The sequence below is a fragment of the Phragmites australis genome, chromosome 14 (assembly GCF_958298935.1).
Source record: "Phragmites australis chromosome 14, lpPhrAust1.1, whole genome shotgun sequence".
NCBI lineage: Eukaryota > Viridiplantae > Streptophyta > Magnoliopsida > Poales > Poaceae > Phragmites > Phragmites australis.
The window spans coordinates 23,890,037-23,961,318 of record NC_084934.1 but is presented as its reverse complement, the minus strand read 5'-3'; the positions used below and the strand labels follow the sequence as shown (position 1 = coordinate 23,961,318).

At 46.1% G+C, this 71,282-nt stretch overlaps 5 protein-coding genes across 6 annotated transcripts; 4 read left to right on the top strand and 1 right to left on the bottom strand.

Annotated features, from left to right (window-relative positions):
• The first annotated feature begins 7,854 nt into the window (after positions 1-7,854).
• Positions 7,855-10,525, top strand: LOC133891403 (NAC transcription factor NAM-B2-like). Of its 2 annotated transcripts, none has more exons than XM_062332120.1 (4): positions 7,855-8,100; positions 8,214-8,448; positions 8,727-9,046; positions 9,178-10,525. In XM_062332120.1, the coding sequence occupies exons 2-4, from the start codon at positions 8,220-8,222 to the stop codon at positions 9,856-9,858; spliced, it is 1,230 nt and encodes a 409-aa protein (XP_062188104.1). In that variant the 5' UTR covers positions 7,855-8,100; positions 8,214-8,219; the 3' UTR covers positions 9,859-10,525. The 2 variants fall into 2 exon arrangements, with proteins under 2 accessions (XP_062188104.1, XP_062188103.1); XM_062332119.1 differs by having other exon boundaries at positions 7,856-8,141.
• A 9,417-nt stretch (positions 10,526-19,942) lies between these two features.
• Positions 19,943-23,843, top strand: LOC133890911 (probable protein phosphatase 2C 64). The gene is made up of 5 exons (XM_062331537.1): positions 19,943-20,526; positions 20,645-20,914; positions 21,040-21,160; positions 21,255-21,478; positions 23,279-23,843. Exons 1-5 carry the CDS (start codon positions 20,305-20,307, stop codon positions 23,732-23,734), a joined length of 1,293 nt encoding a protein of 430 aa, XP_062187521.1. The 5' UTR covers positions 19,943-20,304; the 3' UTR covers positions 23,735-23,843.
• A 30,162-nt stretch (positions 23,844-54,005) lies between these two features.
• Positions 54,006-54,686, top strand: LOC133890974 (putative cell wall protein). Its single transcript, XM_062331641.1, has one exon. It carries the CDS (start codon positions 54,094-54,096, stop codon positions 54,436-54,438), a length of 345 nt encoding a protein of 114 aa, XP_062187625.1. The 5' UTR covers positions 54,006-54,093; the 3' UTR covers positions 54,439-54,686.
• A 3,858-nt stretch (positions 54,687-58,544) lies between these two features.
• On the top strand, positions 58,545-60,012 carry LOC133890736 (caffeoylshikimate esterase). Its single transcript, XM_062331253.1, has one exon. The coding sequence runs from the start codon at positions 58,817-58,819 to the stop codon at positions 59,816-59,818; it is 1,002 nt and encodes a 333-aa protein (XP_062187237.1). The 5' UTR covers positions 58,545-58,816; the 3' UTR covers positions 59,819-60,012.
• On the bottom strand, positions 59,890-63,932 carry LOC133890735 (peptidyl-prolyl cis-trans isomerase CYP37, chloroplastic). The gene is made up of 12 exons (XM_062331252.1): positions 63,594-63,932; positions 63,338-63,514; positions 63,166-63,255; positions 62,907-63,002; positions 62,673-62,780; positions 62,528-62,577; positions 61,638-61,740; positions 61,292-61,345; positions 60,924-61,079; positions 60,678-60,800; positions 60,260-60,309; positions 59,890-60,146 (listed from the first exon to the last, which is right to left on the bottom strand). Exons 1-12 carry the CDS (start codon positions 63,777-63,779, stop codon positions 60,023-60,025), a joined length of 1,317 nt encoding a protein of 438 aa, XP_062187236.1. The 5' UTR covers positions 63,780-63,932; the 3' UTR covers positions 59,890-60,022.
• Positions 63,933-71,282: the final 7,350 nt, after the last annotated feature.

Sequence of the window (71,282 nt, the reverse complement as noted above, 5' to 3'; positions counted from 1 at the left end):
GAGGGCTGACCTAGTTAGAGTCCAGGTTAACTGCACGGAGCCACATAAGATTAGGACTGCAGTTGAGGTTTTCTTCAATAAAGAAGGCAAAGAAATTTCCATTGTGCTGGAAAGTTTTTTGGGAAAAAGACAGGAGGATGGTCCTCCAGGGCCTGATCCCAAAGACCATGATGGTGATGATGCAGACTCTGACATGGATGACTCATACTGCAATGACAATAACCAAAAATAGGATACAAAGGGGACAATAGGAACAAACAAGAACTAAACAGGAAAGAAGGCCATACATCCAAAGCTAAGGGTGGCCACAAGACTGTGATAGGAAAGACTGGAACGCACTGTGAAATGGTGGACCCCCTGGCTTCCTTTGATCCCAAGGAGGGAATTCTGGTTCTGTATCCTGTCAAGGACAACACTATGAAGGAGGATGTATCTACCACCCTAGGGAGTGACCTTGTGGCGCTGAACTCTGAAGATGGGCAGCAAGCTGACATGACTCAGGGTGCTCAAGGTTTCCAACTGGACATCTTGTCCACGGAGGAAACTTGCCCCCAACCCCTAGATGCCTTGTGTTTATATAACAACCCTGACGGGAATGCTAGGGTTGCCCAAAGCTCCAGCTGTTGTAAAATCCCAGCTACCCCCCTTTCTCGGATGTTTGTGATGGGCTAGAAGGTCTGGAGGCTGCCTCAGGGGAAGATAGCCTAGATCTAGAGGAGGAGGAGGAGGGGATCTCTGATAATGCCCACGGCTGGTCTATTCCGGTGGGCAAGCAAACCAGGGGAAGGAGAAGAAGAAGCCAACCTCTTATTGCCACAAGGTTCAACACAAGAATCACCAGAAATGGGGCCCCAATCCTGGAAAAGGCAATGGTCAGGATGCAGGCTAAGGACAAGGTGCCCCAAGGTCAGCCCTCTTCTTCTAACCCCTTTACTATTCTTAATAATACTTCCATAGAACATTTCAATTCTGTCTTTAATAAGCTAGATGTTGAAGTTGATGATTTAGAGGGGACTATTACTGCCTTTAAAGCTGAAGAAATTGCTAGAGTAGCTATTGCTGAAGCCAACTATAAAACTTACCTGCAAAGGCTAGATGTGAATCTTAAGGGGGGTGAAAATGGCAATGATTTCCTCTCTAAGCTGACCATGGAGGCTATAGATAACTCAAAGAGGGATTTCCCTGATCTGCACCAGGGTGGTGACACTGGGGGTGTGCCAACTAAATCCAGACCGAGGGATACACTGAAAGGGAAGGTTCCCAAATGAGGTTCCTCTTCTGGAATGTAAGAGGGATCGCCAATAAGGCTAGGAAGGGCCAGGTTAAGGATTTCATTAGGATCCAAAATCTGGATGGCATTGGGCTTCAAGCGACCATGAAGGAAGATTTTTCTGACAAGGACCTCTCCCACCTGTCTGCTGACCTCAATTTTCTCTGGTCTTGGCTCCCCTTCAGGGGTCTCTCAGGTGGTATTCTTTTAGGCATCAAGGTTGATGCTGTGGAAGTGGAACACTTTTGGGTTAGGGAGTTCTGTCTCTTAGCAACTATTAGAAACAGAGCTTCAAATCATAGATGGAACCTGGTCACTGTCTATGGACCTGTTGACCATGCTCTATCTGATGATTTCATTAAATAACCTCAGCAAGTATGTGACAATAAGTCACTGCCTATAGTCCTGGGTGGTGATTTCAATCTTATTAGGTCTAGGGAGGACATTAACACTGGTAACATTAACCCCAAGCTGGCTGCCCTTTTCAATGCTTTCATTGATAACAACCATCTACTTGAAATTAAGAGGAAGGGGAGCAAATTCACTGGACTAATACATAGGCTAACCTAGTCATGGGAAACCTGGATATGGTATTGGTTTCCTGTGACTGGGAACAACATTACCATCTTTGCAATGTTACTACCCTCACCAGGGTTGGGTCTGACCACAGCCCTATCTTAATGGACACTGGTGAGAGGCTGCAGCACAGACACAAATCCTTCTTTTATGAGAGGCAATGGTTTATACAGGAAGGTTTTAAGGATAAGGTGTCTCAAAGATGGAGGGCATGTGGGCAAAGGATGCCAAGCCAAATATACTCTCTAGACAAATGGCATGGTGGCCTTTGTGACATGAGATAGTTTTTGAGGGGATGGGACATGGCATGGGACATGGCACAGATTGGGGAGAACAAGAAGAAGAGACAAGCAATCAAAATAAGCTTGGAGGATATGGATAGGAAGGCAGTTGAGCTTGGGCTCAATGCCATTGATTGGGAATCAAGATACAAATTGGAACAGGAGATGGAATTGTTATATCTTATAGATGGGATCTACTGACAGCAGAGAGGGGGGCTGAACTGGATCCTGCAAGGGGATAAGAATACTAGGTTCTTCCAGATCTGTGCTAATGGCAGAAGAAGAAAATGCCAGATTCTCCTTCTGGAGACTGATCAAGGCACTATCACTGATCAATCCCAGATAGAAAAGCATATAGTGTCCTTCTACAAGAAGCTGTTTGGTTCCAATAAAGATCCCCACATGCATCTTAGGGAGGCTTCTGGAGTGCAAGCCAGCAGATAGCTCTCCAAGATCAGGAAGACTTGGTCAAGGAGATATTAATGGAAGAGATCAGACAGGTGATCTTCAAGATGAAAATGGATTCTGCACCAGGCCCTAGTGGTTATGATGCCTCCTTTTTCAGACACTTCTGGGATGTCATTAAAGGTGACCTAATGGACTTAATGAGAGATTTTTACAAGGGGGACCTTGACTTGAAGAGGCTGAACTATGGGGTCATCTCTCTCATTCCAAAAGTCCAAAATCCCGTGTCTATCAAACAGTTTAGGCCCATTTATCTATTGAATGTGGATTACAAGATCTTCACCAAGTTGCTAACTGAGAGAATCACCCCTTTGCTCCCCCACATAACCAACCCTCAACAGACGGCCTTTATCAAAGGAAGGAATATCCTGGAGGGGGTGGTGATTCTTCATGAGGTGCTGCATGAATTGAAACAAAGTAAGACCAAAGGAGTCATTCTGAAGATTGACTTCAAAAAGGCTTATGATAGAGTCAGATGGGATTTCCTCCAAGAGGTCCTAGTGAGGAAGGGTTTCCAAGGCTCGTGGACTAAATGAGTGATGCAGTTTGTCCAGGGTGGCCAGGTGTGCATTAACATCAATGGGCATAGAAGCCCATTTTTCAAAACATACCAAGGACTTAGGTAGGGTGACCCTTTGTCCCCAACCCTTTTCAACCTAGTTGCTGAGGTCTTAGGAGTTTTGATGGAGAAGGCAATTGAGCAAGGACTAATTAAGGGAGTTGTGACTCATTTGATACCACAGGGGGTGTCCCATGTCCAGTATGCAGATGATACTGTCCTGATGACTGATGGATCTGATCAGTCCATCCTTAACCTCAAAATTTTGCTCTATTGCTTTGAGTGGATGTCAGGGCTAAAGATTAACTTTCATAAGAGTGAGATTTTTGCCTTTGGTTTTGACAATGCTGATAAAGAAAGGGTGGCCAATATGTTAAATTGCAAATTGGGGTCACTTCCTTTGAAGTACTTGGGGATTCCCATCTCAGATAAAAAGCTAGGGGTTAAGCTATTTGAGCCAGTTACTATGAAGCTGTACAAAAGGCTCTCACGTTGGAAAGGGAAGAACATGTCCTCAGGGGGGAGGCTCACCTTGACCAACTCCTACCTCAGCAGTCTTCCCACTTACACTATGGTTTTCTACCATCTCCTTGCAGGGGTGCACAGTAAGATGGATTCCATTAGAGCTAACTTCTTCTGGCAAGGGGCTGATGATAAATTAAAATACCATATGATGAAATGGGATTCTGTGTGTACACCAAAAGAATTTGGAGGGCTGGGCATTGTAAATACCAGTAGGATGAATGAATGCCTGCTGGTTAAGTAGATTTGGAAATTAGCTCAGAACAGACATGAGGCATGGAGCCAAATCCTGAGAGCTAACTATATGCATGATGGCCTCTTCTTCAGATCAAAGAGAAGAGGGACTTCTCAATTCTGGCATGGGCTTCACAGGGTTAAGTATCTTTTCCAATGGGGAACTAGATGTAAGGTGAATGAGGCAAATAAGACTGTTTTCTGGAAGGATGTCTGGATGGGAAACTCTCCTTTTAAGGTTCAATACCCATAGCTCTTTGCCCTCTGTGATGACCCAGATGCCATGGTGGAGGATTGCTACAGCTAGGGAAGCTAGACCCTGAATTTTAGAAGATCCCTAAGCCTAACAGAACATGGCAAGCTACAAGGACTTCACTCACACTTACAGAAATTCCAACTCGAAGGTGATGACAATGAAATTGTTTGGGATCTGGATAAAACTGGGAATTACACCAGCAGATCTCTATATAAGTTCCTCACATTTGGAGGGGTCATCAGCAAGGAAGCAGGTTTGATCTGGGACAACAAACTACCCCTCAAAATAAAAATCTTCCTTTGGCAGGCTCTCAACAATAAGTTACAATCTGCTGCTACTTTGAAAAAAATAGGCTGGAAGGGCAGTGAGAAGTGTTGCCTGTGTGGTAAATTAGAAACCTATGACCATATTTTATTTACTCGCCACTTAGCTCACTTTGCTTGGTGCTGTTTGGCTGAGTGCTTTGGTTGGAAGGCTCAACCCAAATCCATGAGTGAATTGTTTCATAACTGGGTTAATCTAACTTTGGCAAACTCGCACAATTTGGATTTGTTTATGTTTGCAGGTTTGAAATGGGTTGTGTGGAGGGCTCATAATAAAATGACGATTGAGAGGAAATTCCCTGGCTCACCAATTAACATTCTGTTTTCTGGGGTTTCGTAATTGCAGAAGTGGAAGGCCCTTCTAAAATCTGATAACAAGCTGACCATGGAGGTTGTGTTATCAAGAATGATGCAGTGGATCAAATCGTTCGATGTCAGCCTTGTGGGCTGCTCTGATGTCGGGGAGATTTAACCCCTGGAGGTCTGCTTTGCTGGTCTGAGGCTCTTCTAATCTCAGGATGAGTGTCTGTCGTCTTTTGGGGCTTTTAGTGTGTGCGCAGATCCTAATTCCAAAACAATGTACGAGCATGCCTCGAGAAAAGTTGCTTGCGTTTCAAGCATTAAACAATAGTCATAGTCGTCCATCTCATTTTCCATTTCAACTAATTGCATGAGAATACGACCGCGAACGCGCCATCAAGACGTGAACGCACGCACTGATCATCCAAAAGCCAAATAAAAATAGAAATGAAAGACTGACGAAGACGAGGGAAGGAAGAAGCATAAAAGAGACAAGAGCATCCGTTTTCGTGATCACGTTGGCTGACAAAGACAAGCTCCGATCAGATAAGCTAATCCTGGACCCGACAAAGCCTCCTTTTCTCCAGAGACGCGCGTGTTTCGTTTTCTTAACGCATGCATCCAGCAGAGACGAGCGAATCCATCGAACGGGAGAGGTAGCACAAAACAAATCAGTTCATTATAGTTGTTGGTACTTGCTCGGATGTTGCTTGCAGTTCCCGGTTCAACCGGTCTGACGAGCCTGAACTTTCTCTGCTGCTTCTGCTAGCTCTCTGTTGTTTCTATTTTTCCAAGCGGCCACAGAAATCGCAGGACTCGCTGCGTTGGTGTCTGATCTGACGATTCAACATTTCAATCCAGACAGTACTCCATCCTACTAAATGTCTCCATGTGTTCAATACGAGAGACAATTCGCTCGGCATCAGGGTCGATCTGTTCGTGAGTCAGACGCGGCTACTCTGGTTTGACTTGCAACGCTACCTGAATGCAGCAGCCACAGCATCGAGACGGCCTTTGACTCGCACCATCACTAAAACAAGTCAGGATTGGTCGATCGATCGATTGGTCTTCGGTCAGAAGCTAAGAAGTAAGAACTCAGAATTGACAGGATCAAGGTCAGCCAAACGGATCAGGGCAGTAGCAGTTCCGAACGGAATGCCAAACGCCGCGATGCGTCAGCTCACTCGTGTTATGGTGTACGGAACAGGGGTTTGGCCGTTTGGGTCAGCAGAAACCGTGGAAACAAACTACTCATCAAGCTCAAGTTCTGTTTCGAATGAACCTTTCTGATCGACCGATGATTCGGCGGTTCAAGTAGTTGTGACTGAAATTAAACGTTGATCAATTTAGTCAGCTGCTGGTCATCGATCATTGGAGTTTAGTTAAGCTCCCTTTATTTATTTATTTATGGAATCGGCTTCCTTTTATGTTGATAGTGACTTCTTCTTTTTTGCAGGTTGATAGTGACTATGACTTCCTAGTATCTAGAATTGGTCCGATCCAACATGCAGGGACTCGAAACAGTGGTGGCATAACGGAATGAATTATTTAATGCCTCAGCTAAGTTTCGTCGAAGGATCGACTAGAATTGTTGGAAGTATTTCAATCTATCGGACTGTCAGGAAAGCTCATCCAATTAATCACGTGGGGTTAAGAGACTAGAATGCTAGATCAACCTATTTTCAATTTTGGAACCTATCTTAGCAAAAGGGAAGTGGTAGAATGTGTTATGAACACTTGCGTCTAGAAGTTAGTTAAAGATCCATTTCAGAAACAAGAAAGAATTATATCAAAGAATGTTCACGTAATTGTATATTAGCTTTCGCTTCTCACCGACTGGACCGGAGCTCAGCTCGCGTTCTGTCTTCCATCTCTCTTTTTGAATGTTGAATCCAGCTCGCAGTAACAGCATTGTTTTTCCCCCACAAGGCCACAACTTGCCGGCAGGGATCAAAGCTAAGTATGAGAAAGTTGTGAATTAAAGAACAATAGGTCTGAATGTCATACGGTTAACCAAGCTCAAATCTGGAAGTTCAGCGTTGGAATATTCGAATAAACAGGTGTGAATGATTAAATGTTCTCTCTCTCTCTCTTCTCGGAAATCTCCTTCGCTGCAGACCTGCACTGCTCACTCTCGCGGCCAGCCCAACAAACGATTTTTTTTAATTTCAATTTTCATATTTAGCAATTTTAGACACTGTTTGAAAAAATAGTACGATTAGACGTCTGACACGCACATGTAGTTCTTCCAATGGGTAACATGTTTAGAAAAATAAAGATATAATGATATCATCGTAAAAAGAATACAACATTCCATTGTTCTCAAAATTCAAAATACTATATGGATGATCATGATTTTTTTTTTTTAAATATGGTGTAAAGGATGATACCATGTATCTCTCACGAAAATTTTAACTCAAAAAAATTAGTTTTACAATAAAAAACAAAAAAATACAAATCTTTTTGAGCTGAAAATTCTGTGAGAGCTAAATGACAGCATCTTCTATCATAAGTGTTTTTCATATTTTTTTTCATGATTATTTACATAATATTTTAAATTTTGAGAGCAATAGAATACTGTATTTTTTTAAAAAAATAACCTATCACATGTTGAAAAGGCGACAGATTTATTTTTTAAAACATGCCGTCTAAAGTTGTTGAATTAGAAAAAATAAAAAATAAAAATAAAAAGCAGCACCCGTGCATCACATCGGATGAGAACTCGTGGGCCACGGCCCATGAAAGTGGATTTAGACGCGCGATTGTCGAAAAATATAACCCATTTATCTGAACACGCAAGCCGAAACGAGGCTGCGAGGGATCGTGCCCTAGCTCTACTGGGCTTGGTGATCGGCAGAACCCGGAAGCCGCAGCCGCCCGGCCCGCGCGCGCATAGGGCTAGAGGGGAAGGAACGAAACGAGTGGCCGAGGGGCGAGGGAGGGCTTCACGCTCACGGTCACGGCGCGCGGGCGCGGGCGCGGGCGCGGCCGGTGGCGCGCTGACACGCGATACGGGCGTCGGCGGCGTACGTGTCGAGCGGCGATGAGCCCACGGCTCCCGGTTCAACGGAGCCATATTTCTCGGGGCAATGCCCCTGGCACCTCCCACTCCGTCTCCAGCCGGATCTCTAGCTCCTCGCCACGGTTCCTGCAGGGGCCACGAAACCACCGAAATCCCAGCGCAGATCACTCGCCCGCCTGCTCAGCTGCTCCCAACCGACACCGCAACAAACCCCAGCTCTCCTCGTCGCTGTCTGTTCCTTCACACTAGAATCTCCTCCGCTTAAGAGCAGGACCCATCTATATATCCATCGGTAAGCAGTAGGCTAACTGCTTAGCAGCTAGGTTGCCCAAGGTACTGCTGTGCTTGTTATGTGTGCATATATATAGTCGGGTAGATCCATCTACTGATCTGGTATATTGATAGAGGGTGATGAGGTCCATGGAGAGCACGGACTCGTCGTCCGGCTCGGCGCCACCGCAGCAGCAGAAGAAGAAGCAGCCGGGCTCGGCGCCGGATCTCCCGCCGGGGTTCCGGTTCCACCCGACGGACGAGGAGCTGATCGTCCACTACCTCAAGAAGAAGGCCGCCACCGTGTCCCTCCCCACGACCATCATCGCCGAGGTCGACCTATACAAGTTCGACCCTTGGGAGCTCCCTGGTACGTAAGCGGTGCGATGTAAGAATCCGTACCAAATTGACTCATGAATGAATTAATTAATTCTCCTTACTCCTTCTATTATACAGTATCTAGTATACCGATTAAAATATTAGTTTAATACTATCCAAATGTTTTTCTTTAAAGATCCGGCAAGCCGCGGCTTCTATACACATTTTTTTCCAAGTAAAGTAGTAGTACTGCAGTACATCTAGCTAGCTGCATGCATGTCTATGTTACTATCGTTCTTGTGCGACTCATGCTGGCCATGGTTGGATCAGAGAAAGCGAGCTTCGGGGAGCACGAGTGGTACTTCTTCAGCCCGAGGGATCGCAAGTACCCGAACGGTGCACGGCCGAATCGGGCGGCGACGTCCGGGTACTGGAAGGCGACCGGCACCGACAAGCCCATCATGTCGTCGGGCGGCAGCCGCGAGAGGGTCGGGGTGAAGAAGGCGCTCGTGTTCTACCGCGGGAAGCCACCCAAGGGCCTCAAGACTAACTGGATCATGCACGAGTACCGTCTCACGGACGCGGCAAACTCCACCACCACCAGCCGCCCGCCGCTTGGCACCGGCGGAGGCAAGGCTACCTCTCTCAGGGTATGTATGCAACATTCTAAAGACTGGAATCCGATCTACTGATCTATGAGTCTATTAATCGTATATATGCATGTAACGAAATATTCACGCATAAGCTGGTGTGGTTGATCAAGCTCTAATTAGTGTCTCAGCTTGACGACTGGGTGTTGTGCCGCATCTACAAGAAGTGCAGCAAGCTTGGAGTCAGCGATCAGCAGAGAAGCTTGGAGTGCGAGGACTCTGTGGAGGACGCGGTGGCCGCGTACCCGCCGCATGCCGCGGCTGCCATGGCCGTCGCAGGCGGCGGAGGGGCGCATGGCGGAAACTACACTTCACTAGCCCATCACGACGGCCACGAGGACAACTTCCTGAACGGGCTGCTCACTGCAGAGGACGCCTGGCTCTCGGCAAGCGCCAGCTCCCTGAGCCAGCTAGCCGCGGCGGCGAGAGAGACGCCATCTGCCACCAAGCAGCTCCTCGCTCGCTCCTCTACTCCATTCAACTGGCTCGACGCGTCAGCAATTGCAATTCTTCCACCGGCCAAGAGGTTCCATGGGTATAGCAGGGACACCGCCACTGATGGCAGTATGTTCCTGTCTTCACCGGCGGAGAGGAACCAACTGGCTGCTGCTGCCGCTGGTGCCGTCGACACTGGCGCCAGCGGTGGCACTAATGCCATACCTACGTTCTTCAATCCTCTCGGCGTGCAAGGTGCGACTTACCATCACCATGCCATCCTCGGCACACCGCTGGCGCCGGAAGCAGCTGCCGGAGCCGCCACCAGCACTTTGAAGAATCCGTACCAGCTCTCCGGCGTGAACTGGAACCCGTGAATCAGTGATACCACATTGCATATGGGCATGCATTGATGCATGGCTGGCTTTTCGGGTAGTCAACATTACTAGCCAGTAGTCGTTGTAGTGGTAGTCTCATTCAGTGAGCACTCAGTACTAGCATGCACAGGACACTTGCATGCATATAGGCTGCATTGGGCATTGCCCTCAGGACCTCGTACTGGTAAGGACTAGCTAAGCAACCTAGCTAGCCTGGCCATATTTGAAACCAAAAAATAAAATCTAGCCAATACATAGATACGATTTTAGCTCCCTGCATCTATAGTTTGGAGACTAAGCATATAATAATTTTGTGTGTATGCAGTTGATGGCATCCTAGTCAGATAATTAACTGCTTTACTACGGTCATGTAATTAATAAGAAAAAAAAAGTAGGGCATGGTCATCGCATGCATGCAGATATATGGTTGATCCATATGCATGCATGTAAAATGTTCATACTAGCTAGTGATTACATACGTAATTACATATAGCATTCCCTAATTGAGCTGCAGTTGTATATACCATATTGCAATGGCTTATTAATTGCTAGCTAGATAACATGGCACATCATTATTACCTAGGCACCCTACATATGCATAAGCTAGCTAATCATTGGAATGTGTGTATATATAGAGGAGTTCTAAATGGCTAGACCATTTGCCCTATCCTGTCGTGCCATGTCACTTGCAACCGCAAACATCTGATCCTGAGAAGATGATGTCCGTCGCTCCGCTCGTAACAGAATCTCATGTCCATCTCCGTCTCCGCTGCTCGACCGATCCGTGTCCACCGATCAACGACCAGCTTCCTTTTGCAGTTATGGGGAGGGGAGCCAGCTGCTCCAGCCGCGATCGGTACGGGCGACAACCGCGCCTGACGGTTTCCCGCGCGGCCGTCGCTAGCGCTCACCCGCCGAGAAAGAGCAAGATGGCGTCCGCGCGCGCACCCGCGCGGCGTTGGCAATGGCATGCTGGCAGTCGATCTGGCTCTGGCATGGCGCGCGAGACGACCCTGCCGGCGTGGCCCGTCGGGCGCGCGCCGCGGCAACGACGAGGAGGTGGGGGAGGGGGAGGGGGAGGGAAAGGAAGTTAGGCTTAGCCGGAAAGCAGTTCGGCGGCCTCTTCCTCCGCGCGCGGAGCCATAGATCGAACGGCCCCAGAGCACGCGCTCGAAACGTCGGCGCGCCGGGCGGGGCGGCAGCGCGGCTCGGCTCGGCGCCTTTCGGCCCTGTCGCCTCTCGCGTTCCCCGAATTGGATAGTTTTGGTGATGCGCATAATTAACGCCCGGCCGCGCGGTTCCTAATCTTCTTATCTCCAGTGCCTGGCCCCACAGGCCGTGTGTGGCTAGCAGCGGTCGGCTGCGCGCGCGCGCGCGCTACGCGTCGCCACGCTATTCGCATGGAGAGCTGGTGACTTTTACCCCGCGCGCCTTCAACTCGCGTGGCTGCGTCTTGTGGTTCGTCCGCGCGCTAGGTGTTGCGATGCGATTGCGGTAACATCCACCGAGTGCGCCTGATTGGCTGAGAGCAAGTAAACCATGGTATAGCTCGCGACACATCAACGTCGATGTCAGCACGAGGGTCTAGTCAGACAGGGAGATCAGGGGAATTGATGCCGAGATTTTTATCGCGGGATACGCCCGTGAGATAAGGACAAGTTAAACAAAGCTTACTTTGTGGCGCCTCTGGTGTAAACAAAGTTTGCTACGCTATCAGTGTCGGCTTCATAAACTCTGTGTGGATCTTTATCTGCCTCGGGGACTAATGTTACGACTTGTTAAAGCATAACTAAAGGTTACGTGTTGGATCCACACACGCAGTGCCAGCACGATGACGTACGACGTAGCTTTTGAGCCAGCAGTGGTACAAATATCCTGGCGGTGCGGTAACGAGCGTCGCTTTCGATCGCAGCCGAGGATAAACACTGCTCCTCTTCGGGCCAGCCAGAGGACAGGAGATCGACCTCCGGCCAGCTAACAGTAACGGCTCTCCGCGGTTTGGCCAAGAGCTTTCCTTTCCCGTCCCTTCGACGCTAGCTTTTGTCCCGTCCTAGTTCCTGGCTTCCTGCCGACAATATATCGGACGAGTGGTGCTATTCGATCTGTGTGCTCCCGGAGCCAAACCGCTGATAAGCAAAAGCGATCGATCCATGGCTAACCACGCACTAACAGTTGTCTAACCCGATCGATAAACGATAATCCAATTAGTCTCGCGTCAGCTAGCTGCGCGGTTACTATCCAGGGGCACGAATCGAAGCTAGCTAGGTCAGCAACCGGTGATCGATCAATCGATCGGGTGTGGAGCCGGGCTTGCCATCTCGGGCAGTGGCCGCGGGAAAGCGGAGTGCAACGGCTCGGTCGCCTGCTTTTGTCTTGCCTGCCGCGCGCGCGCGCTCCTCCCGGCCGCTGTGCAGTAGCTGTCGCCGCCCAATCCATGCGGTGACCTCTCGCTCTCCTCTCCCCGGCCTCGTCAGTGAATCCATTCTTCACCGCACAAAAGAGACAAAAGGGGAGGAGGGGGCGGGGGAGGATACGATCGCTGAATATTGCGCCGCGCCGGTGGACGCGCGGATATGACCGTACCCGGGGAGCTGGCCTGCTGCAGTAGGTAGTCTCGATCGTGAAGGGGCTTAACTGTGAAACCCCGCGATTCGCCGTTAAGGTACGTAGGGCCGTTCTTGACATTTTGATGACCTAGGCAAAACTAAAAACAGGATATATTGAATTGGAACATAAAAAAAATCAATTAATATATAATTTGTAAAAGTGCATTAGTTATTAAAAACTAGTGTAAAGCTATAAAACGGAATCAACTTAAAAAAATCTTACCAATTTATCATGCAAAACTCGTAAGAATTTATATTCTAAACCCGTTAATTGATGACTTATTGCAAATAGAAAATTGGCGATGCAGGATTGTCGACTGCACGACATGATCAGATGACGAATTGCCGAGTCACCGATTAGGAATTTAGGATTTAGGCTAAGTTGTCGAGTCACCGTCTCGTCGGGTCGCCGGGTCAGTGAGTCACCACGCGGACGAGATCTAATCGGCCCGAGCCAGCCTTCACAGCCTCACGTCGTGTGAAACTGCGAATCCCAGCTGATCTGGTTGCTCCATGCTCCAATTGGGTGCCTGACCCAGTCAGTGAAGTAGAGCACCAGTCAAACCGATGTATCCAACGCAAAGTACCCAACCTAGCTACCGGTCAGGAAGAATCAAATCGAAGTATCAAGTGCAAACAGCCCCAACCCAACCACTGGAAAGAGAATCAGATCGAATCATAAGGAGCAACACCGTGTGCTTACTAGCAGCGCGCGGCCACGCCGGGCGATGGATTCCGGCAGCAACGAGTGAACGAGATAGTCTTTGACAGTTCGACTACGGTTACTTCCGCGATTCTGCGAAGCGCGACGCTGCGACCTGGAGAAGGTGAGAAGCTCGACGCAACTTAGAGGAGACGAGGAGTCGTCGAGTCGAGGTCCTTGTGTAGTCGTGTCCAAGGGCCCGTGACGGCGCGACGATATCTCCCTGTTTCTTTTAAGCCGGTCAAAGGCTAAAGCGGCAAAACGCATACACTTTTTTTTTTTTGATGAAAAACGCATACACTTAATACTGATGCACGATACGGAAGGGCTCTGAGTTTTGGAGGACCAAGGTGGCCGCCCCGGTTGCCCCCTCCAGGACCGGCCTTGCGTACATGTCGTGCAAGAAAGGAGACGAAACAACAAATGTTGAGTGCGAAGGGTGTCATCTAGCCCACTTACTTGGGCCCAATCTCGAGCTCCATCTTGGGTCAGAATAGAATTCTATACACGGTCCATTGGGAAAGTTCAGCCCGGTACTATGATCTAGACACAAAAGGCGTCCGAGGTGTAGCTTATTGTTTCGGCCTGTTCAAAGTCCATCGCTGAAACTAATTGGGCTGTGGTCGACATGCAGAAAGCCCGTCACAAGATCCATGTGTCCTTCTTTCTTTTCGTGGAACACGTTCGTAAGATATTGGTGGGCAACGTGACAGATAGGCCAATGGAAGCAACGATTGCCGTATAAACGCACCCGCATGCTTTTAGGCTAGTACTTGTTGCTAACAAGTCCATCTCCCTGTGCCGCGCTTAGTGGCCAATTAAGATGCTAATCAGGCCATATCCGAAAAAGGAGAGATGCTAACTGATCGCTGCCCGCCTCCCGTCGCTAATGATGGATTTCGATCCACGGTGATGGTCCATGCGTGTGCGCCTGGTCCGGGGAGGGTAGCTGCGCATCATTAACAAGCGACGCTGCGCAAGTGGGCACGATCATGGGATCCCAGCCGCCGCTAGGCACCCCCGGAACTCAAAAGAAATATTGCCTCGGATTGATCTCCACTGCAAATGGCCAGGGGATTCGTCGGGCTAAGTTTAAACTATTGAAAAGTTGTTTATAGAAAATCTATTTTTAATTCGTTTTTAATGATGTAGGCAATAGATTGATGATTAAAGAGGTGAATAGATGACTAAACAAATTTCCTTTCAAATTGATAATCTTCTCATATTTGGATCACCTAACGCACCTCAAAACTCAAGTAGAAATAAAAATCAAAAAAAGTTTTAATAAGAGAAAAATAAGACAAGACGACTCCACGGATAATATATGAAGCATACATTTCATTTAAGATCAATCCATGTGTCTTAGCACTCGCAAGATCACAACTAACAAAGAAAAAAAAAAAGATAAACACCGAGCAACGAAACTCTCCAAATTGATTGTTTAGAGCTAAGAGAATACAAAACTCTATCACATAAGTATGTGTATGTGAATTTTATACCTCTAGCAACAAGAAAAATGATCTCACAATGTGCTGAAATTTGAGCCCAAAAACAAAAACGAAAATCAAAACCGAAAAAAAAAACTTGCACATAATGCAAGAGAAACAGATGAGGTAAACTAGAAGAAGAGGAATTCAAGCATATGAAATAAAATAAACTTCATTACTCAAAAAGGTCAGACATATTTTAGACAGATTACAAAGATTTTTCTCTCAAAAACTCTCACATATTACATATGCTAAGCACTCATCATCATTTCCACTAAAACTAACACAATGCTCTCATATGGGTGACACAAATAGCTCAAATGGTTGGTTCCTCCTCTCCTATAGCTTTACCCCTCTATTTATAGGTCTAAAATCAAATTTTCTAGTTTTTTCCAAAAATACTCCTCTCTTGTAGTACGTTCCTATCTATCGTCGATGACATTTTGGTCCATTTTCTCCTCTATCCATCGGACGACCGTGACACATTCACGACTTAGCCGCGTCTCGACGCAAGCTTCACGATGATGCCATGTGAACTCCATCCGCTCATGATTTTATGGCCAAACCGGAAAATCGACTCACATGCCTCTCAAGGTGTGACTCACAGCTGCTTGCTTTGACCTAAAATAAGTCTTCCGATGTTGATGCATGTCCTCCATCTTGCGATCTTGACCACCGACAAGTCTCTCCCGCTCCTAATAACTCGGGTTACCTTGTCACTTGTACTGGTATTCTATTCGTTTGACTTGGTCAACACCCCGTCTTCATCCTTCACCTCATGATTTTCTTGACCTCCATATGTACATCTAGGATCACCATTGACTCTGTCCGGCCTCCTTGAACGTCCGACACCAAACACCCCACTTGGCCTCGATCATCCGTCGTCGACCGTCTAAGTTGCATCCAGCACCTGCACATCATTAGACAAGCAAACATGCATCTCCAGAACCACATAATATCATCATATTTTAGTCCAAATCAAAATCAAGTTGAAAAAATCAGACATAATAACAATGTGAACACCGGATCATCCAGTGAGTACAATTCTACTGGAGCCTGGTTTGAATTCCTCTCTAAAAAAATTAGTCTGGTGACCACGTTCGGTGTTCACATTGCCAACATCAGACCATCTGGTGAGCACAACTACTCTTGGTACACATATTTCAGCCCTTTTGGAAAATTAGATCAGTGTGCACCCATTGCCAACACCGGATCATCTCACGCTCTCTCCAATTTTAGAGCCAAAAATCCTTCTCTGCAAGAATTAGTTCAGTGCTCACTCTCACCCACACCGGACCTTCTAGTGAATGAATTTTTCTCTGCCTCTACGCTGAAAACACTCCAGTGCACACACCTTCCACACGCCAGACTATCCGGTGAGTGTAAACTTTCTACACTGAGACAATGATATAATCTTCAATTATTTGCTACTTTGGTTGCACAAGATCAATCATTGCATACATAATTATGTATTTGTAGTCAGATAGACACTAAACCAAAGTTATGCATTGTCAATAACTCATCATAAACGATAAAACAAAGCACATCTCAACTTGATTTGTCGGCCGTGCCTACAGTGCTTGGGCCGTGGCCTCATGTCGTGCTGGCCGGCCCATCTCAACTCGGGTCATGCCGTGCCTGGGCTGTGTCTACAGTGTCGTACCTCGGGTTGGCCCAGTAGGCACGGCCTATTTGGGCATCTTTAGTAGAATCGTCCTACTTCTATCCATATCGTCTACGGATCATAAAGCCGATTAAGGTCAACAAGTGATCAAACTGGCTCTGATACTAATTGTAGTACGAGATTGACGACTAGAGGGGTTGAATAGGTATTTAAATAAATTTCTTGCAAAATCGATGATCTTATTTTATTTGGATCACCCAACGCACCTCAAAACACAAATAGAAGCAAAAATCAAGAGAAGTTTTAACAAAAAAAAAGACAACACGACTCCATAGATGGTATATGAACCATATATTCCATTTAAGATCAATCATGTGTCTTAGCACTTGAGAGATCACAACTAGCAAAGAAACGAGAAAAGATGAACACCGAGCAACGAAACTCTCCAAATTGATTGTCTAGAGGCAAGAAAAATTCAAGATCCCATCATATAAGTGTGTGTATGCAAATTTTATGCTTCTACCAACAATAAGAGTGATCTCACAATGTGCTGAAATTTCATCCTAAAAACAAAAACGAAAATCAAAACCGGAAAAGAAAAACTTGCACACAAGGCAAGAGAACCAGGAGAGGGAATCTAGAAGAAGAGGAATTCAAGTACATGCAACAAAATAAACTTCATTACTCAAGGTGGTCATCCTATTTTAGGCGAAGTACAAAGATTTTTGTTTCAAAACTCTCACTTATTACATAGGGTAAGCACTCATCATCCTCTCTACTAAAACACTATCATAATGCTTTCATATGGGTGGCAAGGGGCTCAAATAGCTGGTTCCTCCTCTTCTATAGCCCTACATCTATATTTATAGGCCTAGAAAATTTGACCCCTAAGTTTTCTAGTTTTTTCCCAAAATACTCCTCTCTTGTGGTACATTCCTATCTACTATCGGGGTATTTTGGTCAGTTTTCTCCTCCATCCATCGAACGATCGTGGTCCCTTCACGTCTTAGCTTCGTCTCGACGCAAGCTTCGCGATGATGCCACGTGCACTCCATCTGCCCACGGTTTTGTGGTCAAAACGGGAAATTGACTGGCACGCTTCTCAAGACGTGACTCACAGCTGCTTGCTTTGACCTCAAGTAAGTCTTGGGATGTTGACATGTGTACTCCGTCTTACGATTTTGATCGCCGGTAAGTCTCTCCCGCTCTCGATCTCTCGAGGCGCCTTGTCACTTGCATCGGCATCCCCTTCGTTTAACTTTATCAATACACCATCTCCATCCTTCACCTCATGTTTTGCTTGACATCCATGTATACTACTAGGATCACCCTTGATTCCACCCGACCTACTTGATCGTTCGACACTAAGCACTCAGTTTGGCCTCGACACCCGCCGTCGACTGCCAAATTGCATCCAGCACCTGCACATCATTAGACAAGTAAACATGCATCTCCAAAACCACATAATATCATCACGTATTAGTCCAAATCAAAATTAAGTTCAAAAAGATCAGATGTAACAAAAATATGAACACCAGATGGTCTAGCGTTCACATCAGTGCAACACCAGACCATCCGGTGAGTACAATTCTACTGGAGCCTGGTTTGAATTCCACTCTAGAAAAATTAGTCCGGTGACCACTTCCGATGCTCACACTGCCAACACCGTACCATCCGAGCACAATAGCTTTTGGTACACACATTTCAGCCCTTGTGGAAAATTAGTCCGGTGTACATCCATTGCCAACACCGGACCATCCGACACTCTCTCCAAATTTAGAGCTAAAAATCCTTATCTGCAAGAATTAGTCCGGTGCTCATTCTCACTCACACCGGACATTTTGGTGAATGAATTGTTCTCTGCCTCTGCGCTAAAAACACTCCGATGTGCACAACTGCCACACACCGGACTATCCGGTGAGTGTAAACTTTCTGCACCAAGACAATGATATAATCTTCAATTCTTTGCTACTTTGGTTAGACAAGATCAATCATTGCATACATAATTATGAATTTGTAGTCAGATAGACACTCAACCAAAATTACGCATTATCAATAACTCATCATAAACGATAAAATAAAGTACATCTCAACTTGATTTGTCGAATAAAATACATAATATATATAATACACTCAGAGTATTATCTCTTAGAAGCTACAATAACTCTTTCAATCAGCTTCTGACTTCTTAATAATAATAACAATAGCTTTTGCTTATTAGAAGTTATTTTCATAAACAAACTATTAATCTCAATTTTTTTTTATTTCTGAGTAGTAAAAAATTAAACTAAATAGGCCGTAGCCCCACCAAAAAGAGCCGGTGCTAATGCGGAAAGATCCTTGCAGCGCGCTGCGGCCTGCGCGGCGCGCAGAAAGCCGGAAACGAACGAGCCTCGCGACCTCCGTGCGCACGCGCTGACGCGCCGGCTCACGCCTTTCCATAGGGCGTCGGACTTGGTTGCCCGCTTTTTAAAATCTTGCAGTACAAGACTCCTTTGCCCGCTTGGAGACTTGGAGAGTAGTGCTCCAGCATTAGCATCCCCTTTTGGATTCAGATACGTTACTTCCTTCGTTCAGAAAATGGCACCGGGGCTACCGTGCTTTTCTCTGATCCGCGCCGTCGGGTCGAAGCTCTAGGCTTTGTAAAAATTCATGTGGAACGACACACTTCCTACAGAAATCTAGCACTAAAATTTTCATGTTCTCAATGGGCCTTTACTTGAAACTGCAGTCACTTCACTTCAAACTGAGCGACCAAGATCAGCGTCGTCCGTTGGACACCTCCCCCGCTCTGACCGTTGCCGCCACGTACGTACCCTGGCGACCCGGTCGGCGGTCGCCCCTGCTCGCCGCTTGTTTATGCCTCGCAGTGGGCGACCCGGCAGCGACCTACTACGTCCGTTTGGCACCATTAAAATTTATAGATTTTTTCTAAAAAGTTATTTATCTAAAAAAACTGCTCACTCTGATTATAAATATAGGTCATTTTAGAATTATAAAAAATTAAGAAAGTAGATCAAATGACCTTGTTGTCCTTCATTTATTCTGCATTGGAAAAAATATCTCATTCATTTTTTAGAGTGACAGTATTTATTAAACAAGGGTAAGACATGAATAAAAGAGAAAAAAAAATGCATAGAAGTTCGAGAATAACTTATATTTAGAGAATAGTTGAGAATACTAAAACAACATATATTTGCAACCAGAGGGAGTATTTATAACTTTTGAGAAAAACAGTTAACTTTTGAGCTTAATTTTAAACCCTCGACACACCAACTTTTAACAAAACTAATCTCAAACAACTTATCAACTTTTAATTTATTTTATCCGAAACTAGTTTATAAAAAAGTCATAAGTCAACAATAAATTTAATATTTATTTTAGCTTATCAATTTATCAACTTTTTAAGAAATAAAAGCTACTAATAAAAAAAACAAACCGGATCTTCATCCTGATCCTTTAGTAGCAAAAGCTACTGATAAATTTGATATTTATTTTAGCTTATCAATTTATCAACTTTTTAAGAAATAAAAGCTACTAATAAACAGAAACAAACCGGATCTTCATCCTGATCCTTCAGTAAACAAGTCGCTCCTAGCCCACCGCATAGTTAATCCCCGGACGACCGGACCGCAACAACCACGCCATTCCCGAGAGCAGAGGGACGAGCGCCTCAGGCCCTCAGCCTCTCCGTGACTCGGAGCTGTCCGTCTCACTGCATCTGCGTGCGTGCGTCACTGCCGTGCCGCTGCCCCGCCCGCGGCCGCGATAAATAACTCGCCTCTCTCCTCCGTTCTCACCTCCTAATCCAGGGACCCAACCACCTTGACTTTCTTTTCGCGTTGCGTTGAGCGCTGCATCTGCGATTCCTGTTCTCTCCACTCGGCACCTGAGAGAGAATCCTCTATCCTCCCCCCACCCCCCTGCACGCGGCGGCATCGTTGGTTCGCTTGGTTTCCGTGCGGGTGTTGTTGCCCGGCTTGCGTGACATTGGAGGAGGAGGAGGAGGAGGCGGCGGCGTGATCGATGGGGAACTGCGTGGCAAGCGGCGGCACGACGTTGACGGCGGCGGGTGCGGGAGGGGAGGACGGGAGGAGGCGGGGGAGGAGGTGGAAGGCTCCGCGGGAGGAGCAGCTGGGGGCGGTCCCCGGCCGGATCTTCTCCAACGACGGCCGCAGCCGCACCGCCGCCGTGTTCACGCAGCAGGGGCGCAAGGGGATCAACCAGGACGCCATGCTCGTCTGGGATGTAAGCCACCGAATCGCTCTCCCTTTCTCTATCCTTTCTCTCCCAACGCAATCCTTTTGGGTTCTCGCCGATTTATTCCACCGTTGGTAATGGTAATGGTGAGCTATCGCCGTGGCAGGGATTCGGCGGGGAGGAGGACGGCGTGCTGTGCGGGGTGTTCGACGGGCATGGGCCGCACGGCCACCTGGTGGCGCGCAGGGTCCGCGACACGCTGCCGCTGAGGCTCATGTCTGCTGTGCGCGCGTCCAAGGCCGGGCTGGACATGCCGGCCGCCGCGTGGAGGAAGGCCTTCGCGCGCGCCTACAAGGCCATGGACAAGGACCTCCGCTCCCACGCCACCCTCGACTGCTTCTGCAGCGGCAGCACCGCCGTCACCGTCCTCAAGCTCGTACGTGCCGCTGGGCATGACATACATCTATTGTTCCTTCACCCATCTTCCTTTCTCGCAGGCACAAATGTCAAATCATCTATGTTGGATGTATGCGTACACTCACGAGCGGTTTCTGCACGCAGGGCTCGGATCTCTACATGGCCAACATTGGGGACTCACGCGCCGTGCTCGGCTCGAGGGACGGCGCCGGCGGCGCCATGGTGGCCGTGCAGCTCACCGTTGACCTCAAACCCGATGTCCCAAGTACGCCACTATATTCTCCACCGTTAAATCAGCTTCATTCATGTGGTTCGGTTTTAGGAATTTTGTGTGTTAATGGCTCTCGTTGTGATGTCAGGCGAGGCAGAACGGATCAAGAAGTGCAGGGGCAGGGTGTTCGCCCTGCAGGACGAGCCGGAGGTGCCGCGGGTCTGGCTACCGTTCGACGACGCGCCGGGCCTGGCAATGGCACGGGCGTTTGGGGACTTCTGCCTCAAGGATTACGGTGTCATCTCCGTGCCCGAGTTCTTCCACTGGTCTCTCACAGAGAAGGACCAGTTCGTCATCCTTGCATCGGATGGGGTAATTTTTCTCTGTCCAGCACTTTCTTTCATTCTTCTCTGTTTTGGTGCGTTATTTGCGCTTGCAAAGATACAGTTTTGATAATATCTCTGTCCCAACAAAATCTCACCCCTATCTTTTTCATCAGAACATGATTAGTTGCAATGTAATGTCAATCTGTCGCACTTTCGCATTCGTGATCTAAGTAGCTGCACATGGTGGGCCTTCGGCATCCAGGATGTCTCGTGCATTCCATTGAAGCTAAAAGAGAATTCATGATCATACTTACGAGTGATCCAGTCTTTTGAATTCAAAATGTTACAGTTTTGGGGGTTGGTTGATAAACTGTCATCATGGCAGGTGAAAGAATAATAATTTCCACCATCCGTCCCTTTCCTGCCTGCTGCATAGATAATGATTCGCCAGCTTAACACCCTTCTTCGCTGCATCGTCACCACCTGTTGTTATCGGCTGTACTTTAACTGTTAAATCTTAAGTTCAACTTGACACGACCTATTGCTTTAATCGTTTTTATGAGATCATGTCCACCTTCCAACTTGAACGCTAGAAACATTGAGCCGGTGGCATAGAGACTATTCATTGCGGTTGGATAGAACTAAATTTCTCATTGTCAGAAACTTACATCTTTGTTAATGGTCTATGCATCTCATTACTGTTGATTCCTATTGAAATTTAGATGGTCCATGCCCCTGATAGAATGGTTTCAAGTAAACTTATGAAATTTTGTAATGGACTGACTTTTACATTTGGCAGTCACTGAAAGATTGATAATTTGCCTTGATGCATATCTACTCACTGTGATTTGGTTCAGCCTAATTAAGGTCCAGATGTACTTATTTTTTTGGAGCTAGCGTAACCCTGAATGATCTTGGCATCTTAAGAACGACAGTGTATTATCACAAATGCCAGTCTGTCACTGCTATAAAGTGTACCGACCCATCAAAACCAATGGGTGAAATATTGGCTATACCACTCATTTTATTCAAATGCTAGTATCTCATATCTCATCAGGTGGTGTTGTCTCTGCACAGAAAGTTTACTTTACGGTTGATATATTGGCTTTTTTGCATGGACTGGGTACTTCAACTGACAACTAAAACGCATTCACTTTGTGTTGTATACGAACCTGTGTTTACATTTTGTTGTCAATTGAAAGACTGCTTTGCATGTTATGCACTCAAGTACTCAACATGGTGTGCTGTTTTCTGAGGAAACAGTTTATTGGTATTTCGCAGTTTTAAAGTTCTCCTTTTGATCCATACACACAGTCACACACACACTTATTTGCCCTTCACATTAATGCACAAATGGTGCACTATAGTAAACAAGGTATACTACCAAAAGAGAGATTTTGTCTTAGTTCAACTTTGAACCCTTTGTTGAAATTATTGTAGTTGGTGTAGAAGAATTGTTTATTTTGCCCTATGTAATGGACTTGTCTATCACTTGAAATATTCTTTAATGGGCAACTAGTTGGGTCCATAATTTCGGTCACTGTCTGCGTAATTGCTTTCGCCTTTTGCAATTGTTGCTTATTGCAAAGCATGCTTCCTTTGCCCCCTTTGGCATCTTTTTTTTTTAAAAAAAAAGTTGAATAGCATTCGTGTGGAATCAGCAAGAGAATATTGTTCTCAGTGTGCTTACGGATGCATTTTAGAATCTTTCCATTTGTCCTTCCGTCTTCTCTTGTTTGGCTCATTTCTCTTGTTTGAATATAGTCGTACTTAACGAAGTCATACAGCATGCACCACTTAGCAGATTTTTACTTCTGTAAATCTAATGCTAATGCAAATCATGCAGGTGTGGGATGTCCTTAGCAACCAAGAGGCTGTTGACATAGTGTTGTCGTCCCCAAGCCGATCAAAGGCAGCCAAATCCCTCGTCGAGGCAGCTAACCGTGAATGGAAAACCAAGTATCCAACATCAAAGATCGATGATTGTGCAGTGGTTTGCTTGTATTTGGATGGCAAAATGGACCATGAGCGTGACTCCACAGCATCGATGGACAACATCAGCCTCGACGAGGCTTCAGTCGCAGACCCACATGAAGCGCAGGATCAGGAGCCAACGTTAACTCGGAATTTCACCGTCAGGACGGTTGCCGGGAGCGCTCAAGAGAAGGCTTTGGCAGGAGCGGCGGATACAATGATCGCCGGTGCAGCCCACGATCAAAATTGGTCAGGCCTCGACGGAGTGACGAGGGTGAACTCGCTCGTCCAGCTCCCCAGGTTTTCCGAGGAGAAGGCGATGGGCTGAGGCGCCGCCATTCTTATTTTTTATTTTAACTTAGTTTCTCCTGTTCTGAATTTAGTTTAGTTGTCCTTTGTTTCAGAGAAAAGGTAGAAACGATATGATCTTGTGATTTCCTCCGGTGCTTGGCAGACGTTTCAGCCACTGCGCTTACAGTTCAATAGTTGTGACTTTTACAACGACAAAATTGTACATTTCTGGGACAAAGGTTCCTCTTGTGTTTATCTTGAGGTATAAGCGTACCTGAAAGGTCAAACAAGGACACCTCTGTTCAGAGTGTGCAATTTTGTAGTGGTAAAACGAACAGCTAAAGCTCTTGCACAGTGGCCACAACGCGTGCTAGCCGTCAGTCATCTTGGATGAAGGATGATGACCCTGTCGGTGACCTGTAAATTCCCCACCGGCATTTGCTTTGCAGAGAGATGTGTCATGTCCAGGGTTTACAAGCTCGGGCGGTAACCCAAAAATTACGATTACCAATCGCGTGATAACCGAAAAATTACGATTACCAATCGCGTGATAATCGTATAAATTTTTAAAAAATTTCAGATAAATTTTATTTGAATAAATTTAAAAATTGAGGAAAAAATTACGATTTTAGTTGCTCGGTAACCGGTCGAATTGGACCGGTTATCGAGTGGTTTTTACGATTTATCAAGTGGTTTTTTGAATTTTTCGTATTATCGGTAACCGCTCGGTTTTCTCGATTTTCAGTGAAGTTTAACAAAAAAATTTAAAAATTATCTGAATCTTGTAAAATCAATAACTAATTCATCTGAGCTTCAAATGAAGTGAAACAAATTTTGTTGGTTTTTTTAACATGATTTACATGATAAAAGTATTTATACTCATAAAAAAGTTTAAAATTTTATGTGAGAAAATGTATTTGTTAAACTAAGTTAAATACATAGTTTACTCTTTGCTAATCAAAAATTATGAAACTAATTTTGTTAGTCTTCTTACGTGATACTATGTCTTTTAAAAATACATGAACTCATAAATTAGTTATTGTAACATACATGATTATGTAAATGTATTACGATTAGATTAATTCATAACTAATTCATGACACTCAAAAATTAGTGAAACCACTTTTATTAGTATATTTATACTATAATTTACGTAGGAAAAATAATAGTAGACATTAAAAATTTAATTACAATATTGTTTCTTAATATATTCACTTTATGCTTATGAACTTTGTAAAAATCATAGAGAAATTAATAAAACTCTAAATAAAGTGAAATTAATTTTAAATATCCTCCTAAGATATGTTTAAAAAAATGTGTTTTCATATTAATTTTTTTCTTAACATGAGTTAATAATTGAGCCGCACATTTCAATTTTTTTCATTTTTTTTAAAACTTCTTCCCTATATAATATGATGCAAACGATATTATTTTTGAATTTTTTTTTTCACAAAAGTCTTAGAATTGTATCTAGTTTTTTAGATTTTTTTTAATTTTTTTTAATTTTTTGAATTTAAATTTGATTATCGTTCGATTTCTGAGATGGTCTTTTTTTTATTACCGTTGATTTTTTAACCCTGGTCATGTCTGGGGCTTTTTCCGAGTGTAGCTTACGTTGGCAGGGCGCGCTGCGCTGTGCCGGCTTTTGCCGTACCAAGAACTTTCATGGCACCCTGACTTCTGCGGTTTTGCCCTTGTTGGGCGGTGCTATCACTCACCCTGCTGCATCTTGTCTGCGATGTAACCAGCCGAGTGTGCTGCAGTGCTGTACAGGTATCCGTGCGAGGCTCACGGGCCTAATCGGTCGTACCTGGTTTGTCATTTCTTAGAGTAACTTCAACCTATCATCTACCTCATAGTACATTATTTATATTTTTATATAAATTATCATCTATAATTTTTTTTATATATTACTTTAACATTTCAATAACACATTTATATTCCACTATCTGTATTCTCTCTTAATTGTTAATAGTATTTTATAACTAATAATATATTTGTAATAACTATATTTTTTAACGGTTATATTTTCAATGGATATTTTTTCAACGACTATTTTTCAACGGTTATTTTTCCGACCGCTATTTTTTCTACGGTTATTTTTTTAATCTATATATGTAAGTTCATTTGCTATTTTTGAGTTGTGTCTCCTCTTGCAGCTCTCTCTGTGTTCTCTCCCACATCTTTGTCTTCTCTCCAACATCGTAATGAGGCGTTGCAATATTGTCAAGTAGATTCTCATAGAGCTGTCGTCGACCTCATCCGATGACGATGAACTCATTGTTACTACATCATTCTAAGTACATAATGAAGATCAGCGCTTGAATGCTCGATGGTATGATGGTTCTGATCTAGGACATCGAGTAATTTATCGTGGTAGAGAAGCTGGACATATGAGACTATACCAAGACTATTTTTTAGAGGCTCCCACCTACGACCCGACTATCTTTCAACGTAGGTTTGTAATCAGTGAATATATTTTCGTCCGCCCTTATTTTTTATCCTCCCATCATATTTTATTATTATTATTGCGCATATTTAGAATGACTTGTTCTCTATTTCTTCATATAATGCAATTTGTAGTAGAGCACGACAGCGATTTCGTGCAGAAAAGAAATAGCGCTCGGTTCTTGAGTTACCTCCTTTGCAGAAGATTAATGTTGCATTTCGCATGCTAACTTATGAAGTACCAATGGATGCTACAGATGAATTTATTCGAAATGAAGAAAGTACTGCTACAGAGAGTTTTAAAAGGTTTGTACAAGCTGTTGTGGAAATATTTGGAGATGAGTACCTGAGATCTCCAAATAGTTTTGATAATGCTAGGTTACTTGAAGTGGGAGAGGCAAGAGGTTTTCAGGTGTGCTAAGGTGCATATATTGTATGCATTGGAAGTGGGAAATTTACCTTGTAAAGGATCGGTGACGTCCTAAGAAGGAGAGAATTAAATTAAGATACTCAAAACTATTTGACTCCAAAAACTTCATTAGATAAACTTATATTAATATATATCTAAATATGATCTAGGTTTATCTAGCGTGTACCCTACCGTTTAAAAGGTTTGCAACCTCCTCTAGAAAAGTAAATTGCATGTATGTAAATACGAAAATGTAAATAAGTAGAGAGAGCAAATTTGGCACAAAAGATTTTTATCCTGTGGTACCGATGGCATGAATATCACCTCTAATCCACGTTGGAGCTCCATTAAGAATATGCTCTCGGTTGCTAGGACTCTTACGTCACGCCTCTTGAGCCACCAAGCCACTCAGGCAAGGATTCAAGACGGATGAGCCACCAAGCCACCAAAACAAGTTCTCACCACTAGCCTCTCTTCTGGTTACTTATCGTCGTCTTCACTTCGGAGCTTGAGTCACCAATATAAGGGTCTCCACGTCTGTCGGTGACACAAGAACCAGGGGTCCCCGAGTCTCGAGGCCAGATCAGCAGTTTGCCACGTGGCACCCTCCCGGGGGATCATCTCGCGAGGTACGAGAAGACTAAGTCCCGGGAGAGGGTCCTCGGGGCCATGAACAGTGGTCCTCGAGTACCCGAGTTCCCCGATGACCCGAAAAGACTAGGTGCCGGAAAGAGAGTGCTCGGGGCCGTGAACAGTGGCCCCCGGGCACTCAAGTCCCCCGACGACCAGAAAAGTCAAGTACTGGGAAGGGGGTGCTCGGGGCCTTGAACAGTGGCCCCCGAGCACCTGAGTCCCCCGAGGACCAAAGGGAAGTCAGTTCCGGGAGAGAGTGCTCGGGGCCGTGAACAGTGGCCCTCGAGCACTTGGTTCCCCGAGGACCCGAACAGCCAATTCCGGGAGAGAGTGCTCGGGATCGTGAACAGTGGCCTCCGAGCACTTGGTTCCCCGAGGATCAGGAAAGGGCATATCCGGGGGAGAGTGCTCGGGGCTGCGAACAGTGACCCCCGAGCACTCGGTTCCCCGACGGCCTCAGAAGTCTTTCACCGGTTGCGCCCACAAAGGTCCAGCGGTGAGGTGTCAACCAGTGAAAGGCCCGATGCCGCATTTAAAAGGGCGCGTGGTATGTTACTTCCAACTGCTCCTGCCACGCTCGTTGTTAGTCCCTGCCACGGTCTGGCAGGGAGGCGTGGGGACATTTAATGCACGGGTCCCATCGCAGGACATCCGGCGCGCCTCGGGATAGCATCGCGAAGCCCAAGGCGCCCCGCCTGCCGCCCTGCTGTGTCAGGTACACAAGACCGAGCGGGCATGCCGGGCTGTTCAGTGGCTGCCCGGTGGGCCCTCTCCGCGGCACCCGTTGCAGAACTGCATGATGAAGAACAAGACCGGACGGGGGCGCGTTTTCAACCCTCCCTGTCACTTCACACAGCAGCCCATGATGGTTGCTTTCCATTTATGACACCTCGGAACTCGCGCCCTCCCTTTCTGGGCACGCTACCACCGCCCGGCGAGTATTTAAGGCAGGGCGGGCTCCCCGGAGAAAGGAGGTTGAGGACAGAGAAGGCGAAGTTAGAGATAAGCCGAATTAAAAGACAGCAGCTCAGTACAAGCGCAGAAGCTGAGATCACCGAAGAACAAGGAGCCCGAAGCTCTAGGCTAGACAAATATTCTTGTAACCAGCAACATCTCAGAGAGACATTCTCAGAGCATTTATAGCATACACACAGGAATATGGTGTTATGCTCCGTGCGGCCCGAACCTGTCTAAAAACCTCCTGATCATTCACTGCATTCTACATCCGACAACGTCCTCGTACAAGCTTCTTGTCATCGCTCCACACCAAGTCAGAGGGTCAACAAGTATGAGCCACCAAAGCCTAAGGTGCCGGTGAGTCACCAAGACTCTTAAGATGTCGGTATATCTCTAGGTACACGGTAGGATCACTCTTTGATCCACTCTTAGGTAGTAACACCTAGCAACAACTCTTTTTAGGCCTATTAGCACTAATCTCTCTCTAATCTTGTGCTTAATTGCCTTGAATGATAACTTTAAGCACTTTGGTGGCTTGGATGTCTTCTCAAGTGTTGTGAGCTTCTCTTGGCTCTAGCACCTTCAAATGACCTAGTGAAGGGATATTTATAGCATCAATCCCACAGACTAGTCGTTGCCCAAACGGCTTAATTTTTCTGTATACGCCGGATGATCTGGTGTAAATAGATTGTACTCACCAGACCATATGGCGTGTACATCCTTCACGAACTAGCCGTTGGAGCCCCACTAAAATTCATTCTGAACAGCGGATATTCTAGCGTTGCCTTTAACTCCATCGCCAGACCATCCGGCGTGTATACTCGAGCCAACCTGCGTCACAGTCGTCACTTCTCTCTGTGAAAAATATTCTGGCATATCCAATCTTCATTGCCGGACCATCGGACATGTACAACCACGCCAAACTAGCCATTGACATCTCCTTTGGACAAATCACTCCGGCGTACACCATCTTCAAAGCGTCGGACCATCCGGTGTGTAGCTTCTTCAACTTCTTCCTCTAGAATTCTTTGGCGTGTACAAGCCTCTGATGACCAGACCATCTGTTGTGTTCTTCAACTTTCTCCTTCTCTGTTAGAAAGCTCCGGCGTGTATAGCTTGCTGATCGCCGGACCATCCGACATGTACAACTTTTCTGGAACATCTCCAAATCAATCAATCTTTGTCCCAGCTTTGGTGACTTCTTTATGTATTGCATTAATGAGACCTACTTAAGCATATACTTGACAAATATGTTGATCTCATTGACTATATTGTCATTAATCACCAAATCACATTACATGCCTTAAGAAGGCCATGCTCGCTATAATCTCACCAAATGATGATAACACAACCAAAGCAAGTGGCAAATAAATGATACCAAATGTAAATGGTACAAGTATAACAGCAATTTTGTAAAAAGCACAATGTCTTACCACTTTGCTTGGATACATGGTAAGAACAACTAGATATACCAATTGCAAGGAAACTTGTCATTGTTCTTACCTACACTTTGTCCCCCTTTTCTCTTGGCTCCCCTTTCTCTATTGCCACTATCTCTCTTTATCGACCTATGCAAGAGCTTCTTCTTCTCCACTTTGTTGACTTTGGCATACCTAGTCATCTTGCTTCCTTGCTTGTTCTCTCCTAAACATGTCATCTTGCTTATCATGCTTCTTGCACTTACTTTGGTCATCAAAATCCTCCTCATTTGTCAAAAATCTCCAAAAAAAAAACTATAAACACATGTTGTACTCAAGAGAAATTGTTAGAGCACATGGAAGAGACCATCATAAATCATGATCCAATAAGATGGCATCACTTGTAGGAATCCAATATTATTGGTTATGTGGATACTAATGAAAACACATGGATCACAATACATGAAAATCACATAATATAGTCTGAATTCCTCTTATATGTATGCATACATATGATGAGATATACTTATGATGAATCACTTGTAGATACGTAACAATATATCCATAGCTAGAATATTTTAGAGATGGGGAGTTTAAGCCATATTATGCAAGGAGGTAGCACAAATGATCAAATGAATTGACAATAATACCAATTAAAATATTGAAGCATTTCATACCTCCGAGAACTTATAGATTTCTTCATGAGATTACACAAGATAAAACATGAAACACATAATAGTCTTAAAATCACACCCCATAGAATATACTTCCTCTAAATATGTGCATACAAGTGTTGAATACATGTGGGAGAGATGCACTTGTCATTGATAACAATGAGGGAACCCTATAGGTTGTTTCATGATATAAAAAAGCTACCATTTGTAAAACTAGTGCTGTAAAAAGAGCCTAACACTAATAAACCGTGTAGATTGCTCATTAGTTAGAAATAAGAAGAAGCAACCTATCATAAGATGAACCTATACTATGCATTGCAATAGATTGAAATAAACATAGGTAATGATATACATCAATTGAAAAGATTTTGCATCTAGTACCATGACCTCATTTACCTTTGGATGAGGATTTGTGTATATGATGATCAACATCTTCATCAATGCGCTCAATCTTTTACACTTGCCTTCTTTGCTTGGAACTTCTCTTTATCTTGTGAGTCAAGTCTCCAAATCCCCAATGACAACTCGGAGCCTTTAAGTCTTCTTTGAAACATAAACTGATTTGGGATCTTTCTTGTCAGTGATGACTTCCTTGGGTACCTAAATAAGTTTGTTCCACCTCCGGTCCTTTCTCCCAACCATGTGTGTAACCACTTTGTCATTATCCTTCTTCTTGAGCTTGTACTGGTTGCTCTTAGTCTTGATCTTGTAGTTGAGATTGGTGTAGAAGTTGGAGATCTTGTTGGAGAGATTCATCATTTTCTTACTCTCCTTGGTCTACTTCTTTGACTTATTTGCATAGGAAAGACTTGTGACCTTCTTTATGACACTTGAATCATGTCACGGTGGACTCCTTCGCAAGCTTGTTCACCATATTTTTATGGTTATCTTGAGGAGGTTGGACATGTTCTTTGCCATTTAATCTTGCCGAGTCTTTCATGAGTTTCTACACCTCTTTTCTGAGCTCATCATTCTCTTATACAATGAGTTTGTTAGATGGTTCTACAACAATATTCTTAATACATATCTCATTGCAAAGGGATGATCTAGATATATCAATTAAGTCATCACAAGAGTTGGAAGCATCTACCTTAGGATTGAAATTAAAAAGAGGTCGATTGCTTTAAATGGACCACAAATTTTTCCTTAAGCTCATCGTGCTTCTTGTTTAGCAATTAAAATTTGCTAAATAATTATTTATAATTAGACACAAAGGCAGCATGAATGTCATTAAGAGCATTGAATTTCTTTAGTTCTTTAGCTTGTTTTTTTAAAGACCTTTATTGCTCATTGATTAAATTAAGGAGTTCTTCTTGAGAGAGTTAATCCTCATCAGATCCATCATCACTTATATCGCTTTTTATACCTTTGGCCATAAGGTATTTGTGAGATGACTTACGTGATGACTTTCGTGATGACGATCTTGAGGAAGAGCTTCTTTTGAAAGAGCGGGTAGTGAAGCTATCATCACTTGAGCTTGAATCATATTCACTTATCCATCTTCTTATGATTGCGAATACTTTGCCTCTTCACCTTGTCTCCCTCTTATTCTTGGTCTTCCTTTTCTTCTTGATATGATCAATTGTGTTTACCAAGTTCTTCATAGAGATTGGATGATCAATCTTGACGTTAATCCTCTTGATGTTCTTCTTCACTTGTGAGATGAGCTTAGTAACCTTGGAATTCATCTCTTCATCACTTGAGGTGTTTTGCTCATATTCTTCATCGATCTCTTCATCTTGATCACCATCATTTTCGCTTGAGCTTGACTCTTGCTATTGCCTCCACATTTTCACCTTCATATATGGGCATAGAGCTTGCTTGCTTGTGAGAGTAAAGTTCTTGACGTCGGATAAGGAAGAAGCTTCAACCGCTATATTCATGGTCATCTCATGAGCAGTGATCTTGTCAAGCACTTGACTTGCAGTCGTCTTCTTAATATCATTGTTATTGTAGATTATGAAGACTATAAACTTCTACTTTGGAAAAAGAGCTTGAAGCATCATTCTGACCACTTGATTATTTTCAATTGGCGTCAAAACTAGCTCATTAATCTTATTGACAAGAGTATTCAAACATGAGTATATGTCATTAACACTTTTATGGGAAAGTTATTTGATGTTATTGAGCTTAGTGACTAGCACATGATATTTCTCATTACGCACATCTTTTGTGTCTTTATGTATTTCAATAAGGTTAGTATAAATATCATGTGCATTGGTGAGAGAATAAACTCTATTGAAAGCATTTGTTCATAGAGATGATAAAATGGTACTCTTCATCAATACATCTAATTACCTCTCCTTGTTTATGACGTGCGGTCTCATCCATTCTTCGGTGACTCCAAACATCTAAATCTCTAGCTTGCAAATAACAAGATATTAGAATTTTCCAACAAGAGAAGTAGGTGCCGTCAAAATGTAGAGCACTATAGGTATCCATCCCAACCTCGAACATCACAACTCTAGTCGGTTAAACCTATCAAGAGAACGATGCTCTAATACTACTTGTAAGGATGGGTGTCGTCCTAAGACGAGAGAATAAATTAGGACACTTAAATCCATTCAGCTCTAAAAAATTCACAAGATAAAACTATATTAATTTCTATCTAAATGTGCTCTAGATTTATCTAATGTGTCTACTCTACTGTTCAAAAGGTTTGCAACATACTCTAGGAAGGTAAATTGCAAGTATGTAAATGCGAAACCGTAAATAAGGAAGAGAGAGCAAACTTGGTACAAGAGATTTCTATCCTATGGTATTGATGGAATGAATGCCACCCTTAATACATGTTGGAGATCTACTAAGGATATGCATCCGCTCGCCATGCCTCTTCCAGTTGCGGCTCTTGAGGCACTAAGCCACCCAAGCAAGGTTTCAAGCCGGATGAGCCACCAGGATAAGGTATCATTACTAGCCACTCTTCCAGTCACAAAGTCAGAGGGTCAATAAGCATAAGTCACCAAGACCCAATGTGCCGAGGAGTCATGCTTGTACCAATAAGTCGTCTTCATGCTCGCTGAAATTTTTGGATCTCTTGTTGGTGGGTCTCAAGGAGACAATAGTTCTTTAATTTCTCTCCAATTAGGCTAAAATTCCGACTATCCTCCCAACTTGTGCCATCGATTCCACCACTCATCAAGTTACTATAAAATCCATTCGCCATTGAAGCACCCTGCTTTAACATTAGAGAGAAAGTATGCATATTTATTACATCACATTCTTAATGAACTGAATAGGGAACATATAGGACAACATTTGTAAAAATATATAAGTACCTAAACATAGTACTACACATTCTTGTAAGACCTGAAGCACTAATGTTAAGCAACGACCATTGCAAAAACAATGCACAAGTCTCTGAATTCTGACAAAACCATATAAGGATAAATAAGCATAGATTATAAATATGAAATATACTAAAATGTAAATTTGTTTGTATATAATCTTATTTCTCAAAGCATATACCAAAGTAAATTTGCTTGTTTACAATCTTATTTCTCAGAACATTGCTAACAAGTATATATGCATATATATACCAAATAATCTCATAATTATCCCTGTCTCATCCAATCCCCATTGCTAACAATTATATATTCTTAATCAAAGCCACATCTCTCCCCATCTCCCTTTCTAAATCCTCCAATACCACCCTTATCCCTTTCCAAATGAACCAGCACTGATGCTCCCCTTCTCCATTGCTCGCAGGCCGCGGCGCCTCCAACCGCACCCCCAACTCCCCTTCCTACCTCATCCCAACGCCTACCTCACCTTCAGAGCCGTAGTCCGCTCCATGACCCCTCGCCTCTAACGCCTTGCTCATCTTCCCTTCACGGCACCGTCGGTCCTCCCCTTCCATCGGCCACTGCCTGCTTCTACCTCAACTCCAGAGCTATAGTCCGCGACGACCAGAGCAAGGGAGACACCTAGGTACCCAGCGCGGTCACTCCTAGATCTGGAGCTGGGCGGGTTTTGGGTGGTGGGGCGGGCTACGGGCGACAGCAGGACACAACAACGGTAGCCGACAGGTCTCAAGCAGGCCATGGCAGCGGGGGAGGGGGTAGAGGAGCGGTGGCGGCAATCCATGGCAATGCGGGGGCAGAGCAGCGGACGTCTGAGCAGTATGAAGGCCTCACTTGAGCACATGGGTGCGGTTAGGGTAGCGAGCTTGGGGGCGCTGGTCAGTTCCGAAGGAAGAGGGGAAGGGAGATGGCGGGAGGATGGCATCCATTGGCCGGTGGCATACCAGAGAACGCTTGTTGCATGTGGCGTGCGAGGACCGAGGTATGGAGGTCGATGCAAAATGGGGGGTGCGATGGCGTATCTATTGGAGAGGGTTTTTCAAACCATTTGGTCATTTTTGGTGGATAGAGGGAGTGATGGCTTAGACTGTTGGAGTTGTAATTAGTCTATTTTTGCTCTTCTCTCAAATCAAGATAGTTTGGTGCACGTACTAAGGATAACTGTTAAGAAAGATCAATGTACAGGAAGGAACACGGATGGGCACACAAGAATGGACCATGGTAACCTCCGCATATGGTGCCGCAGTCCCTTTGTCGAGCCAATTAATTTTTTCTTCGCTACTAAGAAATGGCTCTTTTTATTTGCTACTTAGCTTATAATTATTGATGAGATAGTCTTATGTTTTATTAATATAAGTAGCATCATAATCAAAATTATTCCTCTTTACTTCCGCAGGACTGTATGATCTGCTGCTGCCTGTAAGGTCATTTCCCCGGTGCTGGCCGTGTTCTTGCTCAGGAGCCACGTCAACATGATCCGAGTAGATATGGACCGGGGGGTCCTTTTCGGGTGCTCGTCTCTCTTTTTCTCTTTCCTGTTTTCTTTCACAGCGTGGTGTGGGCGTGTAGCGCCTGTGGGGTGCAGCACGGTTCTGTATGAGTTGACAATGACACTGGTGCAACGCAACGCAAACGAAATGGAGGAGTACTAGTAATAATTGAAGGGCAGGTACGTACACGCTGCGACTGGTGCATGGAGGACTGGATGAGACCCTTCCATGATGATTGGTGAGAACTGAGAAGAACAGGCAGGGCAAGCATCCGGCAACTGGCAGCACCGTACCGATACCGACGGGCACCTGTCACATGACGCAGATTTTGCATCCCTTCTGTCGCTGACCTCTCGGGACAGCGCAATCTACAGCCTTCACTGTTCATACCGGGTGCTGGAGCCGACGAAAAGTTCCACCTTCACGGAATCTACACACTCGATCTGGGTCTGGGAATGGACGGGAGGTGTGAACCTGGGCGCTGCACAGATCATGCTCGATGTCTAGAAAATGACGGACGGATCTCAGCGTGAAACGCTGCGAGAATGGAGAGGACAGGATTTGAAGGGTCAGTAATTTCGTTTTCATGGCCCTTTTTCTTTTTCCACCTTGTGAAGTCGCACTAACTTGTTCGGAAATATGCTTGGATATGGGCATATGGCTTGCGGTGGCACGTCACGCGTACGTGCGACAAAATATCTCGACACGGCACGGCTTGGTGACACGACCCTGATGATTTCTAGATATCAAATCGTGCGGAGGAACAACTAGCCATAATAAAAACAACGGAGGTAGCAGGCCGCATCTGATTTTTAATTAGAGGCTTGTTTGGAGTTTTGGACACTTCAAGGTCCAATACACCCACCCAGTACATGACCAAACGCGAGGACTGGTCAATTCCTGACACGATGACGATGCCGAAGACACGAAGGAATGGTCAAATCCGACAAGGCACCAGGCACCAGGCACCTGTAAATAGACAAGCGAATAGCTGACCTGACCTGCTACACTACTCCTAGTTGCACCAAGCTGACTGGAGCCTGGACCTGCGCGCTTCCCCACGAGCGAATCGCCGAATCGGTTGCACACCCCAGCAACGCGACAGGCAGTGCCGCACTGCTGCCGTGCCGGCCAGCCAGAACGCACTCACACGCCACGGCTCCCAGGTTTTTTTGGAAGACCCTGCCCGCGGGGCCTCCACCTCACCTCTGACCGCGTTTGCGCGGCCCGTGTACGATGGCGACACGACGCGGACCAAGCCATTCGCCGAACCCAAGCCGCGAGAAAAGGTCACGAAAACTCGGGAGCGCTACTGGTCAGCTGGTCAGGCCAACACGATGGAGGCGCGCGTGCGCGAGCTGTAAAGCTTTCCCTGAGGCTTCGGGTGCAGCTCAACGCGCGCATGGCGTATATAAGATGACGAGGACGGCGAAGAGGAGCGGGAGAGAACGGGAGCAGCACAGCGGCGGCCGGCGGGGGAGCTTTTCGAGCTTTGCAGCGGCCTCGCGATGAGTTCTCGCACGGCGACGGCGGGAGCAGAGCAGCACGTCCACGGGCCGCGTGGTAGCCTGCCGCGGCCCATCAGGCCGGTGCCGGGCGCACCAGGCCCACGGCCCGTGGCTTCGAGTCCGGGATTAAGCGGCGGCAACGGTCGCTGGGGTTCCGGTGCTGCGTTGCCCGCGGGGCGAGCGGAGTGCAACTGGTGCGGTGCTTGCGTGCGACAGGCGGCTGCGGCGGCGCCGAGGCGGCAGAGAAGCAGAGGGAGAAGGGCGGTGGCGCGCGTGCCCACGGGGAAAGGGAACCGGGAACTGGTGCGGCGGGCGCTCTAGCCGTCGCGCGCCACGCGCGGGGTCCTGATGAGGAGATGGAGCTTCCGGCCGGCGCCAAGCCGGCTGCGCAACACGTCATCTCCGTCTCCTGCCTCGCCGCGGCCACGACCATCGTAATTGATCCTCGCGATTGAATTGTTTGATCTGTCGTTATGGAAAAATTCTTCGATTTGTATAGCAATCCTGGATTTAGTCAGTTGTAGTCGTAGCCTTGTAGGTTATCAAGTTTAATGGAACTGCTCGTTTTTTTATTTTTCTTCGAACAGGGCAAGAGCTTTGCCGTTTCTATTAAAAGGAAAAGAAGCAAAGTTTTTTTTACATGACGACCATATTGACTGTCTACACAGTAGAGGGTATGGTAAAAAAACAGAACAAATCACATGCTAGAGATACACCACTAGGGCGACACATTAGGCATCTAGGAACAACATCCTACGTCTTTTATTTACGTCCTGCATGATAAGATTTGCTACCACATCTGACTGTCTTGTCGAGTTCTGAAAAAGTTGATGGTTTCTTTCAAATGTTTCATATGATATAAATGAGAAGGCTATTTAGATCACGGTGATATTCTTTTGGTGTGTCCTTTGCAATCTCGTGCCACCAATCTACTAAGGTTGGAAAATTCTCAGTTACGATGTGTGGTGGAAGGTCAATGTGAAAGGCGAGCAAAACTTGTAATCAGACAAGGCTCAAGAAGGGACCGTTTAGACAAATATGCATAGTCGTTTTTGGCTCAGTATGGCACAAGAGCACATTGGCTGATTAGGCCATCCCCGGATGGCAAGGTTGTTTATTGTTAATATCTTGTTTTGAATCAAGGTCCAGGCAAAGAATTTGCATTTGTTCTCTGTCTTCGCTTTTCAAATTAGATTGGAGTTAAAAGGCACAGTGAACCCCGAAGCTAGGCTAAATAGGCTGATTTTGCTGTGTAGGTGTCGTTGGCGATCCAAAGCCATGTGATGGAATCTAGGATTTCATGGAGAGGTGCAGCTGTTAGATTTGGGCCCATAAGTCAACAAACTCCGCCATGTGCACCAACGATGTGATCTTGTATCGTAGTGTTCGTATCCATCTCCTAGTGGACAATTCTGTATGCACTGTATTATTTTTGCATCTAATAAGGGTGAAAAGGGAGGGAGCTATTTGTTTTGGTGCCGCACCTTTAAGCCACCTACCATGCTAGAACCAAGCTTTCCGGCCATCCCCAATAGTGATAGTGGTAGATGCTTCAAAAAGCGCTCGGTTCATGACGTCACAAGGTAGCTCGGATCCGACCCTCGGCTTTGTGTCGCTCATCCAATCATACCACAACCAGCGTAGACGGAGGGCTCGACTGAATTTCTCTAGGTCTAGTATTCCCAAACCTCCTAGTTTACGTGGCTGGAAACTTGTTTCCAATTAACCAAGCAATGACCACCATTTGCATTGTCTACCCCTTTCCAAAGGAAGGACTTCCGAATCTTGTCTAGCCTTTTCTGTGTCCACTAGGCCAGGGGAAAGACTGTGAGGTGGTATGTCGGTATGGAGGAGAGAATCGAATTTACATGTGTCAGACGTCCGACCTTGGACATGAGATGCCCTTTCCATCCAGGCAAGCGGGTCCCTATTTTCTCAATGAGTGGATGCACATGGGCCCTTGCGAGCCTACAGGTGTGAAGCTGAAGGCCTAGGTAACAGCATGGGAAATGTTTGATCTTGCTCAAAAAATGATGAATGAGCTCATCGATGTTGACCTGGTTACATCTGATGGGGTGCATGAAACTTTTGTGCATATTTGTCACCAGGCCGGTGGTAAGGCCGAAGGAGTCTAGAATGTGGCGAATGGCTTGTAATTCGGCTGGGTCCGAATTAATGAAAATTGCCATGTCATTGTCATAAAGGGATACTCGCAGCTTGACTGGTTGGCCCCTAATAGTGGCAAGGAAGCCCTACTCCGTGGTCTGCTCAATGATGTGATGCAGAGGATCAATAGCCATTATGAACATCATTAGGGATAGTGGGTCGCCTTGGTGGACCCCCATCCGTGGATGAACCGATCCCATGGCGTTCCATTTAGCAGTGTGTGGGAAGTCGTCGTGCCAAAGAGGATGGACATCCACTCACACCATCGAGGGCCGAACCCCAGACGATGTAGAAGCTCACGGAGGTAACCCTAGTTTAGAGAATCAAAGGCTTTTGCAATATCAAGTTTTAGGAAAAGGGCAAGTGTTTTGGATCTATGGAGGCAGCATGTGACATTCTGGATGTATAGGAAGTTGTCTTGGATATAACGTTTCTTGATAAATGCACTTTGGTAGGATGAGATGATGTCATCTAGATGTGGCGTCAATCTGTTGGCCAGAAGCTTGTATTTTTTTTTTTTAGAAACATTGTGGATGAGACTAACCGGGCGGTAATCACCATCGCGGAGCATGTCCAATTTCTTGGGCAGGAAGACATGTGGGCTAATATCTCTAAAATGACATGGACGGAGTCTATAAAGACATGTGAAAGCCATGGTGATGGCATGCTTTATGGTGTCCCAGCATGACTGGTACAAAATGTTTGTGAACCCGTCCGGCCCTAGCACCTTGTCTTTGGGCATGGAGAAAGTGGTGTTCTTGATTTCCTCCTCCATGAAGGGATTATCTAAGTGTCCCAATTCGTTGGGCTGAATGTCCAGAGAATCCCAGTCGAGGGAATGTTCCCTATGAGGTAGTGAGTCAAATTGAGTGTTAAAATGGGAGAAGAGAGCTAGGGCCTTGTCGGAGCTGATGTGGATACGACCCACCTCCGTTTGGAGCACTTGAATGTAGTTTCTCCGTCAACGTGCCACGGCTCTGAGTTGGAAGAAATTTGTGTTTCCATCTCACATCCGAATCCAAGGGAGTCTAGACCTTTGTTTGATCTTGGATTTTTCAATTGCCGTAAGGCTCATACTTCTGAGCTTTAAGATCTACATATACTATGTCTCTCATCCCTAAACTCTCGCCCACTGTCGATGCTTCCCCATCGTAGCCCTATCCAACCACCACCAAAATCCCCTTTGCCTCGGTCATCCCATCCTCCCACCTCCCAACCCCCCTAGCTCCTCCCACCAGCTGGTACCTAAGTGCACCCGTGTGCCTAACCCGTTCCTGATCTCCTCTGCCCATGGAGAATCCCCCCGTTCTTTCGCCTCTTTGTTCCTGGTGGGTCCACACCATAGCCATGTGTGCTCGGATCTACTAGCTCCTAGTGGTCTGCCGCCAGGATCTCGAAAGGTGAGCTTCGTATTCAATGCAGGAGATCTCTCTTCAACGCCATCGACCACTAGCCGAGAAAGTCATGGCCTTAAACCTTGCATTAAAGGAAGCTCCCTTGGAAAGCTCTCCTGTGTTGGTACTAACGACCCTACGTCAAAAGCTCTTATGCATCAGATAGCTCAGGACCTGAAGTCAATCATTATTGTTGTGAACAGTCCTTCCTCCACTTCACCTGCCAAGCAAGATCCGCCCTTACCACGAGAATATCTAGCATGGACATCAGTCAAATTGCGCTATTGGTGGAGGCAACAAAGGGCCTCTTCAAGATCGGCACCAACCCCTGCAGTGGCAGCCTTCAATTCAGCTCAACAGTTGTAATTCCTTGAGAAATTGAAAGGCAAATGCTTCAATTGCCTATCATCTACCCACTTCAAACCAGCGTGCAGGGAGCCTACCAAGTGCTTCCTTTGCCACAAGAATTGGCATCAAGGATGCCACTGCCGTTTTGGCATTCCTCGCCTCGCTGCCTCCTAAGCTCTAAGCACGCCTGCCAAGCCACTGTCATTAGCCTCCACGGCCCAGTTACCTCCAATCCAAAGCTACAACATGACTAGGCGACCAAGCTACACGGTGCAAAATACAAAGGAGGCCTTCATCGTCATCAACAACTCGCAACAGCTTGAGCACCACCTACCCGTCTTCACCAACAATGTTGTGACCGTTTATATGAGGGGAACTCGCCCTTGGCTATCCATGGTGACAGTGAAGGACGCCCTTTGTGAGGAGTTCGGCATTCTTGCGAGGGACCTCGCCATCATGCGCCATTACTTGGAAGACTTCCTTGTGTGCTTCATCTGTCGTCATCACCGTGACCAGGCTGTCGTCCAAGAGGGGATCAGGACGGGTGGCCTATGGTTGGATCTACGGCCATGGCACCTAACCACACATGACATCCACACACTGATGGACTTCCACGTCATTCTCGGCTTGGAGGGGGTCCCCATCCATGCATTGACTGAAGAAGTGATAGACAAGATCGTTGGTAAGTTTTGCTCCTTGCACGTCGAGGAGGCGTCCCTCAATGTGAGAGCATGCGCACACAACTCCAACCTCATCCACGCGATTGACCGTCTCACACTATGCGACGCACACACGGAGACGATGACCTTCTACGTCATGTATGGCACACTGTTGGTGTGCCCAAGCTGGAGCCTCCACTTTTGGGTCATTATGCACCTTGACGTGGTAGAGGATTACAGAAGTAGCACTCTCTAGGGCTAGCCTTAACGCCTTGACTGGCGTTATGCGGTGGTCGATGGCGACAATCATTGGATCTCTCCCAATGGAGAGCACGCCCAGCGACTGGACATGCGCTGCTAGGACCACGACGACAACGAGGACAGGGGTGGCTGGGAGGCACACTCCACTCTAAGGCTCCAGCACTTCCTGTGACGCAATGTCTCCTGACATGGTCATTCCAGCCGTGATGATCGGGACTGCGACCGCGAATGCTCATAGGACAGGGGTGGCCGCTACGACTCTAGCCACAGGAGCCGTCATGCCCGCAACCGCAGTGACAGCACCCAGAGTCGGCCAGTGTCTCCCTTCCGTGAGCTCAACCGCAGCCCGAGGGGCTTCTTCCCTCACCATTTAGGGAAGGAATCCAGCCATGAGACCATCATGTTCACGCACGGGCTGCACGCTGATGTATGGTCGCACCGTCCTCTTGCCAGTGCCCTAGCTCAAGCTGATATCTAAGTGGCTACGACGTCATTGAAAGTGCTTCTAGGCCCCTTGATGGATTTTGGTGGTAATGACAAAACAATTAAAGAATTAATGAAATTTATAAAGTATGGACAGGTTTAATTCAAACATGTGAGAATTTGACGCATGGTGATCCCTCAGAAAGGAAAAAGGAAAGCGGCACAAGGATCTTATAGATTTAAATTCATTTTGTCTTTTGAAATTGAGTTTACGATGTCGTTCTATTAAGGGGATACAAAATTTACTTGTTTGCGTATAAGCGGTGCTCAAAAGATCCAACATACCTATGAAAGACACATCAACCACAACACATGCACCTAGATTAGCCCTAACCTTTTAGAGATGTGCAAGTGCGAAGGGTCCGCATTTTGCGGGTAGTCCGAACTTGAGCAGAATTAGGGTTAACTGGGATGTGTGGAGGGTTGGCACTTTTGCAGAGTGTCCACACCTTTGCGGAGTGTCCACATTTCAACAGGTGTAATTGTTAGTTATTGTGTGTGGAGTATTTATACCCCATACCCTCTCTCCTCCAAGAGTGTAGCTCATTCATCATGACCTAACCTAAGACAAAACAGTTCTCAAGCATTCAAAGCTCTCTCTCTCTCTCCTTTGTGATTCAAGGTGAAATTTGGAGTGGGATTGAGTGAGAGCAAGGGATAGTGCTAGTGATATTCAAATCCATCATTTGAGCACTCATTTTCTTCATCAAGCCGGTGGTTTTTGTGTTTGTTACTCTTCATAGTTCATCCATCTAGATGGCTAGGCGTCATCCGTCGAGCTCTCAATCTTGTGATGAGCCCTGGGATATTTGTATTACCCATACGATTTGAGTAAGTAACCCTAACTTGATCTTTATGGTCACTTAGGTGAAGAAATGGTTGAAAGAGACTCGGCTTTTTGTGGGCTCCTTAACGGAGACGTAGGCACTTCTTTGGGGAGTGGCCGAACTTCGGTGAATAAATCCTCGTGTCTCCCTTGTAAACTTCTTGTGATTTGTTGCATACTCTTCTACCCGTTGAATTTTAGGGTTTTGACCCAATATACTTTCTTGTGAGGTTTGAGATGCAGGTACTTAGTGAAATAGGTTGGAATGCATCCACAGGTGCTGGATAATTCATAGATTTGATCAATGTTGAGTTGCATAGGCATTAGTTTGTTTTTCCCTAAAAACTTCGGAGTATCCGTAGATTTCTGTGGAACCTCCATAAATCTATGGAGCTTTTGGAAAAAGCTGCGGACTGTTCACACATTGATGATCCACTGCATTTAGTTTGTAAAAAATTTTAGGTTACGCCTATTCACCCCACTCTAGGCGGTATCGGATTCTTTTCACCACCTCCCTCTGATGAGCCAACGTAGCAGGTTGACCCAGGCATCAGCATCACGCAATTTTTTCCCACATCTGTATATATGTCTCCCTCACCGCAGGTCATCCCTAGCACATCAACACCATCGTCTGGTCGTGGTCCACAACCTGACCTACTAGTGGAGGCTCTTCAGGGCCTGCATGTGTCCTCAGCAAGAGACAACGTCAAACATGTGCCACCTACAGTGGAGCTATAGGCCTCCGCGGTCGAGTCCGCCCTGGTGCCCGACCAAGCGCCACCTCCCGAGGTCTCATAGTTTGTGGACATGCTCATGTCCCTAACACTGGCCATGAGTGCCACCTCACATGACCCAGCGACACTAGCCACACCGACAGTTGCCTTCGTCAATTATGTCATCACGCCGACTTCTCTGTCGATCCTTCTAAGGACAAGGCGTTGTTGGCCTTCTACCCATGATGGCAGTGCCAACAAGGGTGTTAGCGTGCGCAGAAGTGTGTGGCTGGCACACAAGCCCCAAGCTCATTCCATGGTTAAGGCCTGAAATTTGTTGATGAAGCGCTTCAGCATAGCTGACTCCACCAACGATGTGGATGACCTCGCCATCAGCCTCTACCTCGACCTCTTCAAAGGACCCCTAATAGAGCTCGTCATCAAGGCAATTACGATGCTCTACGGGCTTGATAAGTCCCCAGTCTCACTCTGGCATCGCATGAATGGAAGAGATGGCGAGGTCGATGCAGTGGGAGCCAACGCAGCCATGACTTAAACCTTACTGCTGTGAGCCTACCAGTTTCCAATGTATCAAGAACTATGTTGCCACCGAGGACTCATCCTCCGATCCACCCTTCTGTCTACTAAGTTGGTTGTGGTGTTTGGCTTGCTTGTGGTACCAACTCTTTTTGTGGGTGTCTTGCAAACTGTTACTTTCATTTTCAACTACTTTTGTAATGTTGTTCTTGTGGTCACATCTGATGTTCCACGTCCTCTGGCCCTCAAGAAAGCTCACCATGCACTACAAGTTACTCCAGACTCTACTCCCCTCTGGATTGCTGACAGTCATGCAAAGGTGGTTATTCTGTCTGATTAATGGCGCAATGAAACTGCATAGTCCTCAGTTGGAACGTGTGTGGCCTTAATGATATCACTAGCTGCGACGTCGTGCGTGAACTGGTTTGCACCTCAAACAGCACCATTGTTTGTCTCCAAGAGACCAAACTAGATCACATTGATCAGAGCATTGTAGCTCAGACCCTGGTCCAATATTCTACGATAACTTCTTTTTCCTTCCCGCAAACCAAACTTGCGGTGGGGTGTTGTTAGCATGTTCGGATGACTTCTTCTATCTTTCACCTGTCGTAGCCACAAACAATACCATCACAGGTAATATCACCATGAAAGCTAATCGTATTCCATGGTCTCTTATGGGCGTCTACGTGCCACAGGGGGATGTTGACAAACTAGCTTTCATACAGTAGCTCCAGGGCCTGCTACCTCTAGCGCAAGAAAAAGATCCTTGGTGACTTTAATCTAATCTGCCAGGCCAACGACAAAAGCAATGCAAATCTCAATAGAAGACTCATGAGTGATTTCAAATCCGGATTTGATGATCTAAATCTCATGGAGATACATCTCAACAGGCGCAAATTTAGGGAACCCCGACTCATACATTGATAGAGTCTTCTACACTTTAGATTGGAAGCTCCTCTTCCCGACATGTTTCATGCATGCCATTCCTATGCTCATGTTTGACCACTTCCCCCTACTGCTGCAAGGGGAACTAGACGGTGCAAAACATCACCATTTCCATTTTGAGAGTTTCTGGGTCCTTATGGATGGCTTCCAGGAGGCTGTAATGGAATCATGGTCCAAGAACGTGCCTACTACATAGCCTCTAAAAATCTTATATATCAAGCTCAACTGCCTAGGAAAGGATCTAAGGAGATGCACATAATACAATCGGAGATATGAACTGCTCGGTTTGAACAACGAAGTTTGAAAGGAAAGAGGAAAGGTTTAATGACATTGCTCAATTTGATGCTACCGCTCCATCATGCTTCAATTATGATCAGGAGGAAAGCATGTGGATGCGCATTATGAGATGATTGGTTAGTAATCGTGCCTATTTTTTCATAGAATATGCCCGAGAGATGCACATCTAGCATCGGATCCATCGAGAGCTGGGGTGCTCAAGTCCCTACCCACTGAAGCCCCCCTACTGCATAGCTCTAGATCCGCCACCGTGCACAAAATTATATGAGAATAAAGTTAAAGCAACTTCTATAAATGATTGCATGATGAACGATACAACATGGAGTTTTAGGACACTCTACCTAACTCATAGCCTATTGTACTTACAACCTGAGGATAACCTACCCCATAAAATGACTCCCTATTGTACTCGCGAATGAGCCTACCTAAGTGCTTTGTGCTTGCAATACACTATAGCTCAGCCTTATCCTTAATGCGTGTGAGTAGGTATTGCACTAAGCTTGGCTGGTTGTTGAAAACGCGGGTATTGCTGTCAGTTGGTGAACACCGCAAGCGGGGATCCTGATGGACCCCCTTTGAGATTCGGCCGAGGGGCTAATTCTGGATCTACCTCGTACGTGGATTTAATGCGAATATGTGAGATCTAGGCGGGACGGATGATCGTTGGCTAGTGAGAGTAAATGCTCAAGGGATTTTAGACAGGTTCGGGCCGCATGGAGCGTAATACCTTACTCTTGTATGTATGCTATTAATGCTCTTGGAATGCCTTTCTCTGGATCTCTTGTGTTACAAGATTTTTTGTCTAAGTCTAGAGCTTCGGTCTTGCTTCGAGCTTGGTGAACCTCTGCTCAGCTTGGCTTCTCTTCAAAGTTCGCCCAGCTTCAGACTCGTTAGACCTATCCTTCTCCGGAGTGCACACCCCCCTTTTATCCTGTTGGGGGAGGCTTAGCGTGCCCAGAAATGAGGGCACGAGTTCCCATGAGTCATAAATAGAAAGCAACCATCATGGGGGTGCAGTTTGATGTTACAGGGGGTTGAAAATGCGCCTTCGGTCGGTCATGTCGCTCATTACGCCAACTTTAGCAAACGCAGGAGGGCCACCAGGCAACTGCCGAACTGCCCCGTATGCCCTCTCGGTCAGAGCAGATCTGACACAGCAGGGGGGCAGGCGATACGCCTCGAGCTCAGTGACGATATCTCCAAGCTGTTTCTTTTATGGGCCCCATAGGGTGACACACGATGGGACCTATCGCATTAAATGTCCCCATGCATTCCTGCCAGGAGGTGGCAGGGACTGACCTACTCAGTACAACAGGCGTGGGGGGGAGTGGTTGGAAGTGACAGGCCATGCTCTCTCTTAAATGCAGCATTGGGCCTCTCACCAATTGACACCTCACCGTTGAGCCCTTGTGGGGTCCACCGGCAAGGGGCTTCTCAGGTCCTCGGGGAAGTCTAGGTACTCGGGGACTACTGTTCATAGCCCCGAGCGCCCCTCCCGGAACTGGCTCTTCTCAGGTCCTCGGGGAACTCCGAGTACTCGGGGACCACTGTTCATGGCCCCGAGCACCCCTCCCGAAACTGGCTCTTCTCGGGTCCTCGGGGAACTCCGGGTACTCGGGGACCACTGTTCATGGCCCCGAGCACCCCTCCCGGAACTGGCTCTTCTCGGGTCCTCGGGGAACTCTGGGTACTCAGGGACCACTGTTCATGGCCCCGAGCACCCCTCCCGGAACTGGCTCTTCTCGGTCCTCGGGGAGATGGTCTCCGAGGGATGGCGCCACGTGCCATTCTACGGTCCTAGCCTCGGGACTCGGGGACCCCTGGTTCCCATGTCACCGACAATTGCGTTCTTCCCAAATGTTCCATATTGTTTAGATGAACAAGGCGTCGAGCCCCCTTCTATGATCCTTGGGCGGGGGCTATCCAATCTAAAAACCCCAATCTTATAGTGCTTCGACGATGTCTTGAAACGAGTATGGGCAGTGAACCCACTCAAAGATGTTCCACCTGACCTCTCTAGTATATGTGCATGTTTTGAACATGTGAGCAATTGTTTCAGGCACTTGGCCACAGAAGAGGCATGTGTCATGTGTCTTGAGGCCATGCCACCATTGATGATCTATTGTCCAGAATCGATGATGAATGGCAAGCCATAGGAAGAACTTGATTTCGGTGGTGTCCAAGATCTCCATAAAAGCTTGGTGCCATGGAAGAATGCGATGCCCTGGTGCAACATCTCATAGGATAATTTTGGTAGAGTGATTTTCATTCCACAATTGCCTCCATTTGAACTCATCTGTGACATCTTGTTGAAGCTGGACCTCAATTATCCTATCCTGACAATAGAAACTGTGGTTCATACAACGCATGAGCGACAATGTGTGACAGCTTTATCCTTGAAGCCAAACAACAACAATGCAATGTCAGTTATGGACCTCCCATCAATCCAATTGTTCATCTCGAACAGAGTGCGCTTGCCATTGCTGATTGAGACATGATGGAGGCGTTGAACATCGCTTATACCTAAGGCTTGTCTTTGCCGATTGAGACAATGATTTCTAGCATTGACCAAGCCATATCATGATCAGTGTTATGTAGTCACAACCGCCGCAATCACATTGCATATCTAGTGAGTTTGAGGCCAACCACGCCAAGTCCTCTGCATATTTATAGATGACAAATAATATCCCATGTGACGATGCACTTTCCATGGACTAAGGCATCCTTCCCTACCCATAAGAATTTCTGATGTATGGTCCCAATTTCTTCCACAATCTAGGTTGGTAGTTTGTCTGCCATAAGTGTGAAAATAGGTATTGATGACAACACTATTTTCACTAGAGTGAGCTGGCCACTCTTCGCCATTAACAACCCTTCACATAGTGGTAGTTTCACGACCACTTTTTTCTACAAGTGGCCTGATGGTCGATCTTGGAAGTGCCTTTGTAGACAGAGGTAACCCCAAATATTTGATTGTGAATGAGGATACTTGGTATCGAATGATACATTGAACTGGCTGAGTTGCTTCCTCACCAGAAAAGATTGGCATGATTAAGCACTATTGGAAATTGGTCACAAATTTAATTCCAAATTTCAGAGATAGGCAAAATACTAGAAACTAAATGATACACTACTTAGAATATCCACATCACGTACCCAAAGTAGTAGGCTACTCAGAATAATATTTCTACACATAAGCATGAATATGAACAAACTAAAATCCATTCTTACGTTGAGCTTGACGGAGGACAAGGAAGCAATGACAACTTGACGCGGTGGAGGATTGGTGCAGCTAGGTGAAGCAACGCAGATGAGCTGACCAAATTCGACCCAATGAGACCAATCAATGAAGCAGAAGGTTGAGCATGGTCAAAGGAGTTTGCATTTGGTTGACAGAGGTCGAAGAGGTTGCAGAGCGGTCATGCAAGTAGTGTCACTTCCTAGAAACCTTATTGTTGTCCCTAGTGCAGATGATCTCAGCAATAATAGTTAGGTGATACCGCTTGCCTTCCCCCCGGTGCATGCCGAGGAAGAAGGTTGACGTGGAACAACATATCAATGCCACAACATAGCAACTCTGAGGGAGAAAGAGGAATGTGATTGATTTATTTTGCAGACTTGTTGCCTCACAATTCACCCTAATGTATGGGTGTCTCTAGGATATATATAGCGAACAGTAAGTCACTAGTAACGAATGCTATTAAACACAATAAACATCCAAGAAACAGCTGAAATAAGTGCCATAAATAATCACTAAAAACTACTAGATTAAGCATTATAACAAGCCACTAGTAACCAACCAATTAACCGCATTAATTCTCTCTTATGGTTGACAGAAATAGCGATAAGAAAAGCTTTGGAATTTTCAAAATTTGGACCTCTCCATGAGCCTAATTCCAACAAGCACATGTCAAGATTTGTCTATAGGCCTGAGACATTTTTAAAGATGGAAAGGATTTATAGGATGACAAAGAGGATCATGTCATCCACATAGAGATTACACTGGTGCTAGCAACATGGCCAAAAGGTTGCAGAACACCATATGCACTTGCCTTGTTAAATAGTTGGTTAAGCACATCCATGACCAGGATGAATAACATTGGTGAGAGCAGGTCGCCTTGACTCAGATTGTCACATGGTTGCTCAGTGCTCCGGGTGAACCTTTGAGCAAAACTCGGGTTGATGCCGCTGAGAGCAGCATGAAGATCGAGATTAAGTACTGCAAATTGAAGATATGTGGGATGCATAGAAGCGTGACACAAGCATACATTTCGCACAAGCAACCTCCCCCCACAGCACAGACTTTATGTCCACGTAGAGAGGAGTTGATCCACAAATTAACTCTAGAAAATAAATGAAAAAACAAAATTACAAAAACACATCTCTGCAAGTTGATTTGGGGTTTTCCAACCAATCACGCACCTGAAAGTTTTAATTAAGTCCAAAAGTCCCAACTCTATTTGTGGGCATTGATCGGCCCACATGACAATCTCGTTGACACTTCGTGGCTCGGTGGCTCCATGGCTTCGGCATTGGTCCCCAACCTTGTCATCTAGCCTATAGTTGTTCGTGTACGCTCTGACAATCGCTACAAAGCCACCACCTTAAAATGCCAATAGGTCCAATGCCATCATTCATGGCCCACTTGACGTCAAATTCGACCTGTGGGTGCACAATCTTATCGCCTTGATATTGGATATAGTACATCGCCACCTGATCCCATTGTTTTCGAGCACGATGAGCTCATATATGGGCTTCTAGACCATCAAGATGCACCTTCATCAACATGATGTCATCACCCGCCCATGTGTTGTAGCATTCGACCAATGTCAGGCACTACTCTAGCCATCAATCTAAATGGCGAGCTCCACTATCCATCATAACTGCTTCCCATCTTCTATAGTGGCAAACGTAGCATTTTAATAATGGGTGTACATAGCTGGCTAAAAAATTTGTTCGATAATATCTGGGAAAAAAGGCAAAGGCTCATTAGACTAAGAAATATATATATATATATATATATATATATATATATATATATATATATATTGCAAAAATATTTGAGTGTACATATGTACGCACCCTTGCCCTCATGTAGAGTCACCCCTAATCTTCTATGCTCCATGTATCAAACCTCCTCTCGTTCTCTCTGATGTAACTTCTAGCTAGACCCACAGCTTCTAGAGCTTCGATGGAGCCACCAAGCCCCACGAAGGAGTCCAAAGAGTGCCACTTAGGAGCGTACATCAACACCAATGGACAGGGCTAGGGGGATTAGAATCATCTAAAAGTTATGGGTACAAGATTGACAAGAACGATGGATGCATGAGGCTTTCTAGGGAAAAAAAACCTACACTTGTAGTAGTTTTTATGCATTTTTCAATTGAAAAAGGAAAGAAAAACCCTTCTAAGAGCATTCGTATGCTCCACCGTGGAGTGCCACTCTAGCTATATCCACACAGGAGCAGTGTCATCGTAGGAAATCGTCTCTAGTTGCACAAGTTGTTGTATTTCTAAGCACTTGTCATTGTTCCCTTCGTGCACCATCGGATTCACACACCATTTTTTATATGCCCAAAACCCACTCCATCAAACTAATTTGTTGAGCTTTCCCTTAATTACTAGTTCATTTCTTCTTTTGGATTTAGAGGACAAATGAACTAGAGCACTGACCTAACTATCCACTAGTTAACCCACATGCATCTCAATCGACACTTGATCCTTCTCCATGATCCCGATCCATCCTTACTCTACATGATCTAGGCATATGCACTGACTAGTTTAGTTACGCAGCTAAAGAGGCAGTGGAGGCAGAAGTGGGATTCAGATGAAGCTCAGGATGATGCGAAACCCGGTGATTATAGGTGCACAACTATTGCACATAACAGTATGGTTGACTTTCTAGTCGAGCTTCCAAATTGTCACCATGGATGTAGAGCGTAATGATCGCAGACCAACACGTGCGCATACATGGCGCAAACTGCAAAGCCGTAGCAGATAGTCCCTTATGAAATAAATCACACACTGTCAGGAAGGGTATGTCGATGCACCTAACCAATTTCCCAAGATACACTGGTAAAGGGAGACCAAAATCACGCACTCTGGGTTCGACACTTCACCTAACGCCCTGGTCCAATATACTACTATGTGGATTTCATGTGGCCAATGTTGGTGATGCGCACGCAGGTTACGCCATTTCCTCGAGAGTAAAAGGTTAACGGCCGACCAGTCCTTGATGGTTTAGCTATTCATACTGGCATGCCTTTCCATTTCACATTAATGCAACGTGAATTATGGGTGCAATACCAACATCCAATGCATCATCAACATATATACATGGCCGCATTTCTCATTAACGATCTCGTCTCACATTGAGCTACCTATGCAACATCAACTTATGGATCTCATTTACATAATTATCTCTAGGCATCAATGAACACAACTCTAATGAAACTAACCAGTGTGATCCTGAGGCAATATTGTTAGTAGTGAAATGACATGTTATTATATATTTAGGGCATGTTTGGATCCTTTGCTTAGCTAGCCTCTTCTCACTCATCTCGCCTCGCCAGACAAGGAGATGTAAAATAAGGAAAGATAATGGTGTTTGGTTCATAGGCCCACTATGGGTATGTGAAGGTGGTGAGGGAGGCAAATAAATGGCCCGGCACCACCAAGTAAGCGTGGGGGTGGCCGATCCGACGGAAGAAGGGGTGAGAGAGTTGCTTGCCAGAGTCAGGGAGCGTGAGGAGCAGCGATGTACAAAAGAACGCAAGGCAGAGAAAGAACAAAACTAGGATGGAGATGATATATGGGTCGTAGGATTCCCATCCAATGGCCAGGATGGAAGTGACTGAGAGGAAGAGTATTTTTCATTCAACCGGGAGGGAGCACCTCCCATTTGGAAACCCTTTGAAAGCCATGGCTTAAACGTTTCCAAAGAGGATATAAGCTAGTAATTGGAAGCGCAAATCTGCATTCTTAAAATTCCATGTTCATCTTTTGAAATAGGCGGTGAGGGATGACGCGAGGTCGGACAATGGAGTATCATTGACAGGTCATTAATAAAGGACCATTTCAGTCGTTGATGTCAGTCGTGGGCTCAAACAAATTGACAGCCCAAGCACTATGCATAGGTACTGACCAACTCTTTCCTACGTGTAGACCAGTTTGTCCAATAGGCAACAACCACCATAATTAACTCACCGTTCACGGGAGATGGATCAAATTGTGTGGCATCGACGCAACCCAAAATGGGTACTAGCGCATGTAGTACGAGGCAGGGCTCATCGGAAGCTTCCAATTCTAACTTGCAGGCTCGCCCCACCAGACTATAGAACAACATCTTCTGCCGGCGTACTTTGTCATCACCGATCGAGAACCTACCCTGATCGGTGCCTCAATGAATCTCCCTCTGGTGTGCATCCTTGCCATGCATGTAGGAGTTGATGGTTTTGACTTTTGACCGTTGTCGCAGATGTAACAATTTGATTGGGCAGAGGCAATTGCGGACGCTAGCTGCAACGAAACCGGATCTTCTACCGTTATTCCTCAACGTCAAAGGTATACAGTACTGTGAGTCTACTGCTACAATATAAAATAGTGCCTCTAACGTACTGTTCACAAAATACTGTACAAAAGCATGTTCATCAAAAATGGTATGAATTCATTGTTCATCTATGCACTGTAGAATCAAATCCGATCCGTCGCTCCTCGATTGCATGGTTGAGATAAAGTAAAGTCAAAGACACTATAGCTCTCTTACTTTGCTCCATAGACGTCAGATGATCTCATTCCAGCTGCACCCATGCGTACACAGATTGATGGCCAACCTAAACTACCCTAAACTGTAACCACTTTTAATTCGCAACATTCCACGTGGTTAATTATAAACCGAGCGATCTAGTTATCGGTTAGAAACTGTAGGAGGAGAGGTGAAAAACATGAAGCTGTACAAGGACCATTATTAGTCCTGAGCGCAAGCATGCATGGATGATTAAGCTGGGGTACCAGCTGGGGTGATTAAGCTTGCCGGGTTGGATCAATCGATCGGTGCACGCTTCATTCAAAACGCCAACTGTGTCCCCAAAATTAGTTGGAGTCAGCGTGCTGGACGTGCTCTGCAGCCGGGATCTAGATTGCTCCGTGTCCAGCAGGCCGAAACGCCATTTCGGAGCCAATATCTCGCAGCAAATCCTCGGTACAATATAATGCACTCCGTCTCTATTTTGAGCTATTAATTAGCGCTGTGTCAGTACGTATCAGAGGCGTAGGAGGAGTGCTAATAATCAGTGTACAGGAGGTCGAGTGGAACCTGGGCACCAGGCCGAAATAACTAGCCACCCCAATATTAAAGAGCAGCGCGGAGTAGTTGGAAGAACCACGGCTTGATCATGACCAGATTCATAACCACGCAGGGACCCCGAACGAAACCGACCCATAAGTCCATGTAACGGTAGTACTCGTAAGGTAGCCGACGACTTCGACCTCGCAAGTACTATGATCTATCTTATTCGTCTGTTTCTCTTACTTTATATTTATTCGTTCATTAATTTTTTTTATATATTTTGTAATTTTTTTATATATTTCTCTAATACAAATTTCAACCTAAATCAACTGTCTTGATAAGACATTCACTGGAAATTTCCTATTCGCCCCGTATGCACGCCAAAAACGCATGCATCCAACCATCAAACACGCAGGTTTTCACTAGCGCCCCTGGCTCCAGACGTGGCCGGCCAAGTTGTCGCTGTGCGATGCGCGAATTAAACGCACCGCCTTTTCCCGCCCCCCGCGTGCTCCCTATATAATAAGCCCGCCGCGGCGTCAGCGTTACTCACACGACGGAAGCAACAGCAACCTACGATAAGATAGCTCAGGTAGTCGCGATCAGCTAGCAAGGTAAGCTAGATCGATCGAGTGATCGGCATGGCCAAGTCGTCATCGGCACTGCTCGTCCTGGTCGTTCTGGCCGCGGCGGTCCAGCTGGGCTTCGCGGCGCGTCCCGTCCCGGTGCCGGCCGCGCAGCAGGCTGCCTCGGCGGCGTCTGAGGAGGTGAAGCGGCCGGACACGCTGCAGGAGGGGACGGTGCTGATCCCGGGGATCGGCCGCTACGAGATCGGCAGCCACTACATCCCCGACATCACGGGGCTGGACCACAGCATCCCCGCCGCCGCCAACGGGAAGTTCCTCCCCGGCGCCGACGACACCTGGGTGCCCAACCCCGGCTTCGAGATCCCCAACCCCTTCCGCCCCGGCTCCTCCGCTCCCTGAAAACATGCATGCTGCCGGCGAAGGTGGTGCTCGATCGTCGACGCGCGCCGCCCAGAATAATACTATTCCATCTTCGCCATGCTTTGCACCGCATGCATTTGTGTGGTCCGTCCACGGTGGTCACCTCTCTGTTTTGTGCTTGAGTTGAGTGTGCACGAGATGCGTACGTAGGATGCATCAGAGATATTGTTAGCAGTTTGTTGCTTCCATCGCAAGTCCAATAAGACAATGAATGGTAAAGTTTGTTCGATCTGGTAATGTCACTTATCACTGTGACCACACTGCGTGAAAATTCATCTTCTTGCCAAACCATGGGACGTAGGAGGAGTTCAGGTAAACTGCAGTGAACCCCTTTCGGAGCAAAGTACCTGGCCGTGTTGTACTTGTCACCGTCCTGTGACGGGACCTTTTCTTTTAGCTTTATTATTGGTGCGTAAAAAGGAGCTGAATAAAGAGGGAGGCCCCATGATCGCTGGGGATCTGATACGCCGGTTCAGAAAGGGGTAGATGTTCAAATCTTGTGGGTGGGGCTTTGTGACCAGGAACAATGATGGCGATGTTCAATGAGTAGGAAGGGACCATCTAGATTATTTATTTGATTCTGTTCAAGCCGAAGTAGCTGCAATTGTTCATGGCCTTGAAACTGCAGTCGATTTGGGCATAGGTAATGTTATTGTGGAGCCGGATAGCTTGTCAATACTATCTACTAATGGTGGCGGAATCGGCGAGCCTCTGCTACTGTAGTTACTGTAGTAGTAGCCCTGTGTATATATGTATATATATATAAGTATATATGTATAGGTATATATGAATACGTATATGTATATATGTAATTTTTTTGGGAATTCTAGAAAAATATCGAAATGAATATTAGTTACATTAATAAATCGGTTGAAAAAAATCTAAAATGCAAAGAAAATATCTAAAACCCAAAAAATATAAAACAAATTTTTTTATATTAGTATTACTTTCACCTACATGTTAAAACTATGTGCATGTATAAAAATACTATTGTTTTCTCTATAATTAATTAAATATGTTTAACATTAATAACTTTATAAATAAATATTGAAATATACAAAATTTATGAACCTAATCTTTTTAATCTTATTTTATCGTGCTCTATACAATAAAATAAAAATGGTTCCGTCACACCAATCAGACTAGTTGGTCCGACAAGTGGTGCTTTCCACGACGTTTCATCTTTCGTCGGCAGGTGGTCTCGTCTGTGAAGTAAGAAAAGTAAGAAGCCTAATGCAATCACATTTTCTTAGTTCGCGTATCCAGTATAATCCTAAAGATAGTAATAAGGTAGTGCGTGTCTTAGCTGTACTTGGTTGTGTCTCCTACGGAAGCTGAGGTCCTGTTGACCAGTCTGCCGGATTGTATCCAGGTTTTAGTTGCGAGGAATTTAGCGGCACCTTCGGTTTAATGGATTAGTCCATCTCAAAATAAAAAGGGTAGATGTGCTTTCCGATCCATTGGCTGAACTGGTGCGCCCAAGGGCCACGGCCGTCCTAGATCGTCCGGCCGAATTAGCTTCATTGCTCCAACCACTACAGAGGTCGTGTGGTACACTTCTGATTATGGAGAAATACGTAGTACGCACGCCAACTCTCGAGTCCCCTTTGGTGCGAACTCCTCACATGCGTGTGTCTACAATGGCCACGATAATTTTGTTAGATTTTGACTCCTCGTCGCTACCGATTGCAAGCAGTGAGCAGTCTGCACTGGTCGAGCAGCACGAAATCGAGTATGCACTGTGATCTGAATTCTGCGCGGAAGGGAAAAGTAACCCGAGATCCCTGGCCCAAACACCAGAGTGCAGCCCGAGCATCCCCGGCCGAATAGGCCATTGCTAATTGAGCTTTTATTTGCAGCTGCAGTACTATCTACGCATTTTCACTCTTCGTGAAAACTCTCCGTCTATAATGGAACTCCCAATACTTTTTGTTTGCACACTTCCTAATTATTAGGCCCTTGAAAACAAGCTCAATCTCTCAAGCGACGATGATTTTAGAGGGGTTAGTAGTAATGGTTAGTGACGACAATTTCAGAGGTCATCGGTGTGCTTCTCGGTTTAGAGGGATGTCTGGGGAAACAGGTCAGCCTGGAGGTGGTGGCAGATGCGGGGGTGGGGCGGCGAGGTGATGGGGACGCCACCAGACGTCAGTGGCAGAGGACAGCCGATGGGCGTTGCAAGCGGCGAGAGAGGAAAGGATGCGCCGAGACGATGCCAGGTTAGCGTAGATCCAGCGACGGGACGCCACTAGGGACGGTCGGAAGCGGGAGAGGTGAGGGAGCGCTACGGGAATGGTTGCATTAGCAAGAGGAAGAAGATAAGAAGAGAGTTGTCCGGTCGTGAATTGATGGCTGAGTTTTGTTGCTTGAGGGAACGTCCATTTTCATTTGTCTCGAGGATAAAAACATTAAAGTTGTCCAAATGAGCTATTCCTAATGGATCGGCCCACAATCCGGTACTATTGGCATGGTCCAAACACGACATGGCTCATGCCTAATAGGATCGGGCCGCACCAGCACAAACATGACATGTAATGTTTTTCTAATTTTTTCTGATTTTTTTCTAATTATTTCCACATGTTATCAAGCTAACGAGCTAAAAAGCCTATCAGACCTATTATACTGTATATCGGCACGACACGATCCGACCTTAAGACCTTAAGTGAGTCATATCTAGACTAAAAACTCGGTACGTAGGCTATCACAGTATGAATCACTCGGCTAACATGCCTAACCGGGCTATGCTTAAACAAGCTCATGCCGTGTCATACCGGCCGTCCATTTGGCCGGGTCTGAGCAGCATCCTTCTGTGTTGCTAAATGCTAGGTTCTGCGCAAAAAAAAAATTGAGATACATAGATTCAGACGATCGAGTATCATGGTTCTTCTATTAAAAAAAGGTTATCATGGTCCTAGAAACAAAGTTTATTGGCCTATAAGGCCATCTCCAATAGCTACTTCAAAATTTCGTACCCTATAACACTATTACGGTATCCACTATCACTATTACAGTACTATTTTTTCTAACTATCTCCAACAAATACTCTATAATTTATTCCCTATCTTCTCTCTCCCATATTAAATTAATTTTTTTTAACCGTTTCGTTCACTCCGCAGTCCGCACCTTTCACTCCGCCAGTACGCAGCTGCGCCTCTACCTCCTTCCGCCGTGCGCCGCGCCCTCCCTCCCTTCCTCCTCCCGCATGCCGCCCCCTCCCTCCCTCCGCCAGGGCGCCGCCCCCTCCCTCCCTTCCTCCTCCAGCGCACCGCCCCCTCCCTCCGCTAGGGCACCGCCCCCTCCCTCCGCCAGTACGCCGCCCCCTCCCTTCGCCAGGGCGCCGCCCCCTCCCTCCGCCAGTACGCCGCCCCCTCCCTCCCTCCCTCCGCCCGCGGAAGGGGACGAGGAGCCCGTCGAGCTCGAGAGCGCCGGCGCTGCCCCCGCCCCCGACGGGGATCTTGTGGGCGACGGCGACGGCGACCGCCCGCCGTGCGCCTCCCCCCTCCGTCCGCCAGTACGCCGCCCCCTCCCTCCGCCAGGGCGCCGCCCCCTCCCTCCGCCAGTACGCCGTGCGCCTCCCCCCTCCCTCCACCAGTGCGCCGCCCCCTCCCTCCCTCCGACGGTCTGCCGACAGAGCTTCTGCAGGCACGGTGTCGCCAGCGTCGAGCGCTACTCCTCCTCACCCGTGTCGTGGCAGCCGGAAGCGGAGGCTGCTGCTGCTCTGCCGGCGTCGAGCTGCATGTGCGGCGCCGAGGGGAAGTACAGCAGCGGAGGCTACTGCTGCTCTGCCGTCTGCGTCTCACTCCTCGCCACCGGTCCGGCGCGCCCCTCCCTCCCTCCGCCGCACTCCCTCCCTCCACCCGATTCCGCGAGTTCGCGGGAGCGCCGAGCCGTTACCGAGTGGGCCCTCGCACAGTATTGCGGCCTCCCCTCGCCTCCGGTAAATATGCCGCTCCTCTCTCCTCTCCGAGCCGTCACCGCATCGCTGTAGATGTCGAAGCCGACTCTGTTGGAGGCTAGATACGGGGCGAGCAACACCCGCATCCGACGTGGATGCGGATGCCGCTTCGGATACGGTGCTTGTTGGAGTTGGCCTAATGCCGGTACATGAGTTAATGTTGCGTATGTGCCAACTATGAACGAATAGTATACCACGTGGTGACGTGGATGCTGCGCCAGCGCAGGGACGAGACGAGCTGTTGGACCGGCGGCACGAACAGTTGCACCAACACCGAAACGACCTTCCCCTTGCCGCTACGCAACTGGCAGCAACGACTCCCCCCTACTCGCCGGCCACCAGTAGTTCCCCATCCCCTCACCCGCAACCCCACGTCCCAACCTGACTCGGATACCCACGACCATGCCGGCGGGCGAGCAGCAGGAGGGGGAAGCGCCGGCGCCGCCCGCCCACTTCTGGGGCGAGCACCCGGCCACGGAGGCGGAGTACTACGCGGCGCACGGCGCGGAGGGCGAGTCCTCCTACTTCAACACCACGCCCGACGACGGGGCGCGGCGGCTCTTCACGCGCGCGTGGAGGCCCCGTGCGCCCGTGCGGCCCAGGGCACTCGTCTTCATGGTCCACGGCTACGGCAACGACATCAGCTGGACGTTCCAGTCCACGGCCGTCTTCCTCGCGCGCTCGGGGTTCGCCTGCTTCGCCGCCGATCTCCCGGGCCACGGTCGCTCCCACGGCCTCCGCGCCTTCGTCCCCGACCTCGAAGCCGCCGTCGCCGACCTCCTCGCCTTCTTCCGCGCCGTCAGGGCGCGGGAGGAGCACGCGGGCCTGCCCTGCTTCCTCTTCGGGGAGTCCATGGGCGGGGCCATCTGCCTGCTCATCCACCTCCGCACGCCACCGGAGGAGTGGGCCGGCTCGGTTCTCGTCGCGCCCATGTGTAGGATCTCCGACCGGATCCGCCCGCCGTGGCCGCTGCCGGAGATCCTCACGTTCGTCGCGCGGTTCGCGCCCACGGCCGCAATCGTGCCCACCGCCGACCTCATCGAGAAGTCCGTCAAGGTGCCCGCCAAGCGCGTGCTTGCCGCGCGCAACCCCTTGCGATACAACGGCCGGCCCAGACTCGGCACCGTCATCGAGCTGCTACGGGCCACCGACGAGCTGGCCGTGCGCCTCGGCGAGGTCACTATCCCGTTCCTCGTCGTGCACGGCAGCGCCGACGAGGTGACCGACCCCGACGTCAGCCGCGCCCTGTACGAGACCGCCGCCAGCAAGGACAAGACCATCAAGATATACGACGGGATGCTCCACTCCATGCTCTTTGGGGAGCCTGACGAGAGCATCGAGCGCGTCCGCGGCGACATCCTCGCCTGGCTCAACGAGCGATGCACGCCGCCGGCATCTACCTGACACCATAACATAATTATTCAAGAAGCATTCCACTCTGCTCAGATTGCGAAGTGACCAACACACACCAGCAATGGTTTCATGTACAATGATTCTATATATATTTGATGAATTGCTCGGTCAGGTTTACTGGCTTTGATATACAAAATGTAGTTGCCTGATCAATAAAAGAATGCTGCAATGCTTGGGGTCGATGAGTTGATGGTATCAGCTTTCTCCGGCCGCTGCTGTTGGTAGCACAAGGCGTTCTCTGCCTTGCACAAGCTTGGCAGAACGAATTTTATCTCCCGTCTTAATCTGTGACAGAACTTCTCTTCCACCTGTTGTATACCTGCAGGTGTTTGGTTGCACAAAAAGGTTCCTCCTTACCCATTCACGAAATAGATAAGTTTTGCAATCTAATGGTCACAAAATGTGATTCTGAACTTCTGAGTCACCACTTACCCGAAAACTGAAAATTGTCCTTCATCAAACGATATTCCTCCTAAACCAGACTACAGAAAAGAAAGAGAACAATATTAAACCACGTATCCAAATATATACACAATTGATGCTTCTACAGAGTACATGCTAGGAGAAGCAGATGATATAGTTATTGGGCATTCATACATTTGTATGACCTGGCAGAGTCTGGTCAGTAATTTGCATATATAACTAGTATTCAGTGTCTTTTTCCTGTTTAAAGAAAAACGTAAAGTGGCCCTTTAAAGATAGCAAAATATGGTTCACAACAGGTGAGGAAAAAATGGTACACTATTCAGCCACGTACACTTATGCAATTTGATTTGTACAAAGGATAGCAAAAAATATGTAATTTGGTGTCGTGTTGGTATGAGGGTGAGTTCTAGGCCTTCGTACTCACGTTTCTCTTATCATAAAGATAGAAGAAGAGCTGGCTTGGTGATGAGTATTCATCTGAATCCACACTATGTGACATGGCAACAGCACCATATACAGACATCGGTAGGACTGGCAATTCTCCATCCTAGATCAGATCAAACAAAAACAAATTAGTAATGAGAAAGAGATCGTTCACTTAAAGAAATGATAAAGAGATCATATGATCAAACTTTCATCGAAAATAAAGCAGTGTAGAAGAGTGGCTGACCTGAATACTTAGCGGAGTTCTATATAGTGGTTCAAATTGTCCAGCAGGCATAACCTCTAATGGCACGGTGTAGCCTTTGTTCCCAGTCTCATTATCTGCAATAATTGCCTGACTTGCACATTTCAGTGTCACCCCATCATATGCCCCATCCAAAACCTGAAGGAAGGTTGTTCCACTGAATTAGAGTTGGTAACAAGACAGAAGAACTTGTAAAGTAAAATTTCAAGTACTGTGGCATATGATGCAGTACTGTTCTGCAGTGCCTCTTCAACAGTGGAATTTTTTGTTCGTATAAGTTACAATTCAGGAATTTTCCAATAGCAGCCAAGAGGAAATAAAGAGATGGGGTAAGAGTTAAGCTACCTTACCAATTTCGCAAAGTTTCCAGCAGTCAGCGGGGCAGAGTATCCATCAATGACGACCTACATTAGTATATAATCAGTAGGGTTCTACTACTGCGCATGATGGAAAAAATAAAGGGACACAACAGAGACTACGGTTCTTATCTATTGTCAACCACCATAGTCAAAAGAGCGCAGTTTATGTTGCACAAATATTAGAGGGCCACTAAAACACTTCACAAAGTAACTACTGAGATATTCTCAAAACAGACAATGTAGGGGGAAATGCTGGGAAAATTTGAGTAGAAAGTGTTGATTGACATAAAGATACAGTTTTTTTTAGTATAATGTTTACAATATCATTATTATCTACCTGAATTGTAGCAATACTTTTGGGGTCACCACCAGCAGTTGGAAAGAATGTTGAACCATCACCCTTTTCAACTGTGAATTCAACAACTCCTCTTCCTGTTAGCCTATTAATAGCAAGCTGTTTAAACTAAACTCCATATTTGGTAGAGATTGGAGGAAGAAGCACATGCTTAATTATGTAAGTACTCCGAGAATGGAACATTTAAAACTGACAATAGCCTTCCAAAATCTGTTATTTACATGCTGTTCTTTACCTCATCAGAATTACTTATAATAAGGAATTGATACTGTTCCTGATAAATTCAAAAGAGCAATGCTGCCTCTCTTACTACCAAGCACCAACCTGTACTTTAATAATTTCAATATACTATGTGATGGCAAGAAAATCTTTAGCAATTTGTAAACAATATAAATAATGGACATGGGTGAAAATTAACTAGTAAGTGTTTGCATCAGCAGACTCAAAAAACAATACGTACACGAATAGTGGTAAATTGATGGTTTTCTTATAATGATTGAGCACTACAGTCAAGGCTTCCCTGATTACTACCATCATGCAGCTCAGGCAGCGAAGTCCGTAAATAGGTATTCTCATGCTTAACTCTTGCACTAAATATGAATGTTTTCCTATGTCATACATGATCAAGTTCCATATAAATTGGTATTCGCATGCCTAACTCTAGCACTAAATATGTACTGTTTTCCTATGTCATACATGATCAAGTTCCATAACAGTTCCACTCAGCTTTGACCTTCAGATCTATCTCTGTTCCAAGCAATGTTATGATCCAGAATTGGTGCCAGGTGAAACAAGAAAAAATGATATGACAAAAAGTCAAAACGGTAACAGGTATAGCATGTAGATCTTAGAGAAAATCAAGAAAATATCACCTTGGGTATTCTAAATACTGTTGAGGCAGGAGAAAGGACAAGCCAGGAGCCTGCTCAAAGCAGAAAAAAAAAAGAGTTCAAGTAATCCTAATGGTCATTGGAGCCGAATTAGCTTGTTCTAAGCATTTTTTTTTTTAAATCGCACCTGCAACAGCTCCAATTCAGCAACAGTATCAAGAGACGAAGCAAGTGCTATGGAAAGTTTGTCAGGGTCATTATCCTTGATATATTTCAAAAGAGTTTGCAAACCTCCCTGCAGACGATGCTAACATAGCTCAGCTATCATGCAACAGTGATAATGATTAATGTCAGAGAAAAAGTGTAAACTAGGTACGTTTTTGTTACATGAACTGCATTTTGCCCTCTTAGCCACATTTACCTTCTCTTCAAGCAGGGAAGTATATAGCTTGGCGCCCTCCTCCTTGTGCTCTACAGGTATGCTTCCCAAGATTGCCTCCTTGTTGTCCACTGCAATCTGCACCAAGAGCACAGGAGTTCTATATGTAGGAAGTGCAATGCAAAGGACACCATGCACAGAAGAAAAATGTGCCATCAATCTGAATAGTTCCAGGGAATAGTGACTCTGAACTCCGACGAACACTGAAAAAGGAAAACAAAAGGCCATGGAGACAACTTACTTTCATGGCCTTCTTCACATCGCCCTCCATGGTACCATACGGCTTCCTCTGTGGTATCCTCAGCAAGTAGGATATATCCTCCAGCGATTCCTGGCAAATGCAGCAGGCCTAAGACAAAGCCTAAACGCCAGAAGTGATTAAGCAAACGTATATGCGTTCTGAGGAGCATTACCTGTATGGCCTTCATATTTGGGTTGGCGGGGATGGCCCTCCTCAGTGCCAGCTCCCCGGTCCTCGGCAAATCCGTGTCCGGAGAGTAGAGCACCGCGTTCGCCGGCAGCGATATGGAAATCTGGGCGGCGATGGCCAGCGCCGCGGCCGCCCTCCTCAGCCACTGTATCACCCCCTCCTACACCAAACCAAGCACACAAATAAGCGCTGGAAACTTGGGAGCTATCCGGAGAAGGACGGAACACCGGGGCGCCCACCTCAGCCGCGCAGGAGGGATGCTGCTGGAGGCGGTGGGAGGCGCGGGCGATCAGGCCGCGAGTGCCGCGTCGGTGGAGGCTAAGCTGCGTCCTCCACGCGCGGCACTTGGTGTCGGCCGCGGCAGCGGTTGCGTGGGGCGTAGGACGGGCGCCGGTGAGCGCCATCGCGGCCACGCGCGACGCCATGTTGTTGCGGAGACTGAAGCAAAGGGATAGATTGGCAGGGCACTGCCCGTCGCTGCCGCTGCCGCTGCCGCCGTCGTGGTGGTGGCCGCCGTCTATTCCCAGCCAGTAAGCTGCAATCCGGTTTCGAACAGGCTCGGCTGCTCCTGTTGGGCTTCAGGCCGACACCGGCACGTGATTTGGTCAGGGAGTTTTGGCCCAAGGCTGGATATGGTGGCCTGGGTTGTGTTGGTCGTGGGCCAGTTTTTTCCCTTGAGAATGTCGCCGTTGTTTTTGCTCCGGCCCGAAGTGTCGAGCTCCCCAATGTGCTCGGGTTAAGGCCATCTCCAATAGCAATAGCATCGGCACTTTTTCTTCTTACTACAGTAAAATGCTGAACTGATGAAACTTTCATGGCTGCGATACAGGCAGACCCACTAAAAAGTCTCGTGCGTTGCATGGGCGAGAATTTTAGATATTTAATCTGGTCATGCAAACACTATCAACATCGGCCGTTCATTTAATACCAATACAACCGGGAGGAGAGGAAAGGAAAGGAGAGGAGGGGAGGGAAAATTTGTGTGACGAAGCCCTACGGATAAAAACAGGTATATTTTTTTCTCTAGTTTTTTACAAACTCGGTAGGATAACCACTGGTGCTAGATTTTGACATAGATTAGATATTAGATCTAGATTTTTTTACAAAGCAGGTAGAGACCGTAGTTTAGAATGTAGAACTCATTTTAGAATTAAGGTTATATATAGTTTAGTGGTTAGATCCTTTTTATACGTATTTTTTAGCAATTAAATGTAGTATTTAGACATATGTTGGGTAATAGATGTATGATTTAGATATATTTTAGTCATAACTGGTTTGATAAATGTATAATTTATAGGTGTTTGATGTAGCGATCCGGTAATATTTTGTTGCAGTATAGGTTATATGTTGGGTTATGTTTGTAATCAATTTTTCATTGTAGATGCAGTTTTATATAATTATTTATGTTCTATCATAATAATGTTAGTGTTTTTATTGATGGTCACTAGGTATGTCAAATATACGGTAGTTTAGGATTTTTTATGGGGGCGGTGAAATATTATATAGTCCAAAAAGAGTAGTATTGTCCGTATTTCACTTAATGGATAAGGGTATCTCGAGACCTATGCACAAAAGTGGTCTATACTTATACGTCTGGTTGATGCGGGGTTTCAAAATAGACACCGGGGTTTAAGAGATGACTATTAGCATTGTGGACAACCAAGTGAGAGGTAGTATAGACTGGGAGGTGTACTCGCTCTGAGAAGATTCGGGAAGTGGTCTATACTTATATGTCTGGTTGATGCGGGGTTTCAAAATAGACACCAGGGTTTAAGAGATGACTATTAGCATTGTGGACAACCAAGTGAGAGGTAGTGTAGACTGGGAGGTGTACTCGCTCTGAGAAGATTCGAGGTGGAAGAGGTACCTGCAAGATGTTGTGCATAGAGGTTAGCCTTCCATGTTGCTTGAGCAATGAAAGAATAAGAAGGCAGTGGGAGAGAGCAGGGTGGGGGTATGCGGAGGAGGAGGGTGACGAGGAAGAGTATGAGGATGATGTCGATTCAGATGGTGCACATTCATCAAAGTATCTAACTGAATCGACCGGTGAGACAAGTGAAGAGAAACAAATCACTTCTCTAATTGAACAGATGGAGTGGGACAATCTTTAGGCTGACAAATCCTCTAAGTATGACATCTTGGATGACGAGGACGATGTTTTTGTTCCCGCATACTAAAATAATCCCAAGTTTAACAATCTTGTGGTGAATAAGGGGAATTAGGTGACCTAGGAGTATACGCAGAATAAGGTGACCCGGGGTGTTATGTATTTTACCAGTCAGGCCATGAAGGATACAGTGACTCAATGGACGTCATCACCTCAATTATAGTTTTATGTTATTAAGTAAAAAGGAATATGATATTAAGTGCGTGAAGACGGGTTGCTCTTGACGGGTGCACGGCTTCAAAAGGAAGTGGGTTGACTATTAGGAGGTGTCGATTGTGGTCGACTACACTTGCATGATGAGCAAATACGAGCCTAGCCACAGGAACATCATCTCAGCATTTGTCGTCAATATGATGTATGCCCAAATTATGAACAATCTGAACTACGAACCAGGGTCCATAATCAGGTAAATTGAGGAGGAGTACAAGTACACTATCAGGTATAATAAGAAAAGAAGGGCGAGGAGGAAGGCAATTGAGATAAGGTTTGAGACCTATGAAGCGTCATATGACAATCTGTCATATTTGGTGCAGATCATTGCTAAAAAAAATTCAGGAATGTATTACAATATTGATAAGTATTCGTTGTTGTTCAAACCTGGAAAATACGTGCTGAAGCAATCTTTCTTCTCATTAGGAGTATGTATCAAAGTTTTCAAGCATTGTCAGTCTATCTTATGCATCGACGACACTTTTCTTATTAGTAAGTACACGGGATAGATCCTAACTGCTATTAGGGTTAATGTGAACAATCAAGTTCTACAGTTGGTCTTTACATTTGTAGAAAGTGAGAACACTAGTACTTGGTATTAGTTCATGTACCGTATAAGGATGATAATTATTGGTGCTCGGTCGAACGTGTGACTTATACATGATCGTCATGCTGGGATACTCGCAGAAATTAAGGATTTGCAAAATGAAACATATGATGGCTTGATTGGACCTCTGTGACTAGATCTGCAGAGTAGGTGGTGCATGAGGCATTTATGTGTAAATTTCTTCCGTCAATTCAAGAACAAGAACCTCATGAATATGTTTAAGAGATTGTACGGTCAGAACTAGTAGCGAAAGTTTGATGCTCTTTGATACACACTGAATTAGCTGATGAAGAAGAAAACATATGAGCATGCACGTAGGCCCATGAGCGGACCAGAGGATGAACCAATACCTCTTGAGTCCCTGTCAATAGACAATTAGGCTGACATCATGTAGATAACCTAGTTATCTACCAGGTCATTTAGCGAGTGGATTGAGAATGAGCCAAAGTATAAGTTGGCTCTTCTCTACGACACAAATAGGTACGACATTATGACTACGGATTTATTAGAGGTTTACAATTAGGTGATGAAAGATGTGAGGGGGTTACCGCTGGTGGGGATTGTAGAGTTCATACTTCAAAGGACCTATAAATATTTTAGGGACCGCTATGCGGTAGCGCACACGGTGCTGAATGATGCTCATCTGATTTATGGGACGAAGATAACTAAGTATATGGAAGACAAGGTGGAGAAAGCAAATATGTAGCGGGTGAAGATCATGAAAACTGCACAACATAGATACAAAAATTTATGTAGGGATAAAGGAAGGAGAGGAGGTAAGCGTGAGAGAGTTATCCACGAGTGTACCATCTTCGATGACAGATATGTTTGCACCTGCTATAAGCAGATGCTACTGCAGAAGCTGTGCTCTCATTTGATTGCCGTGTGTGTTGTGACAGGTATGAGGACTCGGAGGTACATCTCTGAGTATCTTAAGAAGGAAACTTTGTTCAACACCTGGAACTATGTGGTCTACAGTTTCGAGATTTATAGTTTTTTCACAAAGGAATCTGAGCCCGATTGTGTATTTATCCCTGGTCCCGACAAGATGAAGCAGAAGAAGGGACGACCCAAAACTACGAGGCTTTGTAATAATATTGATGAAGCAAAAGTCGGGCATCACGTGAAATTATGCATCAAGTGCAACGGAACAGGATACACTTACAAGAAATGTATCGTTTGTGTCCCAAGTGCGAACCCTGTGGAAGCAGGTCATTCCGGGTCTGGTGCAGATAAGAGACATCCTTGTGGTCGTCGACTCCATCAGCTCATTGAGATCGATTGATGTTGTAATTCATGATGTGATGGATATTCATATGCACAATATTGTACTTTACTATTTTAGTACTGAGACTGACACTGTGTGCGAGGTTGTAACATGTTAGGTTATGATTTGTTCATATATTTTATGTATGATTTGAACAATCTATTACGTCATGTTATATGTTGAATGTTTACATGTTTAGTTCCCATAAATAAAGATTATTTTAGACCAGATCTAGAGTGGTTAATATTTCTTACTCTGTGTTTGTTTTGCATACACAAATATAAATAACTTGTGAACATATAGGTATAGCGCACCTAGAGATACTTGACCCTGAACTCAAAGTTAGGCAACATTCGAACTGTACTGCGGTGCAGGCTGAGGAGCTCACGTTACTACGACATCATGTGTCAGATGAGCTCATGAGGATTGATGAGCACTGGATCCTGAGGTTTGTCCAGTTTGAATTTAACGTTTTATACCGATTTTTATTGGTATTCATCTCTAATTGTATTATGTTTACAGGTTGCGTGTTGCTGGACTGCTTCTATTGTGTCGGCTAGTGGAAGTGGACGCGTTGGCGAGGACCTCAATGGCGGCGGCATGGTTCAGCTACGACAGGGTCCTCCTTGCAGCCCTCGTCGATAGGTGGTAACCCAAGACCCACACGTTCCACCTTTCGTGTGGTAAGATGGTGTCCACGCTCGAGGACGTCTTGCTTCGGATGGGTCTGCCTTGCGCAAGTGTTGCTTTTGGGGCTAGGGATGTGGACGTGGGCTGACATGATGAGATGACGGGCTACTCCTCCATCGTTGAATGGAGGGACGACGTAGCCCCATTCAGGCCTTTTTCAGGGACCAAGAAGTATGGCACGACGAAGACATTTCTCATTCAGTTTGTTGTACGTATATCTTGTACTGTAGTCTCATCTTCTTTACATTACTAACGGATGAAGATACTGATACTTCTTTCTTTTTTTACAGGCGGATAATAAATAAAGAAATGTCGACAAAATGACATTGAACAAAAAATAAGGATAGAATGAACCACTCTATTATGCCATTTGGAAAACTATTTACACAACTAGCATTTTCGCTAAATGAATGTGTAATATTTTTCAAAACTATCGTATACAAAAGTTATATTAGAAAAAATAATTATATATATGTCTATTCTGTTGTATATTAATAAAGATGTTACTTATTCATCGGGCGAGATGAAGGTAGCCCTCTCAGCGGGCGGAGTAAGTTCTCGTCCACTGAACATGCAAGATGTTCCTCACCCCGGTTATTTAATACACTGAGCGTCGAGGCTCATAAGTTCTTGTTCATTCAACAGATGAGATCTTATTCTCACCTGTTGAACGGGTGATAATAGATTATACATATATATTTTTTTCAAATAGATATGTATTCTTAAAAATATGTATAAAAAACTCACTTCTAACTGCCTCCTGCTGAGCAGCTACGGGCGTACCGCACCGAGTGACCGTAGTCTGGCTCATGTGGCCCAGCGCATAAACAGACTTACTACCACCAGACAATAAGGACGTGTTTAGTTGCCTAAATTTGTCCGAGTTTGATCTAATAAATATGTATAATTTTGAAAAGAAGTATGTTTTATTACTTGTATTTACTATTACAGTCTGGTCTGACGGATGTAAATATACGAAGTTATTTTGGTTTAGGAGTGAAGCTCAATTCACTCCGTAGCCTAACCCGATGGATACAGCTCTTTCATCCGCTCATATAGTCAGATCCAACTATGAGTGTAAAAAAATTATCATCATACGAATAATCAATCACAATATCATTTTTCATCTCTAATGCCATATTCATCCAATTAAATAGAAACTCATACTAGTGAATCTAAAAAATAACTAATTAAATATTTTCTTTTAATAAATATGATTCTACCTAATCTATTTCCTACCAACCTACATATATGGCCATGCTGTCGAGACCAACCAAACACAGCCTGCCTCGCGTCTCGGCACGGCACATCTGCCTCCTCCACCACCCGGGGCCCCGGCGGCCAGCTGCCCGGGGACTCTGGGACTGGACTCTCGGAGGGACACGGGCGCGTGCGCGCACGGCAGAAAGCCGCGTCGAGCAGTGGCACACCCACGCAGATGCAGGGCGACAACTGTGAAGCCAAACTGGCAAACTGCCGATGCCGAAGGCTGCGCTGTCCGTGGAACCACCGGCACGGCGGCACGGCGTTCTTCTCTCTCGCCCGACACCTCACTCCGCACGACTGCCTCCGTCCGCCGCCCCATGCCGTGGCGGCCTCGCATGCAGAGGGCCACCCCGCCTGCCCCTCGGCTCCCTGAACTACCGCGCCGTCTCGACCTGGAACTGGCAGGGGAGGGCTCACGCATCACCATCACTCTCACACGCGCGTCCAGCGATGCTAGCTACCGGTACACGTTCGTTAACCTCTCTTCCTAACCATGAATGGGCTACTCACGTCGCAAGACATGGATGGAGATTTAGCAACAGACTTAGTTATTCTTAATTTTGTTGCAAACAATTACCTTAGCTTGTTTTGTTGTGTTTTGCCATCCCAGCTAGGTGCTGCCTACTGTAATAAGTTAAATGCTGCGTGCATCACGAGGTGTAGAAGCCGGGATCGTGTTATTCCATTGTCTAATAATGAGTGCTACTACATGGTGCTGTAGCGTGTATTTATCATGATTGGAGCTTGCGTGATTTGCAGTACAGTACAGTACAGTACATGTCTAATAATGAATGCTAGCTTCATGGACTACTACAAGTAGGCGGCAATCTGGCAGTGCCCGTTGGTGATGCGTGTACTGGGTGCGCGGGATTTATGGAACCGCTGGTGATCGGCACGAGGGATGCTCCCTCTTCTGCATGCCGCCCCCCCCCCCCCCCTTAAACTACTGCTCGCCGCAAGCAAACGTTCTTTGCACGAGGAAGACATGAAGACTTGCTTGTGATCTCGGGTAATCGATTCGCGTCCGATGGACGGAGACAAAACACGCACGGGGCGCTAGCATCCCGTGCGTCCCGGACGGCGAACGCGGCGCGCGCTGTGGCTCGATTCTCATCGCTCTGTTGACTTCGATCGTCCAAAACGGTGGAAACTTGTGCGGCCAACCAAAATTCCGCTTCAGGTATACAAACAGAAGCTGATAAAATTCAGCTGTACGTCTTAGGAGGCAGACAAAATATGTGTAGCTGGGCTGAATTAGGAGCACAAGCACGTGCAGCATGAGCCAAAAAAACCTGGGTTGTCTTGAAATTTTTGCGGTAATTTTTTTCTTCTTCTGTAGAACGAGCCACGGATCAACGGAGGCAACGAGTGGAGAAATAACGAATCCTTTGTCTAAGCGCGCATTTGGATGGATGCATCCGAAACTTTCTCGCCGGATTCTCGAGAATCAGTACCAAACGGTGCTCGGGCCGACCAGATTCACAGTGGAACGGGCAAAACGTTTCAGCGTTTTCCAACTGCGCCATTGAAACGCCCCGAGACCAGCTTCACCTGAGCAACGAATACTGGTTCTGCTTCTGCATATGCCCCCGCGTGGAGGACGAGCCCGATGGCAGAGGCACCTGAGAAACTAGAGCAGGCTCGGCTTCAGGGAGAGAGCGGTGAGAGAGAAGATAGATGGTAGGTGGACCCCGACGTGAGACAAAAATTAGAAGAGAGTC

Bases quoted from the DNA above. Each gene is read 5' to 3' on its own strand.
- LOC133891403 (XM_062332120.1), top strand. From the start codon at position 8,220: ATGAGGTCCATGGAGAGCACGGACTCGTCGTCCGGCTCGGCGCCACCG. The intron at 8,449-8,726 runs GTACGTAAGCGG...TGGTTGGATCAG, and splicing joins CGACCCTTGGGAGCTCCCTG to AGAAAGCGAGCTTCGGGGAG. The intron at 9,047-9,177 runs GTATGTATGCAA...TTAGTGTCTCAG, and splicing joins GCAAGGCTACCTCTCTCAGG to CTTGACGACTGGGTGTTGTG.
- LOC133890911 (XM_062331537.1), top strand. From the start codon at position 20,305: ATGGGGAACTGCGTGGCAAGCGGCGGCACGACGTTGACGGCGGCGGGT. The intron at 20,527-20,644 runs GTAAGCCACCGA...TCGCCGTGGCAG, and splicing joins ACGCCATGCTCGTCTGGGAT to GGATTCGGCGGGGAGGAGGA. The intron at 20,915-21,039 runs GTACGTGCCGCT...TTCTGCACGCAG, and splicing joins CCGTCACCGTCCTCAAGCTC to GGCTCGGATCTCTACATGGC.
- LOC133890974 (XM_062331641.1), top strand. From the start codon at position 54,094: ATGGCCAAGTCGTCATCGGCACTGCTCGTCCTGGTCGTTCTGGCCGCG.
- LOC133890736 (XM_062331253.1), top strand. From the start codon at position 58,817: ATGCCGGCGGGCGAGCAGCAGGAGGGGGAAGCGCCGGCGCCGCCCGCC.
- LOC133890735 (XM_062331252.1), bottom strand. From the start codon at position 63,779: ATGGCGTCGCGCGTGGCCGCGATGGCGCTCACCGGCGCCCGTCCTACG. The intron at 62,781-62,906 runs GTAAATGTGGCT...CATCGTCTGCAG, and splicing joins CTTCCCTGCTTGAAGAGAAG to GGAGGTTTGCAAACTCTTTT. The intron at 60,310-60,677 runs GTGAGTACGAAG...TCTTTTCTGTAG, and splicing joins ATCTTTATGATAAGAGAAAC to TCTGGTTTAGGAGGAATATC.